We start from the raw sequence: 72,089 nt of genomic DNA, 5'->3' as shown, positions 1-72,089 counted from the left end.
ATAACTAGGAAATTTTCTATTAAAGCAAATATGAACATTTTTTAAAAGTGTGTTTTTCATATTATTGTTTCTCTTTGTGCATGTTGGATTGTACTTCAGAATTTTGAATTAAATCAAAATTGGAATTCATTTTCCTCATAAGAGGGCAGCTTGGTGTTCCTAAGCTCTGGGACTTTATCCCCCAGGAATACAAAATTTCACAGGGGCAGAACCCACCCTGGAAACAGCCTCTCTACCCCCATCTCTGCTACCTGGGACCCCTACCCCATATACACATGACCTGGCAAAGAGGGACAGTTGGAGGCTGTGCTGAGGCAAGTGACCTTGTCCTACAAGGACCTTTCCTAAGAGGTGATGACATACCAGAGAGTGGGGGGAAAGGAGGGGCATTACGTATTGCACAATTTATAACCTCATTTGTCCCCAGTGACCCCACCCTAACAGGACTTCAGATGACAAGGTTTCATGAATCCTGTGGATCTGGAAATGAAGGATTTTTGTACCCAAGGAGCTACAATAAGCACCTCTTAACCCAGCCTCAGAGGCAAGCAGTACCTATGGCCCTTGGCCTGACCAAACATGGGAGCCACACTCAACAGTGGCATAGTGAGGCAGGAGGACCAACAGAGAGCACATGAATGACCTGGACCACATAACCATGAGTCCTGGTACAATCCAAGAGATTGAGGGAAAAACCAAACTAAAAGACTGGTCTATGACATCCTGCATTTTGGCAAATGGCAGGCACCTTGAAGGATTTGTTCTAATTCAGGGGGGAAAATATGAACATTTCAACACCTTCAGTATGACATGTCATTTCACATCTGTCGCACCTATAATATACCTTAATGTGTTTGCAAACAGTTGTACTCTTCCAGAATAATCCAGTTGCTAAGACAACCTTTCCTCCTCCTCTACTATCAACCTAACAAGAGACTTTTTAAAAATTTTTTCAGTTTTTCCACTAAAGTCATTTTTTTCTGTGCCAGGATCCAATACAGGATCCACAATTCATATAGTTGTCATATCTTCTTGGTTTTTCCCAATCTTTGACTCTTCCTCCATCTTTCCTTGTTTCTCATCATCTTGACACTTTGGATAAGTCTGGGTTAGTTGTTAAAGACTACCCCTCAATTTTAGTTTGTCTTAATATTTTCTCATGATTAAGTGGAGGTTGAACATTTTTTTTTTTTTTAAAGTACCACACCGGATCATTTTCTTGTGCTTCTCTGTGTCCTTAAGTCTTATTACTGATTATTCTAGTTTATATACCCAAAGACCCGCCCCCAGTGAACCACTTCCTCCAATCACACTCCACACCTGCCTCCAGTTACCACTCAGTTAATCATCAAGGATTAATTTACGGATTAGGTTAAGGATATAACCCAATTATTTCTCCTCTGAACCTTCTTGAAGGTTTCAGGTCTAGTTGGGGCCTGGACTACCCCTAAAGGCCTGTGTTTAATTGTTCCCATCTTGGTGCTGTTGTGAAGTGTGGAAACGTTAAAATGTGGGGCGTGATGTCTTCAGTTTATTTGCGGGTATGTCCCTGAAGGAAAGAGTGGGACCCCAGTCTCTTTCTTTCACTTTCCAGTTCTCAGAGGAGGGGTTTTGCTCTGATACATGGCATGATGTGCTACCTCATCCCAGACCCAAAGCAACAGGGCTCACTGGATCATGAACTAAAAGGCTTAAAACTGACTGAAAATAAACCTTTTTTCTTTGTAAGCAGATTATCTCATATATTTGTTCTAGTGATAGAAAGCTGACTGACATACTGAGCATGTTAACCTCAATCATTTGATTGAGGTCTGCCAGGTTTCCCAACTATAAAGTCACTAAATTTTTTCTTTGTAATGAATAAAGTGTCCTTGAGAAAGATATTTATATTTCAAGTTGCGCAAATATTCTTTCAAAATTTTACTCATTAATTTTAGGATCCATCAATGGTCCTTGTCTATAACAATTATTACTATAGTCTCTAACTTAATGTTTCTCTCATTTACCCCTTCTGTGTTCACTAATTAGAACTCTTCTATAAAAGAGGAGCTGCATCTTCTCCATGTTTTTATCTGTTTAATTTATATCAGTCTGGATTTGTGAATATTTATCTTACTTTTTGAAATATAAGACTAATTATCTCACTGCTCAAATTATTCCACCTTTGGCCATCCAGATCTCCTTTGTTTAATCCTTGAGTCCTTTCAACGTAATCCCATTCCTTTTTGGGTACTTCTTTGCTTTCAAGCTCCATAATATGTTCCAGGCTCATCTTATATATTTTTTTCTTGTCCCAATCCCTATAATCAACCACTTCCCAAGCTTCCCTGGTTCCTTTTACCAGATAATGGTATTTAGAAACTAAGAGCTGAAACTGTTTTTCCTTTTTTTAAACAGAAAGTCAGAATGTTACTTCTCAGTCTTTAAATATTGTCATTTGTACCATTTGGAACATTTCCTATTTTTGTAAAAATTTTGTTTCCTTCTCCCCTGCAACTATATTTCTCATTCATTTAGTTTTAAAAACAGGTCACTGGAGCAGTGCACACCTGTAATCCAAGCAGCGTGGGAAGCTGAGGCAGGAGGATCTAGAGTTCAAAACCAGCCTCAGCAATTTAGTAAGGCCCTAAGCAACTTAGCAAGACCCTGTCTCTAAATAAAATAGAAAAATGGGTTGGGGATGTGACTCAGTGGTTAAGTGCCCCTGGGTTCAAGTCCCAGTACCAAAGAAAGGGGGTGCCGCACTGGGTAATAAAATAGTGAAGAAAAAAGATTCAGTTCCAGCCCTTCTATGAGGCTTACAAACTGCTAGATAAGCTAGACTAGAAACAAGAAATTGCAATGCAATGTGGTGAGTCCTGAGATGGAGTGCATCAATTTCACATGAAAGTAGCACACAACTTAGACTTGGATGGGGTGGGGATAGGAGGAGAAGAACAGCTTCTAGGAATAAATCCTATCTATGCCAAAATCTGAAATATAAGTAGCAGTTTGATTCAAAAAGAGTAGTGAGGTAGAAAGTGTAGAAAGAGAAAAATTCTAGGCAGGAATAAAAGTGTTCGCAAAACAGAACATCTCAATGTGGACCTGAGAAAAGTTAGCAAACTCCAAGAATAGTGTTGACAATGGAGAATACAGTAGTATCAAAGGATTCAGCTAGAAGACAAGCAGGAGTCAGATCAGAATGGGCTTTGTTACACTGATTCAAAAGTCTACATTTATTCCAAGATCCACCCAAAGCCTCAAGAACCTTTGTAAGCAGGAAAGTGGCATGATCAGATTTATGCTGCAGACAGATCACTCAGGCTAACCTGTGAAGCATGGAATCAAGGGAACACAGCCAGCAACTGTTTTAGCAATTAGGTGACATGATGTAACAGAGAATGAAGACAAGTGAATAGATTCTAGAAATACTTCACAGGTGAAATCAGCAGAACAAGATGATTTATTGAATGGGAGAGAGAAGGGAGCAGAATCCACAGGAGAATACAGACTAATTGTGCTTTTGTATGTCTCCAAATTTTGCCTTTGTCTGATTGTTGTCCCTGGACGAGTTTCAGATGATGGATTTTCTGCTGGATATGACTTCAGTGACCTGTGTCCTTCATCAAGACTCACATGAGTTCATTTGGTCCCATTTTTAGGGCTGTTAACTCTAATCACTTAAATTGGTGTTTGCCAAATTCCTCCACTCTAAAGGTACTCTTTTAAACTCTCATTAATAATCTATAGGAAGATGCTCTGAGACCAAGTATCAATGGCATTAGTTTCCATTGATGTTTCCTGACCAAATCAAATAGTTTTATGTTGGTGGGAAAATTTTGGCTTTGTAATAATTCTGTCATTCCTTCTATTCTCATTAGTTTTTATTTTGATAGATTATAGATTATAAATACATAAGCACAAAAATAAAGCTGCTTCCTCCTTTTACTTTTTTTATATTTTTCAGTATCATCATAGACTCAATTATTTTATTTAATGTACTTAATTATTTTATTCACCTGATTACTGTCAGTCATCATTGTGATACTCAAATTTCCCCTGATTTAACTGGTGGAAGCTCCTGCAAACTAGCTTCAATGTTCTTTTCACATGGACCAATTTCTAATTTCCTCACACAAAAGACTCATTATTTACTTTCCCTGCTCTAGCCCCGGATCAGCTGATCCATTTGACCTTGTTTCCTTTAAGAAAGGAACAGTATTTAGAAACCTAGGATCAGAACACTAGGTCTGCTTAGTCATTTTGAACTATTAGAAGCCCAATCTCTTTAAACATTTACTTTGGGGAATCCACTGAAGACTAGGGAAAAGGTGCCTATTCCAGAGAATTTGAATTGGCATTTTCCAAGAGTCTGGAGACATTACCTATCAAGAATATTTTAGACTAAATTCATAGCTTTATATTTAGGCCCACCAAAGTAATAACATCCAAAATAATGACTGTCTCCTTCCCCAATCTATGAAACTGACTTTCTCATTGAGTATCACATCCAGATATTGGACTTCATTAATTGCTGTCTGGTTATTATTTTCTACAGCGCCCTTGCGGGCACAAAACGCTCCACAGTCTGGTCCTTTAAATTCAAATTTAAAGGAAGAGAAAAAACTGTTTTAGTCAGCTTTTTCGCTGCTGTGACTAAATGAACAACTGTAGAGGAGGAAAATTTATTTGAGGGCTCACAGTTTCAGAGGTCTTAGTCCATAGAAGGCCGTCTCCATTCCTCCAGGCTCAGGGTGAGGCAGGACATTGCAGCAGAGGGAAGCAGCTCAGGTGGTGATCAGGAAGCAGAGAGAGAGAGAGAGAGAGCTCCCCCTCTCCAAATATATACCCCAAAGCCCCGCCCCCAATGAACCACTTCCGCCAACCACACCCCACACCTGCCTCCAGTTACCACTCAGTTAATCATCAGGGATTAATTCACTAATTAGGTTAAGGATATAACCCAATCATTTCTCCTCTGAACCTTCTTGCATTGTCTCACAACATGAGCTTTTGGGGGACATCTCCCATCCAAACCATAGCAGAAACCATCTGGGCCCAAGAGAGCTCTTCTTAGCAGTTCTGCTCCCTGGTTATTGCTTAACACTCTTAATTAAGAATAATGTTGGTATGGTATTGCTTATTACTCTTAATTAAGGGGGGCTGGTTTTTTCAAGGCTGCCCATAGGCTTAAACTTTCAGATACTATGTTTTATTTGAAATTGGTCTCTTTGTGTAGCTTTGAAGTTCTCTATGGACTGCCTCTCTTTCTCTGAGCAAAGTTTCTGAGCAGTCTTCTGGGCTCTCAGTAGGATGGTCACCTCTGGTCTTATTGGCTTCCCTCTCCTTGTCCATAATTAAGCTGGTTTCAGGGCCTTTAGGGCCCCAGTATTTTCTGTTTGTCACCTTCAAAGTACAGACGCCATCTTTCAGCAGGGGCTGGGTGGAAGAAGGGATCCACCAACTTCTCAGCACACTCACCTCTAATTCAGAGTTGGAGGAAATGGGAAAGGTTAGTGGCCTGTCCTTCTCAGTAAGACACCAGCTGACATGATGGGAAGCTGAGTGGAGGGAGGATCCATGCCCTCTGGGCCACATCTGTCCAGAATGAAGCTTCCACCAAGTAAATGGGGGTGTGGAGGGGAGCAGGTCACTCACATGCCATAGACTTTCATTGTTCTAAGTTTAATAGATTTTCTTGACTGAATAGTTCTTCAGTTTGATATGTATCCTTCCAACAATTACCAAGAGACTTAAAATGGCTGAGATTTTTAATATGTAATTTTCACCAGTTGTGCTGGTTTGTCTGGAAAATGTGTCCAGAGAGGTTATGCTTCTATCCCCAAACTGGAACTCCCATTACCTTTTAATTTTATATTGTTTATTTGACATAGAAAAAGTTCTACATTTTTATAGACTCAGATCTATACATCTTTTCTTTTGGTATTTGTTTTAATTTTTTTCATGCTTAGAAATCCATCTCTATCCAAGAATTTAAACATATCATTTCTTTTTTATGTTTTCCTAATTTTTTATGCACCCAGAATTTACCTTGATATACAGTACTCGGTTGTAATCTAAATTAACTTTTCTCCAAGCTGTAAATATTCTAACACAATTTGATGAACAAACTATTACTCCCTCCCTTTCTTTCATTACTTTTATCACTTATTGAGTTATTACATATATGGAGGCCTGTTAATCTATCTATACTATTTTATATACCACCCTGTTTCAGTTAATTTATATTTATGTTTTAAAGTCAATAGTCATCTTAGCTGTTTAAGTGAATTTATTCTTTCAGGTGAACTTTAGAATTATTTTGCTCACTCACAAAAATTGCAAGGCAATTTTGACCGGAATGTTATAACCATTAAATTAACTTGCAAAGGCCAATGTTTTACAATATGCAGTCATTCCACAAAGGAACCAGAGTATGCCTTTCCATTGATTTAAATCATCCTTTTAATCTCTCAGACATTTTGAAACTATCTTCCTAAAAGTCTAATATATTTATTGATGATGTTAATTTTCATTTTTTTAAATATTACTTTGTTTTGTTTTTTGCCAACCTATTATATGATTATGTCTATAATAAAAACCATCAGTATTTGTAACTGTATCATACCATTTACCTTTGGAACTCTTATGAATTTAATAATTTTACAACTAGTTCCATCGGGTTGTTGAGTTGTGAAATTAAACTAAAGGCAGATAATGATAATTTTCCATCCTCCCTGCTATCATCATCTTCAAAAACAAAGTATAATTCATCATCATCTTGTCTGTAATGTTAGGTGTAGAATTGAAGTATTTTGCAGATATAATTGAGACCCAAAATTCTTTTATTTAAAATAGCCAAGAAAATCCTATCAGATTTTAACATTTGAATTACTCGGGCAATGCAATCTGGGCCCTCAGCAATCAAGTTTTCATCTGGAGATACAGACCCCAGCATGCCATAGAGCAAACCCTCCCCCAATGCAAATGAAGAAAACAGCTGGAAACCATTTTCATGCAAATCTAATTTTTTTGAGAGCTTTGGTGCGCATTATCCATGTTGTCCAGGCATCTGCAACAAAAATTTAAGGTCAGACAGGCCTTCTAGGGACTCTTCCTCTTGCCAAAAATTGTGCGCGTGTGCTTGAGGTATAGAACCCAATTTAATATTAGCCAGAGTAAAATGTAATTAGGAGGATTGCCTAACTGGAAAGAAAATACCAACTGTCTTCCAGGATGGAGTAGACCTATTCAAAGTATCTAATATTTTAGAATAAAGAGCCTCCCTTTATTCTGGGGTCAGGATACTATTATAGCCATGTACTTGGGCTCTCTCGAATCAGGTAAACTGGGAATTGGACCTCAGCACTGCCACTTACTAGCGGTGTGACCTTAGGCAGTGTACTTACATTGTCAAGATTAGGTTCAAGTCTAACCAAAAAGATCTGTGTCGTAAACTAGATTTCTCCATTTCACAAACTTCATTTCTCTCTCCTATGAAAGTCTGGACTTAGTTGATAAGAGATTGGCACAAAGGCTCAATCTTACGTCATTAAAGGCAGCTTTACCCTCTAAGGGCATGGTCCTCTTCTTCCTCATGGTTCATCATACAATGCTTTCGTTCATATCCCTGTGTCATCCCTAATGCCAAGGGGGACAGTAAAACATCATGTTCCTGAATGCCCCCTTTCTGTTAACCAAAAACCCAGTCAAGAGAACAATGAGAGCAAGCCTGGCCCAGAGCCTCCAGATACATGTTATCTTGAAGGACCATGGTTTTCTCTTATCTTGAAGGACAATGGCAAATTGGGAATTAAGGTGAATCGGTGTTATATGTAGAAAGTGACTTTTTTGCATGTACATTGGAATAGTTGCTCCTTGGGATGATGGTTAGATGGGCAAACTCAGCAAGCTAAGACCTGTGATGTCACGGCTTCTGCAACCTATCACATAAAACCTCTCTCTCTCTGGGAATGGGCACGAAACTGTAGGAAGAACATTTGTCATTCATTCAGCCAGCTGTCACTGGACAGGACACCAGGAGGGAGAAGAAACTCTGCTTGGCAAAGCACTTTGACAGACAAGAGGTGCCATTTGTTCAGTCTGTTGCCACTGAACTCTTGTTGGAACAGTCATTGATCTCTTGTAAGCTTTCCTTAATAAATCATATGCTTCCAATGCTGTCTCTGGGCACCGTTTTTTGGCTTGTCTATAACCTACCCCACTGCCCTGGCACAACTGGGCTGTGGATGAGACAATCCCGTTGAACAGAAGATAGCCTTATGACAATACCTAAATGCGTGAAAAGCTAGAACAGTAGCCTTTATCCTAAGTAGTCAGCCAAAAATTAAAGAATCTATTTGAAAAGAAGAAAACAATGTATATCTATAAACATCTATGTGTTTTCATCATTATTCTTAATTTCTATTTTCCTTATTTCCTAGTCTGAAAAATGAGTGTAATAATAATAATAATCACCTTAAAGTATTTTTCTAAGGATTAATTTAACTGAAGAAATATCTGTAAGATGTTTAACCTAATATCATACACAGAAGCCACTCACTAAATTTTTATGATAATTGCCAAAAACATCACCTCAGTAATATGCTTATTGATCTCTAGTATAAATAATGTGTTTTATAATAGATATGAGTTATGTAAGGCAACATTGTGAATATCAGAACACTACAGCAATAAGCAATGGTTGTGTTGTCCAAACTCACCACTATATTCAGTGAACACTCTAACATCTCAGATGTCGGGACTCTTGCCTTTGGTCACATAGATTTGCCAAGTGAGTGGCAACTGAAATCAGAACCCCCAAAGCCCTACTTCATATTCTAAACCACTTTATCCTTTCCTTCCACTGGGACAGATACATTAGTGTTGGCCAAAAAACTGGAACATATTGAAACATAAAAATTTCCCACTGAAATACTAAACTCAGCAAGGGTACCAGGAAATTCTGCATATATATAGTACATACCTCAGAGTGTTAACTAAGATATTCTTCCTGTTTAATTACAGTCTTGGAAGAGGTAGTCATTGAATTGACCAGATTTAAATTTTAAACTTAGTCTTATCTCCAGAGATGACACATTCAGTCTTCACACTATTTCAGTTAAAAAAAAAAAAGATAAAAACCAAAACAGTGTGATTGTATAAAATGTTGATTTCAGTTAGTCATTTCTATTGTAGAGAAAATGTTGATGTTATTGTCTAAGAGATAAATCTTTAAACATAATTTTATTGAATTTGAAATGTAGTAATGAAGACCTTGGAATTTGAGATTCTGCAAAAGATGTGATTCTTTTATAGAATAACAGGGCTAAATTCTCTCCTGAGAGGAATGAGCTTCCTTTGCCACAGAGGGGAAAATTTGGATAAGACTCTCCTGTTCTGGTCCAATAGCAATTTCCTGCTGACTGGATTCTTTTAACACAGAGGACCAAGGGATTCTCTAAGTCTCTGGAGAGGTTTAGAAATGATGGACACGAGGAAGAAACTAAGGGGAAAAGTGCTACATTCTGATGCTTCCAAGACTAAGCATTTGCTTCTGGATCTTTTTTTTTTTTTCAGATAGAAACCACATTTTTATTTTCACCATCTCATTCTTTTTATCCATCTATATTTTTCTTGCCAAATTTCATTTAAGATTAGATTTTCATGATTAAATGGTATAAGCATCGTAGTAGCAGTATGTAGAGCAGAAGGAGTATGGAGTATTTATTAAAGGCTATTATAACACTGATATTTAGCCAAGTACTCTTCATACATTAATTTACTCATGTTGTCCTTAGGATAATCCTATGAGATAGATATTATTATGATAGCCATCTTACAAATAAAAGTCCAGAGAGAATAGGTGACTGGTCCAATGCCACACACCAAGTTAATGACAGACCCAGAATTTATACTTGATTGATTTGGGGTGCTCGTAATTGTCACATTATGATTCTTATATTATTATTTATTGTTATATTAGTATATTATTTATACTTCCATATGATGTTCTTATCAATTAAATGTACTTTCCTGGTACTAACGGTTAATTTAACTGAAGAAATATTTGGAAATGATTTGCCCTAATTTTAATGCATATTCTTATTTCTAGTACTCATTATCTCTTCATTATTTTTTGACCCAAGGGAAAAGTTTTAGTAAGTAGCACCTAGTATGATACATGGTTTTGTGCATAATAAATATTCAAAGTTTTTGGCTGAATGACAGAGAGACATTTGAAGTGCAAAATTTCCCCTTTGAATTTTCTGCCCCAAAAGACAAAGGATAGAAATCTGCCGCATTCATATGAGAATATTTAGGAAGCTTTCTTGAGTTGACCTGCACCGTCTTGATTTAAGCGACCCTAAAATAGCATTCACCATTAACAGCTAATGTTTTTATTTTTCCTCTACTATGTACAAATACTCTCAAGCAGTGAAATAAAGATTCTACCCAGGAAATCAGTGCTTTGTTAATTGCACATCTCTGTATCTCGTATCTTGCAATGAAGAATATTGGGCCTTTTAATCCCACTTTCCAGTCATAAACCCTGGCCTCTTGAGGAGATATTTTATAAACAGGATACAAAGCACACACACACTACATCATATGTATATATGTGCTATATGGCTATATATCCGTGCATATGTACATTTATATATGAACTCTAAATAATGCATTTCTGAAAGACAAATAGCATTTTGTGGATAACTAGTTAATTAATAGCTTATAGAATATTAAGTAGAAAGTTAACATGGAACATGCATTTTCTTGTTTTTTTTTAAATAAGACTAAAAGAGACTTCACAGATATCTATTATGCATGAATGTTGCCCTGATCATTCATGGATAAAGCATCCAAAATACAGCTCCATTATTCTCCCCAGCCCAGGCCTGGAGGAAAGAGTATGAAATGATGCCAATTGGCTGTGTGCCAACAATTGACTGAAGTTTGTGAACACTCAGAGTGAACCCACAGTTGGGATTGTGTGAGTCTCCTGTTGGCCTCCTCACCAAGACCCTCTCCTGCTCAGTGGCCACTGGTCAGTCAATTAGGTCTATTCTCTGTCTACCAATCTCCTCTCCCATAGAGCTCTGCCTGTGGTAACAGCCTTAATTTGCCATCTGGGACTGCTATCTGCAAATGCCTCTGCATATGGAGTAAATGATCACCAAAGAAAAGACTGGATTTCAGTCCCTAAGGCAGCAGAGCAGTGCTTACCAAACCTTAACACCACGTTTCACAAAATATGTTTATCTCCTGTCTCCTCCTAGCCTCACAGGTGCCAAGTGCTTAGACATCTGAAGACTTGCAGAGACCCCATAGCAAACAAAGAAGGAAATTTTGGCTATTCTAGAAGTATAAGCACATCCCATCTTGGCCAGAGTCTCTCAACTCACAGATCTCTAGAGAAACCTGTAAGCCACAGAGCAAAAATCTACAGCATAAAGAAAGGTCTATGACATAAAAGCACAGTTAATAAAACTCTATTTTCAGTAAAAAACATTTTATTTATATGTCATAATACATAACAAAAAGGTGTTTCCTTTTAAACATCAGATATACTGTGTAAACTTCCCAAAATTCTTTAGATGTTCCAGGCATTCTGTAACTGTTTCATGGTAATGATTTTCTGGGGCACACAAAGAGTTGTTCCATAAAGAATTTAAAAACCCTTTTTGTGTCTGCAACTCCGAGCATCAGTTCTTTGGCTTTACATGGAACTGGCCCAGAAAGCCCTACTGACACAAGGCAATGTTTTCATCGAAAGAGGAAATTTTAATGACTCCTTCCCAGAAAACTACATCTTTTTTTTCCAAATCAATGGAACCCCAATAGAAAATACTTGTGTTAGTTAACTTCTCATCACAATAACAAACACCTGAGAGCAATCAAAAGGAAAGATGGGTTTGGGTTCAGAGTTTCAGAGTTTTCAGTCCATGACGGTTGATCCTGTTGCTTTAGGTCTGCAGTGAAGCAGCACATCATGGCAGGAGCACATGGCAGGGCAAACTGTTCATCATGTGGCCAGGAAGCAATAAAGAAAAATAGGAAGAGGCCAGGGTGCTAGGATCCTCTTCAAGGGCACACCCCCCAATGATCTCCCACTTGGATCCACCTCTTAAAGGTCCCAACACCTTCCCATAGCACGTCATTGAGGACCACGTCTTTACCACATGGACCTTTGGGAGACATTCCAGATCCAAGCTATAGCAATAATCATCCTCATTCTTAAGTTAATTGGTTAAAATGAACACTCTATAACGAACACAACAGAATGCAATTTTTAGTGACAATTCTCAAATCTGTTTTAGAGGATGGAGCCCAATCCACCAGGAAACAATATTATATAAATTGGACCCAGATGAGGAATGAAGCAAAAAAAACACAATAAAACGTTGTTGATCATGATATTGTTAAATGGCTGATACTAATGTGAAATAAGTATATTCACTTGTTTATTCACATGATAATGAAGGACCTTTAAAGAATCTCTCTGTAGGACCGAAGGCAGAATAGATGTCCACCTACTTACTTGCTCCTCCAAAAAGAAACAAGCAACAGGTGTATAGGTACCTATAGAGTCCCTATAGAGGTGTGTGACCATGAGAGAACTCTGGAATTCAATAGGAGATAAATGAAAATCTTAAAATCCAGAGTTCTGGGCCAGCAACAAAGAATGAAATACAACATATCCCAGCACCTGACATCCAGAGTCAGGGGATGGGGAGTCTCCCTTTCACAATGTTAAGAATTTCATGAAACTCTAATCCAGGCAGATACTGACAATCCTAGCTGCTGTAAAACACTGTGGCCCTTACAAACTGACAGCCTAATAGATAAGAGATCTGAAATCCACACAGTAGCCTGGCAACTGGAAAAAGAATCTGCTCCATCTCCAGAAAACATCCAGGATTCTGTGATCAGGAGCCATCTTGGGAAGTGACCTATTCTCTGAATTTGGACCATTTTAGGGGTCATAAATCCCTGCCTATTCCCATCTCTTGAACAACACAGGTATTCCACTGTACTAGCTCAGCCAGTGGCTGCCTCCCAGGCCAGACTTAGCTCAATAGAGTGACGCTGATTAAAAACTCACTGAGAGTATGCTACACGCTGGAGAATGGGTATAATAACACTAAGGGGAGAAAAAGGTGCTGTCCGCAAACCCAGGAGATCCAGACGCTTGCTCTTTAAAACCAGGGATGTGTCCAGTCACGTGTGGTTTCCTGTGCATACCAGGATTGATGCCTCTCACAGGGCTGCATGCAGACACCTTTTGCTAACAAAATGGAGAAAGAATTCTGAGCTTCCACTGCTTCCCAACCACAGAGACATGCTGAGTTACTTTCAAACAATGCTGCTATGCTTTTGTCAAAAAAAGTGCACACTCTGAAGAGTTCTGGGGAGAAACCGCCCAGCACCATTCACATTTCAATTCTGCTCTCTCCTGGGTGTATCTCAACTAAGAAGAATTTTTCCTGGGTCCATTGGTGACCCATTCCTGAGTGATTCCTGGCAGGTACTATAACTGAAAGACTTGGGAGAAAAAGCCCCTGGCCATTGTTTAGTCCCTGGATGTGCACAGCTAAGGATAGGGGGTGGGGTCTGAGGTTCTATTCCTGGGTAGGCATGCCCAAAGTGACCACAGAGAATATTTGCTTTCACCATGCTTATCTGGGGTCCTGGAATTAGTTGTTCCTGCACTTTGATCACACACTGCTTACAAGACTGGATGTTAGTGTCACAGGGAGGGTGCTGTGATTCCTACCTCACTTTTCTCCTTGAAGCACCAAGACCTGCACCAATATCTGTTCAAAGAACAAGTGCTTCAAGCCCCTCACCACTCCTGGAGCAGGCAATACCAGACACTCAAGTAATGAGTCAATAATAATGGTGCCTAAGGAAGTCCTATCCCCCAAAGGGGAACTACTACCATTGCAGGAGTAACCACATAGGGTTACATAGTGCACCCCATACACTCCACAATCTATATTGCACTTAGAGTGTAGAGTGTCCCCACTCGTGAGGAACTCACAGAGATAAGGGTTTTTTCCAACTCTGATATGGTATGTTCTATACCCAAACTGAATAATCACAGCCAAAGAAGCAACAGGGAGATATTCAGTATCCAGTTAGAAATAAAACCAACATTGCATAACAAACTAATACCCAAAGACATATCTTTGATAGAAAGACACTAAGAAGTTCATCCCATAAATGCAAGAAGGTTATCCATTTCATCAGATGTACAAATCTTTACCTAGGAACATAATAAGAAAATAAAGAAATAAGAACAAAATAAGTTAAATTGTAAAGATCATAACTCTCTAGAGACAAATTCTAAAAATACAAAAATGGATAAAATTCCTGATTAAAAAATCCAAAAGAATGATTTTTAAAAAGCACTGTGAGTTTCAAAAGAAGAAATAGTTAAATGAAATTAGAAAGACAATGCAGGATATGAAAGAGAACTTCAGCAAAGAGAGGCAAAAAAAAAAAAAAGCACCAATCAGAAATCTTGGAAATAAAGAGCTCAATAAATCCGATTTTAAAATCCAGTTGAAAGTGTCAAAACCAGATTAGATTGAATGAAAGAAAGAATATTGGAGTTTGGTGTCAGTTCTTTCAAAATATTACATTCAGATAGAAATTTTTATATAATAAGAAAGAATGAAAAGAACATACAAGGTATTTGGGGCACCATTAAAAGATCAAATGCTCATACTGTTGGCAAACTTGAAGGGAAGAAATAAATGTTAAGGGTATAGAAAACCTATGCAATGGTATAATAGCAGAAAACTTACCTAGTTTGGGAAAGACATGGTCACCATGGTACAAGAGCCTAGAGAACCCCAAATAGACATGACCTAAAAATATCCTCTGCTCAATATGCTATATTCAAACTGTCAAACATATAAGGCAAAGAAATAATTTTAAAATATTCAAGAAAAAAATGCCAAATTACATTTAATGGTGATCCCAGACTTACAGTAAATTTCTCTAAAGAAACCCTACAGGCCAGGAAGCTATTAAATAATGTATTGCAGGACCTAGAAAAAAATAACTGCCAATCAAAATTTCTACACCTCCCCCCAAAAAAGGCTATCCTTCAGAATCATAAAAGAACTAACAACCTTGAAAGATAAGCAAAATCTAAGGGAATTCAATACCAGCTGACCAGTCTTACAAAAGATGCTTAAGGGATTCTTATATCCAGAGTGAAAGGAAGATAACTACCATTATGATAGCATATGAAAGTATAAATTCTACTAGAAAAGTAGATACACAAATGAGAAATGGAAGAGAATCAAAACCATCAAAAAATGAAGATAAATAAAAGACGAAGAAATGAACCAAAATTACTCAGAATGACAAGAAAATCATCTATGAAATGACAGAAACAAGTCAAACATAGCTTTCATTAATAACTCTGAATGTAAATGATTTTAATTATCTAAAGATACTGACTAGCTGGGTAGATTAAAAACAAGACCCAACAATATGCTGCCCATAAGAATTTCACTTCACCAATAAGGACACACACGGGCTGAAAACAAAAAGATAGAAAAATGATTCTCCAAGGAAATGGAATCTTTTAAAAAAAGCAAGAATAGCTATACTTATATCTGACAAAATAGACTTTAAAGATAGAAACAGTAAAAAGAGACAAGGTCACTATATATTGATCAAGAAATAAATCAAGGAGAGGTAATGATTATAAATGTATATGCACCCAAGAACATAGTGCTCAAATTCATACACAAACACTATGGAACCTAAAGGGAAAGATGGACTCTAATACTCCAATAGTGGGGAATTTCAGTACCTACTCTCACCAGTGGAAACAGTACCCAGAGGAAACAAATAAACAAACAACAACAACAAAATAAACATCGGAGTTCAATGTTTACCATCAAATTTTCTAGGCAGACATTTACCCAAAATGCCATCTAGCAGCAGCAGAAAACACATTCTTGTCATCCGCATGTCTTTTAAATGAAAAGCAAGAAAAAAAAAAAGATACATACAAAGATATAAAAAATGAACAACTCAGTCTTGAACAAACAGTGAGTCATTGGGGAAGTCAGAAGGAAAATTTAAAAGTTCTTTGAAACAAAAAAAAATGGAAGCAAAATATACCAAAACCTGTGGGACACAGCAAAGCAATACTAAAAGGGAATTTTATAGCAATAAGTGCCTACCTTAAAAAAGAAGTAAGAAAGAAAAAGAAAAAGATTCAAAATAAACAACTTAGTCTGGGGATGTGGTTGTCATAAAGGGCTTACGTAGCATGTTCCAGGTCCCAGGTTTCCATCTCCAGCACAGGAAAAAAAAAAAAAAAACCTTTCAAAATAAACAACCTAAGGATGTATCTCAAGTTCTTAGAAAGGCAAGAACATACCAAACCCAAAATCAGTAGAGAAAAGGAAACAACAAAGAGCAGAAATATTTGAAATAAACTCCAACTGAACAATAAAGTAAATCAAACAAAAAATTGGTTCTTTGGAAAGATAAAAGAAACTGACAAACCTTTAGCCAGACTAAACCCCCCAAAAGGAGACAGAAGACACAAACATGTAATGAGAGATGAAAATAGAAATATTAAAACTGATATCACAAAAATTCAAATCCTATTAAGGACTATTTTGAAAACCTATTATGAACAAATTTGAAAATCTAGAAGTGGAAAAATTTCTGAACACATATGATCTATTAAACATGAATCCAAGAGGATATTAAAACCCTGAAAAAAATAATCACAAGTAATGGGGTGGAATCAGTAATAAAAATTCTCTCAACAAAGAAAATTCCAGGACCAGACGGCTTCACTGATGAATTTTGCCAGACACTAAAGAAGACCTAATATCAGTGCTTCTCAAACTCTCCTATACAATTAAAAGGAAGGCAAACCTTCCAAACTCATTCTACAAGGCCAGCGTTACCTATTGTTCAACATAGCAGGAACACAACAAAAAAAGAAAACTAGTGACCAATAGCCCTGATGAACATAGATGTAAAAATCCTCAGCAAAATCCTCAGCAAATTGAATTTAATAGCATATATAAGAAGTTCATATGTGATCATCAAGTTGTTTTCATTCCAATTATGCAAGAATGATTCAACATATGCAAATTAATAAGGACAATACATCATATAAATAGAATGAAGAATAAAATTCCATAATCAACTCAATAGATACAGAAAAAGCATTTGGCAATCCAAAATATCAATGACATTCTTCAAAGAACTAGAAAAAAATTCTAAAATTCCTATGGAGGCACAAAAGACCCCCCAAATAGCCAAAGAAGTCTTGAGCAAGAAAAACAAAGCTGGAAGCCTCCCAAAGCCTGACTTCAGGAGAGACTACAGAGCCATATTAAGGAGTTGGGGATATAGCTCAGTTGGTAGAGTGCTTGCCTCATATGCACAAGGCCCTCAGTTCAATCCCCAGCATCCCTCGCCCCATAAAAAAGGCATATAATACAAAAAAATGGTGTTACCATAAAAACAGAGACAGACCACTTATTAGCAAAAGCTGATATGATTTTCTGGATTGGTCTCTAAAAGCACAAAAGACAAAACCAAAATTTACAAATAGGATTACATCAAACTAAAAAGGTTCTGCAAAACAAAGGAAACAATCAACAAAGTGAAGAGACAACCTACACAGTCAGAGAAAATAGTTGCCAGCTATTCACTTGAAAGGTTAATATCCAGATTACATAAAGAACACTAAAATCTTACCAAAAAAATCCAAATGAGCTAAATAGACTCTTCTCGAAAGAAGAAATACAAATTACCAATAAATAAATGAAAAACGCTCAGTATCATTAGCCATCAGGGAAATGCAAATCAAAATTACAATGAGATACCATCTCACCTCAGTTAGAATGTCTATCATCATCAATAATAATAATAACAACAACAAATATTAGTAAGGATGTATAAGGAACCCATATATACTGTTGATGGAACAGTAAATTAATATATCAGTACTAGGGAAAATAAGTAGGTTTCTTGAAACACTAAAAATAGAGCCTGCAATGGTGGTGCAGGTAATCCCAGCAACTCAGGTGGCTGAGGCAGGAGGATTACAAGTTTAAGATCAACCTCAGTGATACTGTTTGTTATGGCAATATTCACAGTAGCTAAAATATAGAATCAGCCTAGGTTCCCATGAACACATGAGTGAATAAAGAAAATGGCATATATATACAAAGAATGAACACCTGTTATTTGCTGAAAAAATAGATGGAACTGGGGGATACTGTCTTAAGCATAACAAGCAAGACTCAGAAAGAAAGAAAAGTGTCACATGTTCTCATAAGTGAAATCTGGGGGTGGGGGTGAGGAGACAATTTAAAGTAGAAAAGAGATTACAAGGGAATGGAAATGTGCCAGTGGGTAGGGACACAAGGGTAGAAGAAGGGTGAAGGGACAAGATCAATGCACACGTGTGGTGTGCATGTATGGAAATATCACTGATGCAAACAGTTAATAACGTGGTCCATAATTATAATAAATGAATAATGCCTACATTTTAAGCAAAAGCAGAAAGAACAAACAATAAGCTGGATGACTCACTGTATAGAAGGATATGCAAAACATAAGAGAAATAAGGCGGAACCCTGAAATATGTGGCTTCAGGATTTGCAGGGAGGGCAGAAATGTTCCATAAATTATCTGTGTGATAAATGCTGTGGTTGCCTGAGGGAAACTGAAAGCCCCATATAACATCCTCAAAATGATAAGAGTGGGGGGGAAAGAGCAAGGAAAAAAAGGCAGAGACAATTGCAGAATGGGGAGTAAACTAATAAATTAATAAGCGAAAAGTAAGTCAATGAACAAATGAATAAGCCAATCAATTGGAAAATGTCCTTGTGATTAGCTGTTACGTGTATTTCAATTGCTCATATTTAGTTAATAGTTTGGTTTTTTTGCATTCTGTGTGACTAAGCAATATTTCAAAAACTTTTTCATTTGCAGGCAATGAGAAGTTTAATGTTGGTTATATGTTTTAAAAAGTTCCAATTCAGAGATGTCAGAGGGATAAAAGCTTTACTGAAGTGGGGTGTTTCTGTTTTTGTTTTTGTTTTGTTTTTGTTTTGTTGTACTGGGGAATATACCCAGGAGTGCTTAACCACTGAGCCACATTCCCAGCCCTTTTTATATTTTATTTAGAGACAGGGTCTTGCTAAGTTGTTTAGGGCCTCACTAGGGTGCTGAGGCTGGCTTTGAACTCCGGATCCTACTGCCTCAGCCTCCCAAGCTGCTGGGATTGCAGGTGTGTGTCATGAAACCTAGCTCAGAAGTGGTTTAAAGAGATATTAAGGAAAGAGAAATTGGAAATCTTAGTACAGGAAAACATTTTGAGGAGTTTGCTTTGTACTGAATAGAGAATGAAGGCTATAGGGAAGATGTTTTGATTTTTTAAGATGGAAGAAAAAGTATTCTTTAAGCTGAAAGGAAGATATAATGCATTATGGGAGGGGAAATGATGCAGGAAGGTGGGGGAGACTGTGAAAGAAATGGCCTTGAGAAGGTAGAAGGCACAGAGGGAGGCCCAGCCAGGTGTGTGTGAGAATGGGAACTTGTAGAATTTTGCTTTCAATCATTCCTGCTAAATCCATAAAATAGTAAGTGAGGTCATCAACTGAGAAAGTGGACTAAGGAGGTGGTATAAAGATCTGAAGAAGAGCACAGTGGGCAACACCTATAATCTCAGTGGCTCAGGAGGCTGAGGCAGGAGGATTGCAAATTTAAAGCAACTTAGCAAGGCTCTAAGCAACTTAATGAGACCCTGTCTCTAAATAAAATGCAAAACAAGGGCTGGGGATATGTCTCAGTAGTTAAGGGTCCCTAAATTCAATCTCTAGTACCAAAACAAAAATAAAAACAAAAAATGATCTGAGGAAGGAGGAAATACAAAATCATTATCCAGAAGCGTTCAAGAGAGAAAATAGAATATGTGAATATATATATATAATTGCTGGGTAGCATTCCAGTTCCATTTGAAGTTCATGCTCATGAATTTGATATGAGACCAGTCAATGGTACAATACTCTGTACCATTTTCCTATCTTCCTTTAGGAGGATGAGTACAGATGTAGATGTGCAGAAGCAATGCATAGTAATTAGCCAACTTTGAGACATTTATCAAGTGAGTATGATGAAGATTGAGAAAAGCAAAGAAGAAATGGCCGCATATACAAGACAATGATTATGACCACAGAATTTAATCTGGGTAAAGAGTAAAGAGTGAACATGATTGGAATGTGGGATAGTGAAAAGGTCCTATAGATAATGGATTTAAGTGAATCAATAGGGTTTAAAAATTGGGTTTTGGGTCTGGAGAGAGTAAGTGGGAAGGATAAGATGAGATAGCTTGAGAACAGAAAGTTGAACATTGAGATCATGAAAGTGTTGTAGAACTGAGTAAAATTATGGGAGGAGATGGGGCTCATGACCTGAAGTACAGGGTATTAGAAACATCATCTCCGTGGTGATTAACTTCCCCAAAAAGAAGATGGCGGTACTGTTGGACTGATGTGATCTAGGACTTTACCACTCAAGAGTAACTCAGCAGTTTGAATATCACTGTGTTGGACCACTGAATCATAATCTACCATTCAGTAAGATCCTTTGATATTTACATGGTCACTGAAATTTGAGAAGCATTGAACTTAATGTCTTTGTGACACGGAGGATAACCCAGGTGTTGGAGTGACTGTCATGGCAGAAGTTGTGGGTAGAGTATGGTGAGATGAAAGTTATGTTATTGAAGAATGGTGGTGTAGTGAAGGGTCTGGAAACTGCAATGAGAAGCAAGGAGGCCAACCACCCAACTTTCAATTTGAAGAAAACCACCACCACATGAAAGGATTCAAGACAGGCAGTGTCCTCAGAGTACAACCAAAATTTTTAAAAAAGCAGAAGAGAGGAGGAGGAGGAGGAGGAGGAGGAGGAGGAGGAGAACCATTAAAAATTGAATATGCTTGAAAACTTAAGAAAAGGGAAAAAGTTCAGGAGATGGGGAGATATACACAAGATAGACTTTGGGGAGTTACTGCTGCATAGAGTTAGAGAAGGACCTAGGGCTCTGGGGCTTACCATGGTGCTTCACACAAACAGGGCATGTTGTTAGCTTCCCATGACTATAACAAATCCCTGAGATAATCATCATAGTAAGAGGAAAGGTTTATTCTGACTCACATTTTTGGAGGTTTCAGTATATATATCAATCAGTTCTGTTGTTTTGGGGGCCTGTGTTGAGGTGGAGCATCATGGCAGGAAGCACATGGTGGAGAAAAGATGCCACCTCATGCCAGCTAGGAAATAAAGAGGGACTGTAAGGGGCTAGGGTACCATCAGCCCCTTCGAGGCAGGAGTGGGAAACCCCAGATCTGAAAAAAAAAATAGATCTGAAGCAACTTCCCCTAGGCCCATGACTGGGAAGCCTTCCACTACATTCTCTCTCCTAAAGGTTCCACTACCTCTCAATAGCACCATGGTCTGCAAATCAAACCTGTAACCCATGGACCCTTGGGAGACAGTTACCCAAAGCACAGGGTAATATAAAAGACATAGTAAGTTATGCCACATGGATATGGCAAGTTGAAGGGTGTTGTGAAATAGAGAAATGTGTATGTCCAGGGATTCCCTCTTTACTTCTACTGGTAGAGGCTTGGAGGCCAAAAACAAGAAAAAGAGAAAAAAAGAAAAAAAAGAATTCAACTTCTTTCAACAGGAGAATGGATAAATGAAATATGAATGAATTTTACAATGAAATTATATCAGTGATCAGAGGTTATGTATTTCCACACAGCTAAAATTCAAACACATAATATCAAGAGAAAGAAGCAAGTTGCATAAAAGCATAAACATATTGGTTTTTATATCAACCACATAAAATGTTCAAAAACATTTATGTAAAAATTTTAAATAAAAAATAAGTATGAATATTGATAACAAATATATATATATATATATAAAGACATAATAAATATATATTTTTCTAAAGAAAACCCTGATAATTACATCCACCCATCTTAGGAAATTAATTACTTCTGGAAGAGAATAAAAGGGGAAGAGGTAGAGCTGGAGATTGGGCTATATTTGTAGGGCTTACTTTAAAAATAAAAACAGATCTGAAGCAAATATACAAAACATTAACATCTGTTCTGTCTTAGTGCACACATGAATGTCTGTTATAATTACTTGAAATGTTTTTCATTTTAAAATAATATACTAAAATGATAGATAATGAAGGAGGGATTATAATTTACCACTGAGTCTTGGAAGATAGACATTGAGGTTATTTAAAAATAATGGCATGGCCATTTTATCCAGCTACCCTTTTTCTCTTTAAATTGTAGCTACAAGAGCTCATCCCAATTTTGTCTTATTCTCTTTTCCTCGTCCTTCACCAGAGGAGGGGACAGGGTAAATGCATCACATTCTTTTATAGAGAAATTTAGCTTTTATGTTAATCTGCCTTCTCCTCCAAACCCTTCTTGAGTCATATTATCTTCCAGCTAATTTTTATTTGAGTATGTAAATGGTATGTTGCCTGGTCTGAACAGCTTCTCCTCTGAAAACAAATTTGGGTACCAGGTGTCAAGTGTCAACTAGTGAGGGAGGAAATAAACATACAATCACAAAAAATCATGAGTACACCTGTAAACCCAAATGTTCCATTCTTGGCAAACAAACATACAGGTATAGCTTCTTCCTTTTCTCCTCAATAGAGTGTGAGCTTTGAGCTTATTTATTTTCTGGTAGTGGTGATGATGCAGTTGAGATATATCTTGGAGATCTTTTGCTGAAACTAATCAAAGCCATGGGATTTAATTTTTTTTCTTAGTATAGGACCAGAGTTGAAATACATAGCCTCCTAAGTCAGAAATCAAAGACAACTGAACTCACCTGCCTCTATGTGAAAACACTCAGAGCAGTTCATAAGCTAAATACCCTCAATTTGCTGAACAGACTTGCCAGCTTTGCTTTGCTGAACATGCCCTCTACTCAGTAATCAAAGTGCAAAGGTTAACCATTAAGATTTATCCACATATTACCATGTAAAATCAACCACTGCAGGTAAAACACATTTTTATCTGTTCAATCATAACAAACAATAATCAAATTTCTTTTGTAAACCTGATGAATTTTATTTAAACCTAGAAGGCATGTATGACTGTTGAAAAAACAAATGGAATTTTGAACTGCATTAGTGTAATATCCAAATCGAGGGGCAATGCCAGATAAACATACTTCTCATTTTGTCATTATTACCCCTTAAAAAGAAGCCTTTCTAAGACATGATTTCAAAATCATTACATTTCACAAGGGATTTTATTTTTTTAATTTATTTTTGCATTACAATTCTTAATACACCATTATACCATAATTTATCATATCTCTGATTATATATGTTGACACCAAATTCACATTTTCATACAAGTATTTTGTATAATGATGAGGGTCTCCTTTCACCATCCATGCTATTCCCTTTATCCCTCCCTTTCCCTCCTACCCCTATTCCCTCTCTACAGGTAATCTTCCTCCCTTGCTCTCCCTCCCTACCCCATTTTGAGTCACCCCCTTTATATCAGAGAAGACATTTGGCATATGTTTTGGGGGGATTGGCTAACTTCACTTAGCATAATCTTCTCTAATGCCATCCATTTCCCTGCCCATGCCATGATCTTATTCTTTTTTATTGCTGAGTAATAATCCATTGTGTATAAATGCCACATTTTTTTATCCATTCATCCACTGAAGGACATATAGGTTGGCTCCACAGTTTAGCTGTTGTGAACTGTGCTGCTATAAACATTGATGTGGCTGTGTCCCTGTAATATGCTGTTTTTAGGTCCTTTGGGTATAGTCTGAGAAGAGGAATAGCTGGGTCAAATGGTGGTTCCATTCCCAGCTTTCCAAGGAATCTCCATACTGCTTTCCAAATTGGGTGCACCAATTTGCAGTCCTTCCAGCAGTGTATGAGTGTACCTTTTTCCCCTGGCATCCTCACCAGCACTTGTTGTTGTTTGTCTTCATAATGGCTGCCACTCTTACTGGAGTGAGATAATATCTTAGAGTTATTTTAATTTGCATTTCTCAGATTGCTAGAGATGATGAGCATTTTTTCATATATTTGTTAATTGATTGTATATCCTCTTCTGAGAAATGTCTGTTCAGGTCCTTGGTCCATTTATTGATTGGATTATTTGGTTTTTTGGTGCTTATCTTGTTGAGCTCTTTATATACCCTAGAGACTAGAGCTCTATCTTATGTATGAGGGGTAAAAATTTGTTCCCAGGATGTAGGCTCCTTGTTCACCTCACAGATTATTTCTTTTGCTACACAAGAAATTTTAATACATAGATATATTGTGTATCTCTTTATGTATTGTGTGTATGGCTGGAATTTATATAAAGAACAAGATTTTTGTCTGACAAGAACCAATTTGTGGCTCTAGGGTTCAGTGATAGAGTACTTGCCCATCATGTGTGAAGCCCAGTGTTTGATATCCACACTCTTTTAAAGCAGGTAAGGACATAGCAAGAAAGAAAACTGTAGACCTTCATAAACTTAGATGCAAAAATCTTTAATAAAATATCAGCAAATCATGACCAAGTTGGTTTCATTCCAGGGATGCAAGGATGGTTGAACATATGCAAATCTTACACATTGATTTAAATAGATTTAAGGACAAAAAATAATCAACAGAGTCATCTCAATCTCAATAGATGCAGAGAAAGCCCTTGATAAAACTTAGAATGAGTTCATGATTAAAAACACTGAAGAAACTAAGAAGAAAAGGAACTTACCTCAACATCATAAAGTCTGCATACAACAAGCCCAAATTCAACATTACATTAAATAAGAAAAAGCAGAAAGCATTTCCTCTAAAATCTGAAACAAGACAAAAATGTTCACTCTTACCACTCGTATTAAATACAGTACTTGAGATTTTAGAGAAATTAGGCAAGAGAAGAAAATAGAAAGGATATGAATAGGAAAGAAAGAATTCAAATTATTTCTGTTTACAGATGGTCCTACACTTAGAAGATTCAAAAAGCTTCACCAGGAGACTTCTAGAGCTAATAAACAAATTCAGAAAAGTAGTGGGACACAAAATTAACATACAAAAGTCAATAGCTTTCCTATATACCAATAATGAACTCATGGAAAAAGAAATCAAGAAAAAGATCCCCATCACAATAACCTCAAAAATAAATAAATAAAATATCCAGAAATAAATCTAACCAAGGAGGTAAAAATTATAGAACACTGAAGAAAGAAATTGAAGAAGACCCTAGAAGAGAGCAATACCTCCCATGTTCCCAAATAGCAGAATTAATATTTAATCATTGTTAAATGGGTATATTACTGAAAGTGATCTACAGATTCAATGTGATCCCTGTCAAAATACCAATGACATTCTTAACTAAAAAAATATATAACAGTCTTAAAATTCATATGGAAGAATAAAAGACCCAGACTAGCCAAATCTATTTTAATAAAAAAAAAATCGCAATGCTGTAGGCATCACACATCACAATACCCAACTCCAAACTACACTACAGAACTATAGTAACAAGAACTGCATGGTACTGACATAAAAACAGATTTGTTGACCCATGGGACATAATGGTATCAGAATGGAATGCAGAAGCAAATCCACACGGAGATAGTCATCTGATCCTTAACAAAGGTACCCAAAACATACATGAGAAAAAAAGACAGCTGTCTGCAACAGAAATGAACATACCTATAAGTCTCAGAGCTTCAAACTTAATCAGAATGAAGTAATACTGCAGACAAACAGAACCATCGAGTACTTTCTAACCATTCCTCGTCCATCACTGGAATTTGATCACTACTGCAAAGGCAGTGTTTTGAGTAAAGGCATCTATCTGCATGTCGACTTTCTTTTCCTTTCTTCTTTAGCCCAACATAATGGTTCTTGTGTTCACCAGCTTTTCATCTTCATGACCAAATTACCTGACAAGAAAAATTTAGAGGTAGAAAAGTTCATCTTGACTCACAGTATCAGAGCTTTCAGCCCATGATTGGCTGATTCCATTGCTCTGGGCCCAAAGTGAGGCAGAATGTCATCTAGAAGGGCTTGGTGGAGCAAAGCTGTTCAGCTGAAGGCAGCCAGGAAACAGAGACAGAGGGAGGAGCCAGGAGCTAAACATAATCCCCAAGTACATATCCCAAGTGACCTATGTCTACCAGCCATGCCCCATCTGCCAACAGTTACCACCCAATAACCCCTTAAATCATTAACCCATCAAATTGATGAACTCATTGATTAGGTTATAACTCTCACAATCTAAGCATTTCATTCTAAAAATTCCACTATTATCCCATGAGTTTTGGGGCTTCGAGTTCATATTGAAACCATAGCAATTCTCAAATGTTAAGAATATCTATCCAAGACAGTATATATGACCATTGTGTATATGCTCCATTATGAGTGAGTTAGTTAAAGGCTTTTTCAGGGGTGATTTTGGTTGTACTCAGTTTTCCCCTTGCATGCTGATGTTAGAATCTACACATTGCACGATTCCTCACTGTTCACTATTCTGTGCACATCAGACCATAGTGAAGTCTGTAGTCACTTCTGAGCACTCGTTTTAAGGGAGATGCAACAAACTAAACTGCTTTTCTAGAATATCACAACCATGTTGGGGGAAAAAATTATTGCATCTACTGGGAACAGTTAGCCTGGGGAAAGAATGCTTAGGGAAGCCCTAATAACTGTCTTCAAATATTTGAATAAGTAGAAAGGATTAGACATTAAAGCAAACCAGTGAAGGGCATCAGAATATGTCACCCCAAATATGCTACCTTGTCATGAGGATTATTAAGAAGCAGCTACAAGAAAGCTCTTTGCCTTCTCACTATTTGCCTAGTAGCAGGTCATAAATTTTTAAAGGTATCCTCTCTCTCCTTTCTACCGAGAAGGCTGGAGTTAATGACTAAAGACAACTCAAAGTCCTTTTACTTTGTTTTGTACTCTTCTAAATCATGTTGATTTTGTTAAGATGCTGTATAAGGGGCTGGGACTGGGCTCAGTGGTAGAGCGCTCACCTAGCACATGCAAGGCCCTTGGTTCGATCCTCAGCATCACATAAAAATTAATAAAAAATAGGGGCTGGGGTTGTGGCTCAGAAGTAGGGCGCTCACCTAGCACATGGGAGAAGCTGGGTTCGATCCTCAGCACCACATAAAAATAAATAAAATACAGGTATTGAAAAAAAAAAGATGCTATATAAGAGCAAGTTCTAACTCTTTACTGGGTGCTCACGTGTGTATACAAGATGCAGATTCTAATAGAACTGTCTTTGTTTTTCTCTTGTTAATCGGTCTTTTGTTAGTTCAATTTACAAGGTCCAAGCCAACAAACCTAAGATGGATAGAGAAACAGTTTTTTTTCTCTCTGACACCAGTTATGACCTCCAACACTAGAACACAACCACCATAGTTTAAACCCCTTGACCTTAGGAAAGTTATAGAACCAATCCATACCTTACTTTTCTCATCTAAAAATTAGGAAGAGTAAATAGCTTTTATTTTATTATGTGTATTTTTATCCCTGGAGTTAAGATGATGGTTAAATAAGTTAACATGTATAATGTGCTAAAATAAAAACATGGGCTCGTAGATATTATGCACTAGTTAAGAAAGTTGAGATAGCTCTAAGAGAAAGCTACTTTTCGCTTGATGTAGGGAACCCCTTGCTTTGCTGGAAACTGGTTGAGTATCTAGCAGTAATAACCGTGAAGAAGAATAGATCACGGGCTGTGGTCCTGGGTCGGATGGTCTCTCAGACCCTGTGAAGTGTAGAACTCACCTCTGCAGAACCACCTTCCAAATTGTCTCCAAGCTTGAACGACTTGAATGTTTGGTCCGAGGGGAGTTGTTTGCAAAATTCCCCAATAAAACAAAATCCCACAGGGCTGTGGCCTGACAAATCTTCCCTATGTGGTTAGTGATGTGTCTCCATTCCTTTTCAACCACAGCACTCAGCTCATTGGCTACCTGAACACTGGAGCAGAGTGACCACCCCCCTTGGTCCTTACACTGAAAATTCTTTGTTAGCCACCCAATGAGTGAAAAACTGCCAGTTCCTGCTGAAAATATGTCTTGACCTTAGATGGACTGTGTTTTCCTCGATGCTAACAACGAAGAGCCTTCACGACTGAGAAAAAGACTGTATATCTTAGTTCTTGTTGTGATACAGTACCCAGGGTCAGAACGGCATCTTGAAAACCACAAACCAAACAGCTTTAAAATATATATATACATAGCTCCAAAATAACTGGGTGCAGGCAGTTATTCCTACTTAACTTCTAAAACAGATCTGATGAGTGATCAATATGTCACAAATTCATGGCCACAGACACAAAATTCACAAGTCCTGTTTGATAATCCAATGGACTTTTCTTAATTTTTTTTTTCTCTTTCCTCTTTCTTTAGTACTTGGCAATTCTTACTACGTCCTCATTAAAACTCTCTTCTTCCTTGAAGCAGTGACTCACAAATTCTAGATTCTCAGTCCTTTAAATGCATTCCTTCCCCACCTCCTGGTGTAGCCTTAAACTTCGGCTCTTTTTGACTCTTCTCCTCATGCACTCATATCTTTCCCGAAATACAAATGCCATCAGTTTTCCAGTATCTGAAAATCGTCCTTAGGTGGTAATAATGAAAATAGGGTTAAGAAACGTGCTATACAGCAATGCCCCTTGATTTGGACACCCTATAGAGGTAGTTCCAGACTTCGCTCATTTTAGCAGTCATGTTGCATGCATTCTGATTTAATTAAAAATCTCCAGTTTGAAAAAAGAAATTTGATTTGGGGGTTATGACAAAACAGATGCAAAGTATTTTTTAACCTAAAGTCATTGGCTTTTGCATTGTGGTATGCCAGGTCTCTTCCTGGCTGACAGTAAGCTTTCACTGATTGATGAAGGGAGGAAACTTCAGCTGAGGCTCCAGTGCAGACACCACATCTATATTCAGGATGCTTCTGTGCAAAAGCTTCTCCCATCTCCCCACCCAAAATTGTCTAAAAGGAACAGCATTACTGTTTACTTCCCATAATTCAAGTACTCTTTTTATTCATGTTAAAAAAATTCTATTTATTCCTCTCCTTTATCTTGATGATATCCCTGTAGCCAATGAGCAACAAGATAACTGTTTCCATAAAACAACAGTCCCATGCCCTTTCCTTTATATTTCCAGGTAAACCTTCTCAGCCTAATCTCCCTTACAAAACGAGGGCAACCATCCTCACTGCCTCTGGTCTCCCTCCTCCTAAATCCAGCACGTTAATCTCCAAGTTTTCACTAATTTGTTAATTCTTCATCTCACAAATACTTATTGAACACCAATCTCTATGCCAAAAAGGTACTTGAAAGTGGCAGCCTCCTAAGAGATGCACAATACATCTTTGTGGGAAAATGATGTGATTCTCACGTGCTCTTCGATATAGTGAATATTCTCTGAGCAACTTCTCACTGCTGATTCTTTCTAGATGGGGATGGAGTCAAATGACCTAGGTTGCAAACTTTCTCAGTGTAACCGTTTAACAGATTGAAAATTGTTCCTTGGGGGCCACTGTGAGAGCCTCACACAACCATATTCATGCTTCAATGTCCCTTTCCAGTTCGCCGTGGTACAAAGGACAAAGTCAAGGGAATGTGGGAGGAATAAAGACGTTCTTATTCTTGCTATTTATTTGCCTAGCCCATACCTCTGCATGGGGTCAGGCTTACAAATGAAAGAAGTATGGAGTTGTTGTTTCTTAAGGCTCATCAAAAAAGCCTTTGACCAAAAATACATCACACTCTGGGCCAACTTCATAGTGAAAATCCCAAGTTATTTTTTGAAATTAAAACATCAAGTGTTCAGTCTAAAATGTGACTAGTGAAACAGCTTGTTGAACCATGACTGGCCTTTAATTCTCTATTACCCATTAAGCGATGTTCAATAGCGTTTCAATTATTTTATAGTCTCTTGCACATCTTCTCTTCCTTTTCATTCCTGCTGCGGCCATGCAAGGTCAGGCCCCATCAGGAGTGGCATGCAGCATTGTTCAGGTTGAGCACTGAACATCTCTAGGGCATGCCATTGCCCTAGACTAAATACAATCTCTATTCCCCAATCAACTTTGTATCCTTTTCTCAAAACTATTGTAGTTAAAAAAAAAATTATTCACTGGCCTAGTGTAATGCATATATAGTATATGATGTATAATGTGCTAGGCCTTCCTTTTCAAACATCATTTCTATAATATAAACCATTGGTCTTCTTATTCCCCATAGTTCCATTTACTGTTCATCTACTAACCTCATATTGAACATGGCAACTGTGTTAGTCAGCTTTCTAATAATATAACAATTACTTGAGATCTTCAAGTTATAAAGAAAAAAGGTTAATCCCTGGCTCACATTGCAGAAGAAGTTTTGGTTCTTAACTGACTGGCACCATTTGTCTTGGGTCTGTGATAAGGCAGGACATCATGGCAGAAATGCGTGTTGGAGCAAAGCCATTCACTTCATGGAGGGGAAATAAAAGAAAGGAAAAGACTGGCCTACCTACAATCCCAAGGGCCCATCCCCAATGACCTATAACGTCCCACAAGGCAGTACCTCTTAAAGCTTGTACCATCTCCCAATAGCACCAGGCTAGAGATCAAGCTTTTGATATATGTGCCTTCGGGAGACTTTCCCAGATCCAAACCATAGCAATGACACTTGATCACTTTGTCGCTCCCTCCTTCTCCTTTTCTAATTCATGTTCTTTCTCTAAGTCTTAGCCTAAATCATGTCTCTTCCATGAAAACTTCTGGGATAAGTCCAGCTCAATGTTTGCTGTCCTTTGAGCTCTTCTAACAGATGTCATACCATTTACTCATTTGGCTAATGTTTTTAGGATTAATTTTTATGTACATATTTTCTTGTAAAGACACTGATGTTCTTAATGACCAGGACACGTTCTATTATTTGTGTGTGTGTGAGGGGGGGGCGGGGGGGGGGGAGTAGTGTGTTCTTCATTAAACCAGACAATATGTTTTGAGAAGATTCAGGAAACTGCACACTGAAGAGCATTTTTCTGTATAAGACAATTTAATAAATGATTTACAAAAGAGTAATGCATAAAATTGATGTTAAATAATGGAAGGAGTGATTATTAGACCAAAGCAATAGAAGAAATATGAAGACATAGAACAGAGTGTGGGGGCCATTCAAAAAAGTGGGCATGAGGTTCACAAATTGACATAGAAGATTTTTAAATGAATTTGTTGCCAGGATGGCAATATCAGTTGAAAAGGTTCGATAGCCAGCTGGAAAAACTGATGGCACCAGCATTTGTTGAGTATCTACTAGGAACAGGTGCTAGTTGAGGCCCAGAAAAAAGATAGCCATAATTAATGGCCCTCATGAAAGTCACAATCTAAAGGGGATTTAGGATAATACATTTCTAGAGTTTCATGGGCTCCTATTCAATGACCGTCTTTGAGTTTGGCCAAACTTGTATATTTGTACATTCATACTTATTGATTGAGAATGTTAGAGAGTTGAAGTGAGTTTTGTGAACTTCTCAAGGGTTTAGAAGTAGCAATGTAACAACCTAAAAAAAACAAAAAGTAACAACTTAATTGCTAATGAGAATTTTACTAACTTCTAAGGAGTGAAAGAAAACATCAGCTTCCAAAAACAGATTTGAAAAAAAAAAAAAACCTACACTTTAACCATACTTTATCTTATATCCAAAGATAAAGCTGTGAGACTCTGGGAGAGGCACCCAATATATCTGAGCCACCGTTCTCTATACATAAAGTGAGGAGAATGGACTAGGCCATTTCTATCACAACTTTTAATTTTTTAGGAATCTATCATTGGAATGGGCTAAAATTTTAAACATGTCTGCTCTTAGATCCCATCTTATTGGAACTAATACTAAAGCAAATGTCCTCTTAAAGATGAGATCTCCCAGGAGGTCAGGGCAACAGGTGCCCAACACCAAGGACATTTTCGTCGCTGCAATATGTTTCATTCTGTCAAGATTGATAAAGTTGGATGGAGGCAGTTTGAAATACCTAGATGTAACAATATGATGTATGAATTTCTGCAACTTACTGGGGTGGTCCCAAGATACTCCTCTGACTAGAGTTTAAAGACCAACAAGAGCTTTCAACGCTTGTAGCATTCTTTTCAGATGTGTTTTGTTTGTTTTTTTTTCTTTTTTCTTTTTTTCCTTCTTTCTTTCTTTTGATACCAGGGATTGAACCCAGGGCATTTAACCACTGAGCCACATGCCCAGCCATTTTTTATATTTTATTTAGATAGAGGGTCTCACTGAGTTCCTTAGGGCCTCGCTAAGTTGCTGAGGGCTAGCTTTGAACTCATGATCCTCCTGCCTCAGCCCCCCAGCCGCTGGGATTACAGGCATGTGCCACCATGCCCGGCTTCAGATGTATTTTTGAACTTCAACAGCAAAGACACAGTATGGCACAATTTCAGGGGCAGTCAGCTGATTCCTTAGCTCTCACAAGTTCATGTACACAGTTCTACAGAGACGCTTAGAACCAAAAGGGAAGCACATGACCCAACAAGGCTATAGGGAATATCTCCCATGTGACTTGCCTGAATTTGAGAAACAGTAATTCAAAAACTGAAACTTCTGCTCATGAGTTGGCAGCACAATTGTGGGGAAAGTTTTGGATGGAAGAAGCGCCAGTGAATATTGGTCTTTTGGCTCTGCCTTTTCATAAGAGGCAAAAATGACTCTTCCTTTAATGAAGTCTGGCTTGGAGAAGCTTAGAAGATTCACCGATTTGGTTTCATTCTAGTCAACTTATCTAAACGAGATCCAAATGATCTAAGACTTTCTGGGTTGTAAAATGGGACTGGAATTCTTAGGACAGACGTGTAAAATTTCCAAGGCTCCTTATTTCTTGTCATTCTTTCAGTAACACGGTGCCAGCCAAAACCAGCTAGTAGAATCATGGGATCCAAAATTAATTTGGAAAAAAATAATAATAATAACCCGCCAGAATGTTTTAACCTAAAAAACAGGATGGTAATTTAGGTTTGGATTTGCATTTTCAGTAAAGGTTCACATCAGTTCTGCTTTTATGTTTTTGGATCCACTCAGGTCTAATTTTAATGAAGATGACTTTACCAGTCTGGTCATTTTGAAGGCCTGAAGGGCACTAACAAAGCTGGAGGAGTGTTAGGGTCAGTGGATGTCCTTCATTCATTCCAGCATCAACTCAAAAGCCTAAAAGTCTAAAGTCTTCCTTAAATAGCATCTAAATCAAACATAGGTGCATATCTAGTAATAGAGACTAGAAAGGATGCTGGGCACAGTGGTACACGCCTATCATCCCCAGTGGCTCAGGAGGCTGAGGCAGGAGGATTGAGAGTTCAAAGCCAGCCTCAGCAATAGGGAGGTGCTAAGCAACTCAGGGAGAACCTGTCTCCAAATAAAACACAAAATTGGACTGGGGATGTGGCTCAGTGATTGAGAGCTCCTGAGTTCAATCCCTGGCACAAAAAAAAAAAAAAAAAAGACTAGAAAGGGATAAATACATTCACATCAGACAAATTGTTTATGTCTGGGAAATTTTCTGTCCTTTTTGTTTTGTTTTGTTTTGTTTTCTGAATGCAAATACTTATTATTCTGCTATTGAATCTTCGTGAATCGCCTTTCACATTTGAGAACAATTCTCTCATATTTTTACTTTTATAATAATTTCTTTTGAATTCTAAAATTGTTTCTAAGCTTATTGTCTAATTCATTCTCTGTAATTTTTCTGTAATATTGAGTCTGCTTTTTACTACTTTAAGGCATGTTTTACTGTTTTTACTATTTTTGTTTTGAAAAAATTCTTCTTATCTCACCATTCTAAAATATAAGTAATGTCCTAATTGAGAACAAAACGTTTCTAAATTTTTTTATACTTTACATGATAAACCTATTTAAGAGGAAGCAGATTTCTTCTGAGTAATGCTTTGCTCTTCCTCTTGCTACAAAAAAAATATTGTAGTGTGTCATATTTATGTTTGCTTATTAGTTTTCAAATAATGTAATTAACCTGCCCTGAAATGCTGATTTAAAGCACATGTTTACTATTCTCTTCATATATTAGAAAAATAACTCAGGTCAGGTGTTAAAAAAACTGTAAGTTCAAAGGCATTTCTCTCACAATTTCCTACATCTGGCTGTTTGGGTTTTTTTCCCATTCTAATAAACTAATAAACAGCTGTTGCCCTATGAGATTCTAAACAAATGCAAAGTCTTTCACCAGAGCAAAAGTCTCTATTTTTATCTTTCACATCAAGCAAATAAAACCTATTTGATAGGCTCATCTAAAATCTTGGAAGCAACCATGAGACAAGTTCCTGTGCCCACAGAAGGAGAGTTCTATGCTCCTCTGACTCCTCTGCCTTCTTACAGAGATGATTACCACCAGTATGAAGCTTAAACTTCCAAGTCCTTTCATTTGCATAAGGTCTTATAAGACTCTTGAGGGTCTTTGACAGAGTGTTTTATATGTCCAAATATTTTTGTGAAATTTGCAAAACTAGGATATTTTGTCCATCCTATTTTCTCCTATATTAATTAAAAATGAAGTGGCTGTAGACATTTTTGAGATCCTGATTTTTTAAAATGGGTTTCAGATAAATTTGATTTGCTTTTAGTAAAACATGCTTTTGCAAATGATAGACAATTCTGTGCATAACTAAATTATTGGTAACCACACACCAAGATGGCCTGTACAAGCCAGAATCATACTAAAGTAACCTTTATCTGCTATTAGGTGCCCCCACCATGTATTTACCTCCCTACAATTTACCGTTTTTTTTAAGAAGTCAAAATCCCTCTTCCTTTGTCTTGTTACTCTACAAATTTATCACTCTTTATGAAAATGGTACATAAACCCCCATGTCTAACCTCTGTGTTTGGTCTTCACTGCTTTTCTATGAAAGTTTCCATGAATATTAAAAAAACATACTAACATTGCTGTAGTTTGGATGTTGAATGTCCCTTAAAGACCCAAAAGGTTAAAGATTTGGTCTCCAAGGTAACGTTATTGGGAAATGGTTGAACCTTTCAGAGGTGGGGCTCAGTAAGTGATCCTTAAATCATTGCCATACCCTTAAAAGGGATGGTGGGACCCTCCTGGTAGTGCAGTCAATCAATCAATCTCTATCTCTCTCTATCTCTATCTCTATCTCTCTCCCTCTCCCTCTCCCTCTCTCTCTCCTGGCTCTCCTTCCTGTTTTATGACATAAGTAGGTCATTCAGCCATATATCCTCTCTGATGTACCACTCAAATCAGAAGGCTAAAGCAATGGGGTGACTTAATCTGGGACTAGAACCTTTAGAATCAGGAACCAAAATAATCCTTTCTCCCTATAAGTTGTCTCAGGTATTTCATTGTCACTGACCAATGCAAACATCAGATAAAATTCATCTTACTTTTCTCCTGTTAATCTGTCTTTTGTCAGTTAATTCTCAGGCTCTAGACACTGAAAGAAAATGAGACCAAAAAAAAAAGTTTTTTCTTCCCTTAAAATATTAAGTATTAATTAGATCAAATTATTAAATGCAATATTAATTAAACTGTAGTGGATTATGTAAACAGAGTCAGGTACATAGTCTAGAATATAGAACTAAGATTATGTACACAACCTATGGTCATGGATTAGAACAAATCTAATAGGCTTAAACATGAGTGCAAACCTGGTCCATTAGTCCTTAGGAGGACTCAACTCATGACTGGAGGAAATAAAGGTCACTCACTGATAATGTATATAAATATGACTGGCATCTGATCTAAAATCTGATTGTATCTCTTGCATCACTTGCTGTAACATTTGAAGGCTTTGGAAATAAACTCCACATTGCTCTTAAAAAAGAGACTAAACTTAAGTTAGTTTAGAAGTTGCTATAGAAATATGGAGGTCTTTTCTACCTCAAGTTGGTAATTCCCTTAAACTCTTCAGGATTTAGTGGAGACTGCACTCATGTTTGCGATTGGTTCTTCCTGAATATTAACAATTTCTGTTTACTTTAAAAGAAAATGTACTCCATATGTTTCAGAATTATTTGTACTTACATCACTACATGGAAGATATAAATAAATATTACATTATACATATGCATAAATTTTGGGGGGATATAAGAGACTACTTTTATCTTTAAAATTAGTAGTTCTCATCTTGATTTCTGAGAGGGGAAAAAAGAAGCTGTGGGCTCTCTCCCTGGCTTAGCTGTTCTTTTTTATACATAATCTCAGGCTCTGAGAAGATGTCGTCCCATTGAACTTGAGTCATTAAACAAATCCTCTAGGTACAGTTGAACCACAAGCCTGTTTAGCAAGAAGGAGTTCAACCTCCTTCTCCCACCTCTTTATTTCCACTAAAGATCCAAGGGTCATGTCTTCTGTGTCCTAATCCAAGAACAGGAACCAGATATGTGGTCTAAAAGTAATGAGGCTCTGTACTTCTGACCCTGCTGCTAGGTAATCACTTTGCTTTAGAGAAACAATCTACTACAAAATAGTTTGTTTAGTCATATAGAAATGAGGCAGCCTTGACCTTTTTAATGCATGACATAAGAAAATAAACATTCTTTAAGAAAAACATACAGCACTATTCAGATGAATTTCATATCTTCATTTATCTCATTATATATTTATGTCTCCATTATATCTTCATTATATATTTATATCTACACTGAACATTTTCTAATATGCTGTAATAATATCAAGAAAAAGGATGAGGAGAAATAGAATCAATAATGATTTGGGGTGGAATTCTAGCTCAAGGAGAGACCAAAACACATATGAGCACCCAGGCTACATGTGCTGCTTTGCAAGATTTCCTAACAACTTCTGCACATACCTGTCCTTGGCTACTGTCTTAATCTACTCAAGCTGCTGTGACAACATACCATAAATCTAGTAGCTACTACTCAGCAGAAATGTATTTTTCACAGTTTTAGAGGCTGACAAGTTCAAAATCAGGACATCAGCAGATTTGGTGCCTGATGAAGGATTACTTTCTAGTTCACAGAGCCCATCTCACCGGGTCCTCATATGGCAGCAGGGACAATGTAGTTCTCTGGAGCTTTCTTAAAATAAGGTCCCTAATCCCACTCAAAAAGACCCCAGTCTCTAATCACCTCCAGAAGACTTCCACCTCCTAAGAGCTAAACATTGGTGATTAGGTTTCAACATATGAATTGGTATGGGAGGTACAAATATTCAGTCCTAAGCAGGCACCTGGGGCCTAGAGCCAAACACACACAGGGCACAAGAGCATAGTGTGGAAAGGAATGGGGCTGGGATCTGAGCAGGTTGGATAGGTGGAGAGGGGTACAAAAATATAAAAACACATCAGAATGAGCCTCTATGAATCAAAAGGCCAAGAACAGAGCTCCCTTCCCCAAGTTTAAGAATAATATTCCTCAATTATATTCATTACCCTTTTCTTCTACTGAAACCATCCCAAAGTCTTGCTTAAAAAGTACTTCAATTGGCTCCTGTTTAAATCTCTGAACATCAACATTTTTTCCCCTTTAGGCCTATTCAGTGTATCATTTGGCATTCAAGCCAAATAATTTCTTCTTTTAGTGGTTCAAGCATCCCCTGGCCTAAAGACCTTTGAAAGTGTCATTACTTTTAGACTTGAGATCAACTTTTTAGCCTGGTGTGCATGATATCTTATGGTTTGCATCTGCCTGTTTCTCCACTAGCCCTGGCTTTTCTTTCAGTTCCTGGTGCTCATACAACTTCTGCTTTTCCCTCTGTGCAGTGCTCTCCTCTCACTTCCCAGCTAAGTCAAGTTACTCTACTTGGCCTTCAGATCATGCCTCATTCCATCTTGCACCTGCATGCACCACTCCTGCCCTTTCATGGTGGCACCTTCACATTGAATGATGCGGTGTGATTGAAGGATGCTCTTGAGTCACTCAACTGCACACTACTTACATAGGGTCACTTTCTAGACAAGAGCCCTGGAACAGGCTGATATATCTCCATTGCCACCACCACCACCTGCATCTATGGAGTGGACATGATAACACCATTTCCTCAGGTTGAGAAGGGAATTAAATGAAATAATACATGTGAAGCAATTCCCATAGCACTTCGTGCATTTTAAGAATCAAGTTTGTTTTTCAACCTACTTAACCCCCTCTTAAGACTCACACAGGACTGTAAACACCGTAAAGACAGGAGCCATATCTGATTTCACCAATATCCACCAGATTGGCTGATTCATACTAAATGCTCCAGAAATATTTGCAGAATGAATGAATGAAGAGTCCCTAGTCTTGGTTTAAGATCCTTAAAATATAACAAGACATTGATTAGTAAATAATGGAGAACTCCTGCCTTTAGCATAGCTATATTTACTGGATGCTTCCAGTAAATGTATGTGATGAAAACAATCCATGATTTAATTCATAAACCTACTTCTTTTTATATCAGCACATGGTCAAACTGACATGCCTTGACCCACTGGAGGAGATAGTGGGAAAAAAGAAAATGCAGTCAGTCCTGGGTCCTGTCCTTACTTCTCATAGAAGGATGTGAATAGAAGCAAAGGTGGTTATTTGTTGAGTCTTAAAGATGACACAAAACTGAAGAAATGTGGGAGGAGTTAAAAGTGTATTTGGACTATGATTCATAATCATATGCAATGGTGGTATGAAATAAATACATAAAACAAAAGAAAAGGGCTTCCTTTTTATAAATGACCACTGGCTTAACTTTGGCACAAGTCCTTCCAGAGCTGTTTGCTAATATTTCTCTCTCTCTACTCTTAAATACATATGTATCTGTATATATAGAGAAAAATATGTAAACACTTTCACTTCTTAGAGACTAGGAATAAATCATCGCATACTATTGAATAACCTATTTTCTTCCAGTAAAAGCCACATCATTAAATATTCTTCTGTGATCTCATTTTCCAATACCACAGTAGGCTTTTTGTAATTTATTTCCTCATTATAATATTGTTTTCAATTTCCTGATTTTTGGACATCATTGCCATGAACATTCTTATAACAGAATCTTTGCCCAAAATGACTAATTTCTTATGATAATCCCTAAAGTTTAACTGTTGACATATAGCTAATTTTATTTCCCAAAAAGTCATATAGATTTACTGTCCCACCAGCAGCACATGGGAGTCCCTGTTCTCCCGCTTCTTTGTCAAAATTCTTGACTTCCTTTTTTGTCAATCTTTGCTCATTTGTAGGTTGCAAGTTGGTATTTCATTGTTTTAATTTACTTTGTTTCCATTGCTGGGAACATTGAATTATTTCTTGTATTTTATTAGCTATTTGCATGTCTCTCGACAAAAGGAAACAATAAATGTATATATGAAGTTCTACATTTTAGAAAAAAAGTTAATAATATAATTGTAAAATGGGGAAACTTGGCCTGACAGTAGTGTGCACGAAAAAAAAAATGTCAGTGGAATGTGATGGCTGTCTTCAAATATTTAAACAGTTACCATATAGAAAAGGAATCATGTGTAGTTTATATTTTTCCAAAGGGAAAAAGTAGGGCAGGCAGATGGAAAGTTACAGGTTGGCAGACTTTAGCTCATCTTAAGAAAGAACTTCTTTTGGGGCTGAGGATGTAGCTTAGTGGGAGAGTGCTTTCCTAGCATGCAGGAGACCCTGAGTTCTTCCTCACCACCACACACACAGAGACACAAAATAAAGATAAGAAGAAAACTTTTTAAAGATTTTATCTATGTAAAGATAGAATGGGTTGCCTTACATAGTGGGATCTCTATCACTGGAAGAATTCAAGAATACAAATGATGAACTGCTAAGAAGGTGTAGAAGGAAGGGTTTAGGGTAATTGGATGATTTTGAATGTTTCTTGAAACTCCATAATTCTTTGCTTCTATGAACATGGACTCACAGTATTTTTTAAAAAAAAGAACTGTACAATCAAGTACCATATAACGACATTTTGGTCAATAACAGACTACTTATGCTACAATGGCTCCATGAGATTATAGTGAAGCTGAAAAATTCCTATTGCTTGGTGGTGTTGTAGCTGTGTAATGCCGTAGAGCAACACAATACTCATCGATACTTTGTGCTGATGTTGATGTAAACAAATCTACTGCCCTACCAATCATATGAAAGTATACATAAACAATACATATGGTATATGATGTTGATAAGTGAAAAAAACACAACTGTATTGTGGTTATGTAATTACTGTACTTTTTTATCCTTGTTTTAGAACTACTTATTTTTATAAAACGTTACTATAAAGCAGTAAGTCATGTTACACCATCAGCAGTCTCCTACATCTCATGCTTACTGTGTTGTGACAGTCTAGAGGCCTCCTGAGATGATGGCCCTGTACCTTCTAGATCCATCTAAGTGCACTCTATGATGATTATACAATAACAAAATCACCTAGCAATCCATTTCTCAGAAAGTATCCTCATCATAAAACATTACACAACTGTATTACTCTTCACCTATTTGCTGTCAACTACCATGTAAACGAGAATGAAAATACAGATGCTCCGTATTTTATGATTGGGTTGCATCCTGAAAAACTCAACCAAAATTGAAAATATTGTAAATCAAAAAAAACGCATGAATGCACTCACCTTACTGATATCCTTGGTTAGTAACATAGCACCACACTGTGGGGCATCCAGATGACCACATGACCACATGACTGACTGGGAGTAGGCTCTCTGCTGAGGCCCAGGATCTCCAGACCAGATCATACCACCTATCACTAGTTTGAGGGAAAAAACACAGTTCAAAATTTAAAGTACTGTTTCTACTGAATGTGTATCGTGTTTATATCATCATAAAGTTGAAAAATTCTTAAGTCAGACCACTGTATGTTGGAGACAGCCTGAACCTTCAAAAATTACCATTTTATATCATCTAATCAAGAGATTGTGGCAGTTTAGGATTTTTGGTTTGGGGACTTTTCTTTCTGCTTGCTTGTTGTTTTGGTTTATTTATTTCTACTCTCATCTAAGCATGCAAATGTAAACACATTTATTAGATTTGCAAATCATATAACTTAGAATATGCTTATGTTATATTGTAACCAAATTATTGAGCTATGAAGCCTTGAAATACTTCATTTTCAAAAACAAAAATTTTTTAAATGGACAAGCAGAAACTAAAAGGATGGCCTTGTGAGCGGAACTATTAGAATTTTGGAACATTTCATTGGCACCTAGATTAAGTAACACGCTGTTATAAGCAATAAAGGTATTTTATATTCAACAAATCTACAGATTATTTTCAATAAATTAAATATGCCTCCCAAGACTAAGTTCAAACTTTCTAATTATAGACCGTTGGCTCTGTTTGAAATCTGCAAGTGATAAGATCAAAGTATCAACACATTTTCATCTTTTCATTCAACTACACCTCCTCTTGTTTTCTCTCTTGGTTCATCTGGTAAAGTAACACCTATATATATTTTTTCACTCTCTTTTAAGTTCTAAAGAAAGAGGACTATTCTGAAAATATCTTATGCCAACCTAGAAGGGGTATAATTATTGCACATTGCCAACCCACTTTGCTGTTTAGTAAGCTGTAGAAATCCATCTCGAGTGTGGTTTATAAGAGAGGGCATCGCATTAACAGAGCATGGGGGATTCTGAGCCAATTAGTCCCATCTAAAGCTTTTAATTCACCATAATACAGTAAAAAGCTAGATATGCCATGGTACGCATTAGTGCCCAATTCTTTCCAATATTCCACTGTGTTTTTTTCTTTTTGAGCCCAGCTTGTTAAGTGATACCAACCTTCACTGTGTTATATGATCTTGCTGATACTGCAGATAAAATATAGCTGTTATTTATTTGGGTAATTTAATATGGTAGAAGGGTTTTGAGAAAATTGTGCTGTTCACATGCTATTTCAGGATAACAGTGACCCACCCTAATCCAGAGAAATGGAGTTAAATGGAGCCTTGTGTTTTTCATTCTGTTTGGTAGCAACGTTATTTCTGGGCTATGTTTAACCCCAAGAAATCTGAAAACACTGACCAGATCAGGAAGGAGAGCCCAGTGTTTGACTGTGATGTAAGCCTAAGTCTGACTTCTAGCATCAGCACAAGGTATATTTTTGGAAAGCCATGGTTTTCCTACACCCATTTCCAAATTAGGGAACTAATAATTTCTTTTAGAAATGCTTTCTTTCTAAAATTATGTGGGGTGGGGGACAGAAACTATATCTGGCTTCTTCATTTAGCTTCTTATGGAAGTACACCTACCCCCTATAAAGAAATTCCAGGTGATAGGGAATAGACGCCACTCAGACCTTTCTTTTCTGCCTTGTTCAGACAGTCAATCCAACGAACATAATGGAGAGCTCAGATAAAGTGACAAAGAGCCAAGCAAACAAATATACTATGCTTCCCCAAATAAACTTTGTCACTTTTCCTGAAATGCTCTAACTTTCCAATTCACGTACCTTTGGAAATGCTATTTACCAGTATTAAAACTGATAGTCTAAATGGATGGGGGTGGGTTGCTGTGTGACATTGTTTGTTGACTGTGTTGAGAAAAGGGAAGATGTATCATGATCACCTGGAGAATTTTTTTGAGCACACGTGCTTTTTTCCCAATACTTCCTGAACATCCCCACTGGGAACCCTGGTTTATCAAGTGGTTCCTGACTGAGCTGATGTTTATACACATTTGATGGAATACTGGAGATCAAGAGGTAAGTCCAGCATTCTTACTGCTACTGTGGAGTTCAGGAAGATCTAATTAGGGAATCGCCTAATGAAGTCTAGAATAAAGTGTGCTATCAGAGCCAAAAGATTTGTACAAGTGAGGTCAATTCATGGGGGTGGATTTTTGTCACTATCCCTTGGTTGTTGTCCTGGAGACAGACTGTGTGGTCTCCTCAGAGTCCCTCCACTGTCTCCTTCATTCCTTCTTCATCAGTATTTCACACATGACAATTGCCCCTCCCTTCCAATCTTGGCTAGAATACTATAGATAGGTCACCAGATCTGGCTTCCTAGGAGTTAACAAGGAAGGAGACGTTGTGACCTGAACCTCAGGAAAGTTAACTTCCTCCGGGAAGTTGAATCTTGACCAGTGGGGGAAAAAGAGACCAAGAGCTCAGTGCAAATTTCTTTCTCCATTATTGTTCTCATGGACTGACTTCAGGTATGGTTTTCTTTGCAAAACTTCCAGAAATTTCTTCTCCATGAGATGAAGGAACACACTCTTGAGTGACCTGTATAGTGCGTCTTTGCAACTGATTGAGAAGCGACTGTCAATGACGTAATGAATCCACGATCACCTCACATTGATTCCCTTCTTTCTTTTGGCCTGGGCGATTTTTCACCCTCTCTCACAATGTCCTAGGCTTGTTCCTCCAAAATCAATTGTTGACATTGCCTCAGGTGCTGCTTTCTAAGATATCTGGAATATAATAGGTGGACTTATGGATATCTAATGATTCTTTTACTATGATAAAAAATAAACTTTTAAAGAAAACAAAACTGGATTAATTCCTCTTTGAAATCTTATTCACATAGTTTATATATGTAAACCAAAATGATTTAGATATTGAAAATCATTTTCTAGCAGTGATACAATCTCAAATAAGCAAATTGTTCATTATTTATTTCTCATAAGTGGGAGTGGTTGATTCATGGTATATTCATGGACTGGTCAGAGTTGTGAGCTATGCAGATTATCTTGAAGTCATTGTTTTCATCTTTTCTTCCATAGTTCATCTTCCAAGGTAGACTTAAGAGTCATGTAAGACAAAGAAGTTGAAGGGTGTTTTTGGTTTTTTGGTAGGAGGGATTAAACTCAGGGTCACATAACCACTGAGCCACATCTCCAGCCCTTTTGATTTTTCATTTTGAAACAGGGTCTCACTAAGTTGCTTAGGACCTCACTAAGTTACTGAGGCTGGCCTTGAACTTTCTATCCTCCCATCTCAGCTTCCCAAACTGCTGGGATTACAGGCATGCTCCACTGCACCTGGCTGAAAGGTTATTTAAAATACATCAGGAAACTAACTCTCACCTTACTCCTTTAGTAGCTTTTGAAGACATTTTTCTTCCTAATAACTTTTTCTTTCTTAATCAGTCCCCATGCATGATATTCCTTCTGCCCTACAACATGCCCTACAAATGTGGATAGCTTTTTTCTTGCTTTCCTTCTTGCACTTTACCTCCATTAGAAGCAAAAGTTTTCTTAACCAGTATTATTTGCCTTTATCCTTCTCAATTTCTACCCAAATTATGCGATGTCTATAACTTTTCAAATTATTTTCTTAGGAAATCACAGAAAGTCTATCACTTTAAATTATCCCTCCATTCTTTGAGCTCATTTTTTTTTATCTGCCCTTCTCTTATGATGAATATCACTTTGCACCTTGAATCATTCTTACATTAATATTTACACTTTTGAGTTCTAGCTCATCTTGTTATTCTCTGCTACACTTTGCACAATACCTTCATGTTGCTGAATTGTGTGTGTGTGTGTGTGTGTGTGTGTGTGTGTGTGTACCATGGGTTATGAACCAATTCTAACTACTATCTTTGGGAATTCTGTAATTATCCCAGTCGAAATAATCTGCACAGACAGCAGGAAACTGATCCTAATAATACCCTGTCTAAGCAACTGAACGCGCTCTTCCTCACAGGCTCACCAATAGCTTGCTAAGTCATGTAATCCATCGGAGAGAGTTGGAGGGGGTGGGGGAGGCAGTGAAGCAAGGCAAAAATTACATCAATATCACATTTCCCCAGAGTCAGTGCCTCCGGCATTCCTCTGCTGATTTATCCTCTACCACTCACATCCTTAAAGTAAATTGCATCATTATTATTACCTATTAGAGGAAAACACAGGATTTCCCCCTAGTACACTTCTTCTGGTTGACCCCTAATTTGCTTTGAATCCATCGCTCCAACACTTATTCCGATTTTCCTCTAAACTTCTGGATCATAATTCACCCAAATCATTAGCAATTTTCTTTTTTTATTGCATGATTTCTGTCTGCCCCTGGGTGGCTTTATTTTAATTAGAGGGGGAAAAAAAACAGAATGGAAAAGTTTCAATTGTAAACACACAGAGGTTCTGTTGGCAAATATAAATTTGGCAGAAGAAAGGCCCATGGTCAGCTTAGCTACAGTTTATTGGCTCGAAAACAAGAACAATTTTGAAGGAAATTAGGATAGGTTTTTTTTGAAAGTGACAATTTTCTCCATCAGGTAGATTACACTATTTCCTGTTATTTCATGATACTGATATTCAAATATACATTTTCCCCGGCTCCCATAAAATTTTCCATCTGGGATGTACTTTTCTAATCCCTTTGTAAGACTTTGGATTCAGTTTTCTCCTTTTCTTTCTACTCCCCTCTTTCATTTTTTTTTCTTCCTCTTTCTTTTCTATTCTCTCTTTCTTTTCTTTTCTTTTTTTCCTTTAAAGTGCCATTTCCAAAAAGAAGCCTTATCAGATACCAATTTATGTGTTAGCTAAAGAGCTTATCCACTCAGAAAGCTACCCATAAAGCCCTGGAGGAGAGAGGGTAGGATAGGAATCAGCCTTAACTACTAGAGTTACCTCTGCCTGAAACCTTAGCTTATGCCTTGAACAGTTTACAACGAAAATCCTTGAAAATTAAGACTCAAAAAAAGACTCCCAGGGTTTCCAGCCGATAGACATTCTCCACACAGGAGATAAAAGAACAGGTACAGCCAGGGCTTCCTCCAAAGAGGGGGATCAGCAATTGGCTGTAGTCTATAGGAAAAGGAAAAAAAAAAAAAAAAAGAGTAAATGTTCTTTAAAAGCATAAATGTTACCAAGTAGATCTTTTTCTGCCTCTCTTTCCCAGAGAAACTCTAAAGGTTTCCCAGGCAAAGGCCAGACATAGAAAAAGAAAGAGAACAAAGACTAAAGTATCATGTGGATAAAGTTACAGACTGATGACAACTCACGTGATAAGATTTTTATTACCAATGAAACAAAACAGGAATACATTTCTTTTTTTTTTAAATATATTTTTTATAACTTCATTTTTTTTTTACTTATTTTTTATGTAGTGCTGAGGATTAAACCCAGTGCCTCACCCATGCTGGGCAAGCTCTCTACCACTGAGCCACAGCCGGGCCCCCAACATTTCTTTCTTCATGAGTATTATGTCCGGTTTCTAGAAGACAGTGAGATGTTTCTTTCATTCCTACAACATGGCAGGTCGTTGGCTTCCCAGATCATTCATCCTTTTTTATTAGCCATATAGTTATGTGACTTGTCCCCCCCCCCAATGTGTCCTTGACCTCTCCCCTATTCTTGTTCCAATAGTTTCATCATCACTTACAGAATTTTAGTAGGAGCCCAGGAAAGTTTGTTTAGAGAAAATATTGGAACGATAGTAAATAATCTATCAGAAATTCTAAGTGGGAAATTGAGAATAAATACTGAGTCCTAAAATGTTGAAGTACTTCCTCCATCCAGAGGAGGGGAAGGACGGGCAGACTGCTGGTTTTGTGGTCACATCAGTGAACTGCTGGGTACTGATGCACAGTTGGAGAGGACAAGGAGAGGGCTCAATGACCATCCATTGACGTGCAGTGAAACAGTAGCAAAATGCCCACAGACCTGTTGTGGGGGGGGATGTTATGGCATTTAAGGGCTGATAGCATTGCTCTCTTCCTTTTTCAAGGTTCTGGAGTATCAATCCAGTGTCTGCTTCATTGTACGGGTAAAGTCAATATGAAAATACAGGCAATTATCCAGATAATTGACACCGAAGAAAAACTGTAGAGAAAGAAAAAACTTCCTGGTATTCCCATTCAAAGTGCATTTGACTGCTCATTTATCAAAAAATAATTCAAAATATGTTCACACATATTAAATATTTGGTTCACCTTCGTCCAGTGAGTGAATGAGTAAGCTGAATAAATTGTAGAGTTCTATTTCATTCTCCACTTCTCCTGAGTCAATTGTTACCTCAGCACTTGAATTGAGATATGTGATATTGAATATTTTTCGTGAAATTTTAGAAGTTGTCTGCTCTGCTTTTGTGCTTTGAGTTTTTACAAAGGAAAAACCATGCCTTAAAATTATGGTGCTAGACAAATAATCACTTAGTCTTTCAGTGGCAAAAACTGTCAGATTAAGTTTTTTTTTTTCTGGGAAGTAAAATTATCTTAGGGAAAAATATCAAGTGGGAATTATCTGGAGAAAAATGAACACAAGGAAGCCATTGGCATCATGTTAAAGACAATGTTTAAGGAAGTAGCATTTTAATCTACAAAATTACATTTACTGACTTTTTCATTAATCTAAAATATTTTTAGACTGGGGGTATAGCTTAGTGGAAAAGCACTTGTCAGGCATTTAGGAGACCCTGGGTTCAATTCCTAACCCTGCAATAAATAAATAAATAATAAGGTATCTTATCATTGCTCTAAATGATGGTTGTATTAGTTAGTTTTCTGTTACTGTAACAAAATACATGAAATAATAAGATAAAAGGTCTATATTGACTCGCAGTTGCACAATTTTCCAACCACCATCCAGTTGCTTTTGGGCCTGTGATGAGGTAATACATGGAGGAGGAGAATGCATGGCAGCAGAAGATGCCCACCTCAGTATCCAGACACAGAAGTGAGAGAAAGAGCAGGGGCCAAAGCCCTGTTATCTCCTTCAAGGGAGTGTCCACAATTACCAAGGAAAAAAATCAAAAAGCCAGGTTTGGAGATTTTTATTGTTGCTCATTTGTTCTTAAACTGTGGTAAAATTTACCATCTTGGCTATGTTTTAAGTGTACAGTTCAGTGATGTTAAATATATTCACATTATTATGTCATGGAACTCCGGAAATTTTTCACATCATTAAACACTAACTACATGTACCCATCTCCCCAGCCCCTGGCAACCTCCATTCTATTTTCTGCCACTATGAATTTGACCACCTTAGGAACCTCATATAAATGGAATCAGACAAAACATGTCCTTTTGTGACACGCTTATTTCACTCAGCATAATGTCCTCAAGGTTCACCCATGCTAAAGCCCAGGCCAGAATATCCTTCCTTTTTAACACTGATTTAATAGTCAGTCATCCGTTGGTGTACATTTGTACTGTTTCACTGTGGCTACTGGGAATAATGCTGCTTTGAACATGGGTGTGCAAATGTCTGTTCACATCCAAGCTTTCACTCCTTTTGAATATGTACCAGGAAATGGACTTTCTAGATCACATGTGTAATGTTTTGAGGAACTGCCACACAGTTTTCTACAGCAGCTATAATTGAACACACTATCACCATGCAGACATATTCTCTCTCCAACCCACTGAAATAAATGGTATTTTTATATCAAAAAGAGGAAATAGGAAATAATATTTCACAATGCACTTCCCATAAAATTATCTTATATGGACTTATCAAAATATTTTGACTTATCAAAATCCAGATGTCTGAATCATTAGTCTAATACCCATTTGATGTAAGCAGAAAGTGACTAGAACCCCAAAGACATATTTCTAGATCAAAATAAGGCTCTATGCTTCTAGAAACTCAGGCTATTACCCTGAAGAGCTAGCTTTGGGTATTAAACTTGAAGGCAAACATGACTTTTGTAAGTGTATGCATTCAGCCCTGGTCTACCTCGACATTGCCCTGAGTACATTGCCTTGTCAATGTGCCTAAGAAAAGGAATGATCCTTTATTTTCTATATGTTATTCCAATGACATTGTAAGTGTGATAAAGGGCCAAGAAATGGGAAGATTATTAATTTGGATTTAAGATGTATAGGGTTGTCAAACAGAACGCAGGACTTTAATTTTAGATAACCAACAGAAACGTTTCAGTATGTCCCGTGCAATAAAAGACATACTTGTAATAAAATATTCTGCAATGCTTATCTGAAAATTAAGTTTAACTGAGAATTCTCTATTTTTATTTGCTGAATCTGACAATTTTAAGTAATTCCTACTCTGATCTACAGGAACATGAACCAAGAGGTGGGTTGGAGACAATCAAATGAAAGTGTGGTAACACTAGGGGGCACTGTAAGAAACAGAGCTAAGTCATTTCTTGGCCTTGAATAAAGGAAAAGTAATCCGTTCTCTGCCACACTAAAAAGAGCAGTGAGGACCATATGAGAACAGGAGTGACATCAGGGAGATATGATCATGAGAGCCACTTAAGCCAGCCCCAGCCAGGATAAAGAGCACCAAGCAGGCCAGGCTGCTGCCATCAAGAAGGCTTCAAGTCCAGCAGCCCAAGCAACAGAAGCAACAGCTCAGACTACAAAAGAGTCTGATCAGATGATGACCTCAGAAACCACAAAAGAAGATTTTTACAAACTTTCAGGGACACCTAAGCCTCCAGGTACCTGTGAAAGAAGGGGTGGTGGAAAATGGAAATTATAACAATTCTGGAGGTGGGGGCTCAATTGAGAATCTTTTTAAACACCATTGGTGTGCTTCCTTTACTGCCCTCTCACATACGTATTCCAAAAGTGACATCCTCAAAAATCAGGACTAACTAGACTTCTCAGGAGCATAAAATATATTATTCAAATCCTTCCTTCAATCTTCCAAAGTAGCTGAGCCCACATTCTGTATTGCTCTTCCCAAGTTGCCCTCTAAGATAGACACCTCTGTAAAACCTCACTGAGCACCCTCTTGCCTGGTCGTCCAGGTAGAAAATACTTCAAAGATAAAGAGACATTAGTGATTCCAAAATCAATAAACCTAGACAGTGCCAAAAAAAATACAGTATAGATAAATCTTAATAAATACCAAAGTATCAATCCTAAGCACAATGTTCTATCATTTCTGAATCTTTATGAGAAATATGGAAGTTGAAGCATCAATAATCTCCTGACATCTTCCCTCTACCTTTGAATTTCACTCATGTTCTCTCTTTAAGAAACTTGGCAGCTTGTAAATCAGGTACTGAAAGTATGAGAAGTCATTCACCTGCTCATACATAACCTTCTTTAGAAAATAGAAAATTCACTTGACATCAGAGTGAAATGTTCAAATACTGATCGGTCCTAGGTCTCTTTCGCTAGAGGTAGAAAACATGAAAATAAAGAATTATAGGCTTAAAAAGTACACTGAGCCACATGCTAGGTGTTCAGGTTTACCCAACAGAGGAGAAATATTGACTGGCTATTCTGAAAAAACTGATTCATAAGGCATTATGAAAATTTGTTTTTTTCCTTGAAAAAAATTAATTTGCTCAGAAAGAGCAACTTGAGTCAGGACTTAAAAAAAACTTAAGCCTAATTCCACTGCCAACTGAGAGGGCCCTGGTTTTATGATGATAGAGAAGAGAGCACCTGCCCAGGGATGTTTTAGGATCATCTCTCTGTGAGGTGATTGACCATTTTATATGATTTGAGGATTCTGGGAAATATCTCCTCCACTGATCAGCCTTGTGTGCCAGATGTTGCCAATATTTAATAATGAAGACATCTGTTTCCAATAGTCAATAACGAAGACATCTATGAAAATATATAAGGAGGGAGAAAACAAATACACAAGTATACCGTACTATGATGATTTATATCTTGGCTCAAATCCTTGTCACATTGGAATCTTGGTCAAAAAGGTCACCAAAGGTAGACATGCAGCCTCATTTCTATTCCTGGGGAAGTATAGCAAAGTCTATAATTCACACAGCAGTCATAATGCTTTGCCTTTGTTTAGTTCTTTGTAGATTAGAAAAATAGTGTGGGACACATTTTCGGCTTTGGGTTTCAGCATATGCATGTGAGGTGGACATTGTTATTTCTATTAATATTTGGAGAAACCGAAGGTCTTACCCACCTCTCCAGACTCATTTCCCTTGACATTCCTCTTATCTTTACCTCCAAGTTTCTCCAAGCTCCCACCCACCTTCCTCAAAACCCATGTTCCTAGAGAACTGAAATTCTCTGAATTAAAGTACCATGCCAGCAGCACTCTTTTCTCCCTGCCTGTCCTAAGCTGGCAGGTGTTTCTTCTCACTTGTTCCTCAGGGATTCATTTAACCTGCTAAGTCTTAGCTTAAAACATGAGAGAACTTTAACTGACCCTTGAGGTCAGATGTATCTCTGTAGTGCACAGGAATTTTCCTGCATGTCACCTAGAGTAGCAGTGATTGCTCTTGTCTATTATGGTCTGTCTTCTTCACCAGACTTTAGATTCCATGAAGACAGAAATCATGCCCCGTGCTGACAAGGTATAGGTGCCTAAATAATATCAGCTGAAGGAATGAATAAAGTGGTTTTCCCAAGTTCACAGAGAGATGAGTGATAGACCTGGAATTAGAATTCCTGTCTCTGATTCCAGGAAAGGAATTTCCCATTGTTGGTGGAGTTGACCAATTTATGGATTTTCCATAAAGAGAGTAGTATCTATGTCAATGAATATTCTGAGTAGGTAGAAGTGTGAAGAAGCCTCAGTCACTATTAATTGACAAAATATTAAGTTCAGTAGACAAGTCTGGGATATATTTACAATGTCCTCAGTCATACTCTTGACCTCATGCAAATGCTCACCAAAATGTGACCTAAGAAGAGGAGAACTTTAATAATCAAGTAGATGGGATGATCTGATCTGTGGATAGCAATCAACCTTTCTCCCCAGCCACCCTTGTCATTGCCCAATGGGCTCATGAACAAAGTGGTCATGGTGGCAGAGATGGCAATTATGCATGGACTTAGCAACATGGACTTCCACTCCCCAAGGCTGATCTGGCTACATCCATTGCTGAGTGTCAATTTGCCAGCAGAAGAGACCAATCCTCAGCCCCCAACATGGCATCATTCCCAGGGGAGATCAGCCAGCAACCAGGAGGCAGATTGATTGTATTAGACCTCTTCCATCATGGAAGGGGCAGCAGTTTGTCCTTACTGGATTAGACACTTATTCTGGGTATGGATTTGCCTTCCCTACACGTGGTACTTCCACCCAAACCACCATCTTTGCACTTACAGAATGCCTGATCCATCATCATGGTATTCCACACAGCACTGCTTTGGACCAAGGAAATCACTTCACAAAACCAAAGAAGTGAGACAAGTTCATGCTCATGGGATTCATTTGTCTTATGATGTTCTACACCATCCTGGAGCAGCTAGTTTGATAGAATGATGGAATGGACTTTGGAAGATGGAGTTACAGTGCCAGCTAGGTGGCAATACTTTGTAGGGCTGGGGCAAGGTTCTCCTTAAGGCTGCTTATACCACTGTATGGTACTCTCTCTCTCTCTCTGATTGCTAGAATTCATTGGTCCAGGAATCACAAGGTAGAGACAGGAATGGTACCACTCACCATCACCCCTAGTGACCCATTAGAAAAGATTTTGCTTTCTGTTCCTGCAACCTTATGCTCTACTGGCCTAGAAGTCTTAGTTCCAGAAGGAGGAAGGTTTCTGCCTGGAGGTATGTCAATGATTTCATTAAACTGGAAATTAAGACTTCCCTCTGGCCACTTTGGGCTCCTCATGCCTCTGAGTCAACAGGCTAAAAAGGGAGTTTCAGTGCTGGTGGAGGTGAGTGATCCAGATTACCAAGGGGAGATTGGACTATTTTACTCCACAATAGAGGTAAGGAAGTATACTCCTGGATTTCAGGAGATCCCTTAGGGAGTCTCCCTGTATTACCCTGTCCTGTTATTAAGGTCAATGGCAAATACAACAACCCAATTCTGGCCAAACAACAAATGTCTCAGACCCTTCAGAAATGAAGATGTGGGTCACACCACCAAGTAAAGAACCAAGACCTGCTGAGGTGCTTGCTGAAGGTAGCAGGAATACAGAATGGGTTGTAGAAGAAGGTAGTCATAAATAGCAACTATGGCTACATGACCAGTTACAGAAACGAGGATTGTAATTGCCATTAATATTTCTTTCTTACTCTAAGATTATGTTTGTGCATACTAACACATGCATCAAGAGGACATATTTGTTACTCTCCTGTTATTCATCATGTAATGTAATATTGATTGACTTAATATTGGTACCTAAAGTGATAATTTTGTTTATGCTTATGGGAAAGAACTAGTTCATTCTAGTTGTAGGAAGGATGGTTAGTTATGTTAGGTAATATTATGACTATGTTATTGTATTTATTTGGAGATTGAGTATAGTGTAAAGAGTCTTGTTTGGATATCAAGTTGACAAGGGGTGGACTTGTAATTTTAATTGTCAACTTGATTGAATTAAAAGATGCAGAAGATTAAGAGGCTTCTGGGTGTGTCAATGAAGGTGTGTCTAGGAATGATTGGTATGTGGGGTAGTGAAGTGGAGACCTTCCCTAAGTGTGGACCGCATGGTCCAATAGGCTGAAGGCTTGGGTGGAATCAAAATTGGAAGAACAGGAGCACAGCAGTTGCAAGCTCCTTTCTTCTTGAACAGGTTCCTGATGGCTGCTGCAATCACCTGAGGACATCAGACTCTTTTGCCTTCACTCTTCCAAGGTGGACTCTGCCAGTGACTCCCCAGGGAGTTTCCAGAAGCCTTCCGTCTTGGACTGGGGTAGCATCATTGATCCCTCTTGTTCTGAGGCATCAGCCTCTTGGACTATGCAGCTACTGGTTCCTCCAGCTCTTCAGCCTTCAGACAGCCATTGTGGACTATCCAGCTTCTGGTATGTAAGCCGATCTAATAAATCATACCTCCTGTTGATTCTGCTCCTTCAGAGAATCCTGACTAATTCACAGAAAGGTGAATAATAGACCTGGAACTAGAATCTCCATCTCTGATTCCAAGAAAGAACTCGTTGTCGGTGGAGTTGACCAATTCATGGTTTTTCAAGATGAAAGAGAGTAGTAGCTATGTCAGTGAATATTCTGGGTAAGTAGGAGTATGTGAAGAACCCTCAGTCACTATTAATCAATAACATGTTAAGTTCACGAGACAAGTCTGAGATATAGTCGCATTATCCTAGAGTCACCCTCTTGATCTTAACCTAATGAAAAACTGCAACTCCAACATGAAAATGTGTCATTGATATGAATATTATCCACACTGTGCCTCAAAAAGCATCATACTGGAACTGGACCAAAATCCCATCCCCAAATTAAATAACTTAAGTGAAATGCAAAGATGAGGCAGCTGGTTCACCCGCAAAATTCTGTACAGTCTGAACTGATGAGTCATCCCAAGCAGGGTAAAAAGAGTTTCTGATGAGATATTCTTACCAAGAACTCAACCAGATTTGTCAACATTCTCCACCAATATCCAAGTCATCTCTAACTTAGATATTTATCTATAGCTTTAATATCATCTTTTCTTATGTCATCTTCCTTTTCTATTTTTCTTGTGTCCACTTAAGTGGTTATTCAAATCCTCCTCCTCAAGCAAAAGCTCTGATTTCTTATTTTCTTATAAGCATAAGACTTATACCTGAAATCTGCCCTTCTTATTTCTTTTATGATCAATCCAATTGAACAACTGGCTTTGCTGCTTATTCCCAACGAAATGTCTGGATGTCTCATTTGCCCCAAGTTTTCTTATTTGGAGCAGATGAGCTGACATCAACTTTGCAATTCAGAAGCTAGAGCATTTTCTCTCACCACAAAATTAATAGGCTTACATATCAACCCAGCTCATCCAGATATCATCTTACGTCTTTCCTTCAAATTCAAAACAGAAACTTCTGAAAAGAGGGTTACATGACTTTCAGGGGGACACAAATGCTAGCTTGGAAGGGAGAAAAATCCCACTTCACTCTCCAGAAGGGAAAAGTAGGAGAAACATTTTTGTCTTTTCCGTCCTTCATTCTCTCCCTGAAAGTGAAAAAGTGAATTAGCAGATTGGGAAGGATAGAAGAGGAATGGAACATGCATATCCAAGCCCCTTCCAGCAGAATCAGGTTCTCCCACATCACCTCTCCTCCCTGGGCAGGAATCCAGCCTGCAGGGCTCCTACTGTGCCCTCTGCAACTTGGTGAGTAAAGTGGTTCAACTCATGGGGAAGCGATTAGGAAACCCAATTACAGCCTCTCCTCTCAGCCACGTTTTCCAATCTGCTATTTCCACACAAACAGCTGATAGCCATTTATCTTATCCCAGTGTCTATCTGACTTAGAATTGAGAAGGAGACAGGGTATGATTAATTACCAAATCTCAACAAGTGTCTGATTTTCTGCTTCCTCTCAGTACCCTCAACTGATTCCACTATGTATGTATCATTGCCACCAAGAAAAAGGCAGGCGTTTGTAATCTCACTTACTATAGTATGAATCCTGCAGCGTACAGGATTCTGAACTTGGACTGAACAAATTAACTTGTTTTGCCTCAGTTCCTTCACTTCAAAACGAGGGCCCAAAATAGCTTCCTCATTCTGTTGTCATGAGAACACCAGGAATTCCAGTCAAGACCTATCTACACTGTGCTAGCATAGTATCTGATATAGATAGGTCTTAGTTGGAATGCTAGCTCGGTCTCTGATAAATCTTAAGAAGCTTTCTCAAAGCACCCATAAAGATAAAGCTTAGTAGAGAGTAGAGGATGTTATCTCCATAAAGCATACAATATTTTTCTGAAGAGAGAATATATTATCTAAAATAAATACCCTACATAGTTCAGATGGACCAAATACAGTTCTGCCATCACTGTCTTTCCGCCTGGGAATTGCTCTCCAGAATACTGCTGAAAAAAGTGTGCAGATGAAGCTCCTTTTTGTATTGTAAGGCTAAAAGAAATAGCGCAGCCATTCCAGCAGTGTTGGACAGAGAGCTCTGATCTTCCCCCTCAAGCCTACAGCAAGGTATTTTTAAACCCCCCCCCCCACACACACACACAAAAAAAAAAAAAAAACTCTCAGATCTTCAGCTCACATGAGCAAATCCAAGTGCATTAGATAGCTGAGATAAAGAACTAATCAACATTGGCTAAGTGGAGCCATTGTGTTTGAGCAAACACCTTTGAAAGGTATGGATGTTCTTTGAATTTTTTTCCCTCCTAGAAACTGAAACTAGGGGTATTGAGGATTTCCTTGTCCAGCCCTTTTGTACAATTTCCTCTGCACTCACAACTTGAGCATTCTCCACTTGTCATTGCTGCATATTCTAGGGACTGCATAAGCTGTCCTTTGTTCCTACTATTTTAAGCTTCCTCCTTATCATGGGACTGATATTTGTTCCTTCCTTGCTCAGTGGTCTTAGCATCAGGTCTGAAATACCTAGACTTGCCGGAGCCACCCTGTTGAGTCTCGGTAGCACTGAAGGGTCCTTTTTCTTTCCTGTGGCGTTTTCAATTTCTTTTCTGAAGTTCAAAGAGTTAAAAATGAAAGTAGTTATTTCCTCAGAAAAAAAGGTTTAAGAGGCTTTTTATCTAAACAAAATGCTACGTCCTGTTAAAGGAGGTGCCTGGGGGTTGTCCCTATAGTATTGCTCCTTGAGGAGAAAAATCAGTTTCAAATGGAAGTGGATTGTGTGTATGTGTTTTGATTTCTGATGCCATGTATCAACATTAGGAAGTAGTAGTATTTTCGTATTTTCGGTATTAGTTTGAAGGAACCCAAGACTAATCTTATCTGCATGTGGCTGGGAGCTGCCTGAGGCCTTTAGTCTCCTCACCCCACTGCACCCCCATGCAGTAGTAGGGATTGAATCCAGAGACCTTCTACCACTGAGCTACAGCTCCATCCCTTTTTATTTTGTTTACATTGGGACAAGGTCTTGCTAAATTGCTGAGGCTGACCTCAAACTTGTCATCCTCCTCCCTTAGCCTCCTATGTAGCTGAGAATACAGTGTGAACCCAACTCCTTTTCTTCTTTTTTACTTGCTTCCTAATGCCTGAAGTTACTGAGAAAGACTTTTAACCCACAGTTAGCAATAATGAAAATGCATCTGAGTAAAGAGACACCTCAACAAAGTGTTCCTCCACCTGGTCTATTGCTACACATCGTATGAGAGGGTGAGTGACTGCCACCATGAGCCCTGTGGTGCCTGTGTCCTACAGGGTCTGCCCTGGAGAACAGAAGGCAGTAAGAATTACACCAATTCCTTTTCAGGGAATAGTATTTGATAGGGGGGTGGATGCTAGGAGAAAGGAGTCGTAGAATAGAGAGGTCAGGAGGACTGAGGGCAAATTTGAAAACTTTTCATTCCAGTTCAAGGTTGGCCCTATCAATAGCCAAAAGTGAAAGTGCTTCTATAGGGTCACAATTCCTGTACCACGGAGATACTCATTGTTGAAATCAATAGCCTCCTAAGTGAGTCTGACAAAACCAAGTTTTCAGCCACCCCTGCCTTGTCAGATGCATGCATCCAGCTATCTCTGCAGAGCTCTGATAATCCCCTGAGAGCGCCAGCCAGAACAGAGTGGGTAGATATTAAGTCACAAAGATAGGAACTGAGTCATCATTCAATAACTAGTATTATGTGTCCCATACTCAAGCAGGGCTTTTGTATGCTTCTCATTCATATACCTTCTCCATAAAGTAATAATATATTGCTTTCAATAACAGGAAAGAGCTGGGTGTGGTGGTACATGCCTGTAATTCCAGTGACTCAGGGGGCTGGGACAAGGCAAGTTCAAGGCCACCCTGGGCAACTTAGTGAGACCCTGTCTCAAGATTAAAAAATAAAATAAAAAGGATTGGTGCTGTATGTAGCTCAGTGGTTGAATGCCCCTGTGTTCAATGCACTTCCACAACTGATCATAAAAGTCCTAATTCCAAAACCCATCAGTCTTGCCACAACATCCTGCTTTTCTCCTCCTTCATCTCCTGCAAAAATGTTCAATATTCACAGGTAAGTTTCCTGCAATGAGTCAGAGAAGCAACCCTAGCCTAATTACCCGGTTTATTCTTTTTATGGGTAACACATGTAGATGTATTCCCTGCAATTCAAACTGAGTGTTTCTCCCCCAAAATTATAATCAAGTATGTTAAGCATAACTAGGAGGTGAACTAATAAAATGCTCATGAAACAGACCAAGAGTCTGTTGACTCCTATGGAAAGATAAAATTAAGGTTGGCCCACTACCCTCTAGGCCTAAATTATGGTCAGAAGCTTGAAGCTCAACAAGGTCCACTCTGCCAATATCTCAAAGGAAAGGTTTGATTCCTAGTATAGCTCTGGTCACTGATTCTGTAAGTATGATCCTCAGAGCAGAAGTAGTAGTATCTAGGAACCTATTCAAATACAGACTCTCCCACCAAACCCAGACCTACTGAATCAAATATTTTGAGAGTGCTTTAACAAAAGCCCTCCAGGTGATTCTAAGGCACTTTTAGATTTGAAGTCTACTTAGCTGCACCTCCTGTATCTTGATGATTCCAGCTCTTGTGGCTCCAATCAATCACGTAGTCTACGAAGACAGAGTGGTTGTCAGCTGTACTGGACTTGGTGGGATGGTAAAAGAATATTTTCAACCCTCAAGAAATTACACACAGACATAAAGCAAAGAACATTTTGAATCAGTATAATGTGCTACAATGTATAGTCCAGGCACATGCAAAGAACCATGTGGCTGTTACATATGGTTAGCAGAGATAAATCAATTATAATTCAGGTGAAAATGCATACTCAGACACCACTTCAAATATGCCAAAGATCAATGGATTGCTAAACAACTATGGCAGCCAACAGCTGGCCTGATGCTAATCCCTTAGAAATAGAGTGGCTCTTGGAAAGAAGCATAAAGGACATGAAGCTTAGAATTACAAACAACTCCAGATTCAACCCATAATTGCCCTTGGCTGCAAACCAAAGACTTGCGTGCTCAGCGTGAGAAGTACTTTTGGTCATGCATCAAACCATACTTGTGCCCAAAGATAGAGATCTCCACATTAAAGGATTCCAACCACAGGATTTGGGCAGATGGTTATGCAGACCAGTCAGTGGAGTAGATAAGAATGCTGTATCTTGGACTTGGCTCAGGCAGAAAGGACTGAAGGTTACACTTGGTCAACAGAAGACTGACTTTCAATTAGCAATTTAGTGAGTGCCTTCTGTGTACAGAACACTTATTGGATATAGGAGGTAGCTAAAACACTGCTCACTTTTGAGAAGTCCAAAAATATCAACATGCCAAAAGCAATAAATAAACAATCAAAAAGCATGAAAGCCAAAAAAACATGTAAATAGAGACTGAACTGTCTTAACTGAGCAGAGTTCTCCAAGAAGTGACTGGAACCAGATTATGCTAGCAAAGGAAAACACAACTAAAACACGGAAAATTTAGAGGGTAAAGATGTAATGTCAAGGAAAGGGAAATAAAATGGATAATGCTGGAAGACAAGAATGGCAAAGGATATCAAGAAGATCAAGGGGCTGGGGTTGTGGCTCAGGGGTAGAGTGCTTGCCTGGGCACATGTGAGGCACTGGGTTCGATCCTCAGCACCACATTAAAAATAAATAAATAAATAAAGGTACTGTGTCCATCTGCAACTAAAAAAATATTTTTTAAAAAAAGAAGATCAATAGCATCAACTTAGCTTGAGAATAAAACAGAGCATAAACCAAGTTGTAAGTAGGTTTGGATAAGGTTAGTAAATAGAGGCCCTTGAGATGTGTTGTCTGAAAACCTGATTATGTTTCCTTTAAGTACACATTCCAAATTCAATGAGAATTCTACACAGAATAATGTGATTGAAATAATGGCTGAAGACAACTCTATGTTGTACATCTAGTAAACAGAGGTATAGGAGGAAAACAGCCCTCTGTAGAAGGATCTGCATTACTGTTGAGGGTGACAGGGTCTCTAGCTTGCTTTAAGGTTGTGGAGTGGAGGCAAAGGAGGGAAGAATGAGGAAACAGCATAGGGAACTGTGAACAGGCAGTGGAATAGCCATGATCCAAGGCTTAGTTAAGTTTTCTCAATCTGGCAGCACATGGAAATACCAAATAACCAACCCAAACCAATTAAATTTAAAAATCTCTCCAAGCTAACAGAATATTGATGCTTTTGAAAAGCTTCTCAAACATTGCACTGTAGAGCCACTAGCCTAGAATATTGGTACCCAGAAAAACAAGAAAGGAACTTTGAGGGAACAAGATTAAGAGTCTTTGATTAGCTTGATTAGTATAGATTAATAATTGTCCATGTAAAAGTGGGCAAGTCAGCCTCAGTGATAGCTGTTGGTGTCCAAACTCTTACAGAGCCACATGGTGAATGACCATGCTTGGTAAACATTTCTTCAATATCACTTTCATTAACTTGTTTAAAAATATATATATTAAAAAAAACTTCCTATTTTGCATGATTTGCAATCTGACTCTGTATTGACAGGGTATTGTCAATGATCAATGGTCAGTGAACTGCGGACAATCCAAGATGGACAGGAACCAGGAACAGAACAGAGATGAGAGACTCAGAAGTCCAAGGTTTTTTGTTGTTGTTAGTCATCTTTGTGATCAAAATACCTGACAGGAACAACTTAGGGAAAGGAAAGTTAATTTGGGGCTCATGGTTTCAATCTGGGATAGATTCCCTTGCTGTAGGTCTGAGGTGAAGCAGAATATCATGGTGAAAAGACATGGTGGAAGAAAGCTTCTCAGCTCGAACATGTCCCCAGCAACCTATTTCCTCCAGCTAGATTCCACAACCCAGTGGTCTATTCAGCTACCAATGGATTAATCCATTGAATGCATTAATGACTTTGACCTCATTAGTGGATTAATCCATTTGATCCATTGATGAAGTTAAAGCTCTTATGAGTATATCATTGCCTAAAAGCCCTACCTCTAAACCTTGCTGGGTTGGGGACCATGCTTTTAATACATGAGCTTTTGAGGAGACATTCCAGATCCAAACCATAACACTTTATGAAAGAGAGAATTAACCATGGTTTAATTCTACAGGTGTCAATTTATTAGTGAATAAATTTTGACTTTTGATCACCCCTTGCTTTCCAGGGTCATCTTGTAACTTCTCAACGTCTCGCATTTTCTAACTAAAATGGATTTAGATTTTCCTATGTATTATAACATCTGCATTTATTTATGAGTGTATACTTCTAAATGCTCTGTTTTCATCTTTCTGATATGACCTCTTGGTTGAAAAAAAAAAAAAGTGAACATTTTGAAACAGGTATCTTATCAAACCATCTACTTGCTTCAAACACTTCAGTAATTTAACCTTGCTTTTCATAGACCAAAAATCCTAGGGACCTTAAAACCATGTACTATGTGACCACTGCATGCTGCCACATTCTACACTAAGTAACTACTGCCTGCCTAGGAACATGGTCCACCTTGTTCTTCATAGAATTTACAAAAAAATGGCTTTCTATCTTCTTACCTTATCGTATGACATTTCCTTTTGTTTTTTCAATTTTCTTTTTTTATGTGAAAAACTCCTTAGTGGCCAGGCACAGTGATGCACGCCTGTAATCCCAATAGCTCAGGAGGCTGAGGCAAGAGGATTACAAGTTCAAAGCCAGCCTCAGCAATTTAGTGAGGCCCTAAGCAACTCAGTGAGACCCTGTCTCTAAATAAAATATAAAATAGGGTTGGCGATGTGCTTGTGCTTGTGGTCGAGTACCCCCGAATTCAATCCCCCACCCAAAAAAAAACCTCAGTAACAAATTACTCTGAAGGCAATGAATTAAATCTTATATTCTTTATATCTTTAATAAAGCTTTTTAACAGTTATTGAAAAAGAATTTTCAACTAAAAAATTATCTTCTCACACAGTACATTAGTGCTTAAGCAGCCTATTAGTGTTGTTATGTAAAATGCTTTTTCTTTGCCAATTAAAAAAAAATCTTTCCCCTATAAACTCTTTATTTTTCCCTCCTCACCAGTTTTCCACTTTCCATTATCTCCTGCATCATTTAAACTTGTTGTTTAAATTAGATAAAGGTGTTTGACAAAGCCTATGACGAATCACAAATAGATCTTATTATATTGGAATCTTGAGGTCTGATCGTGGGTGACCTCCTTCGTCTCAGCCATACTTTTTCAATTATGACAGATGGAGGTTGGGGGAGAGAGGCAGCATTTATTTCCTTTGATTACAGAAATAATATGTTCCTTGTAGAAAATGGGTTAAGCCTAGAAACACATAAGGAAGCAGGAAAATAGCACAGTGACTCTGACCCTCAGGCAATCCCTGGTACCATGCTCACGTGGCCTCTGCTCCCACTCTGCCCACAGCTATTATGATCTCACCAGAGGTCTATTGCCACGGCCCTCTGAGCCACCCTATTTTACCATGTTTTCCTAAAAGATCTTCTTCATGCTTGCTTCTCAAACAAGCCAAGCCAAGCAGTTCCTGCCTTTTTTGCTTTCCAATATGGAAGCCTCTTTCCCCAGAGATGCATTCTTCATTCCTTATATTTCTTCAGGACTCTGTTCAATGTCTGCTGACCACAGAGACGTTCCCTAATGAGCCTCTGAAACAGACCTTCACCTTCACCATGTCCCCGTCACTCTCTGTTCTTAGCCTGCTGTATTTTCCACATGAACACTTAGCGCTATCTGACATAGCTGTGTGTGTGTGTGTGTGTGTGTGTGTGTGTGTGTGTGTGTGTGTGTTTGTATATAGGAGTGGCTGTGTATGTGTCAATTTACTTATTTGTTAATTGTCCAGTTCCTGTTACCAAAGTGGAAGCTCCATAGATCAGGGACTTAATTTTGTTCATTTCCATATTCATAGGATAAAACATAGTGCCAGGAAAGTCATAGACTCTCAAGAAATATTTGTTGAATGAGTGAGTGGGTGAATGAATGAATGAATGAATGAACCAGTGGAAATTTGAGTTACAACATCTTCTTCCAAAATGTGTTGATCTTTCAGTTCTCTTTAAATGACCTCAAGTGCATTTCTATGTTTGGGTTTGATTCACACAGCCAGTCCTGGTCAATGCATCTATTTGCAAACAGGAAGGTTTCTGTACCGGTTGTAACAAAGAGAGGTGGCTTTTTGTCATACCTGTTTTGGTTTGTTTAGGATGTTTAAAACCCCAAACTGGGTAGCTGTTTTAGTCAGTTTTTTTTTTTTTTTTCACTGCTGTGACTAAAGGATCTGACCAGCACAACTGTAGGGGAGGAAAAGTTTATTTAAACACTCATGATTTCAGAGGTCTTAGTCTACAGAAGGCTGGCTCCATTTCTCGGGGCTGGAGGTGAGGCGGAACATCATGGCGGAAGAGTGTGGCAAAAGGAAAAGCTCAGAAGGAAGCTTCTAAGGAAGCAGAGAGAGAAACTCCACTCTCCAGACACAAATATATACCCAAAGTCATGCCCTAATTCCCACCCCCTCTAGCCACACCCTATCACTTCAGTTAATCACATGAGGGGATTAATTCATCCATTAGGCTAAGGCTATGAGCCAATCATTTGTCAGTTTTCAGGGAACATCTCACATACAAATCATAACATTAGCTTATAAACAACAGAAATTAATTTATCACAGTTCTAGAGGCTGAGAAGTCCAAGATAAAGGCAAGCAGATTTGCGGTCTGGTGAGGGCATGTTTCCCGTTTTTTGGTGCGGGGTGGAGTAGGAATACAGGGGATTGAACTCAGAGGTGCTTTACCACCGAGATACATCCCACCCCTTTTCATTTTGAGACAGGGTCTCACTACGTTTTTCAGCCTTGCTAAATTGCTGAGGCTTGTCTGGAACTTGGGGAACTCCTGCCTTGGCCTCCCAAGTCGCTGGGATTACAAGCATGTGCCACCACACCCAGCAAGGGCATGCTTCCTGATTCATAGATGGCATCTTCTCACTGTCTCTTCCATGCTGGATAGGACACCACAGTTCTCTGAAGCTTCCTTTTTAAGGGCACTAATCTCATCTGTGAGGGTTCTGTCCTCATCACCTTACATAATCACCACCCAAAGGCCCTGCCTCCTAATAGCATACATTAGTGATTGAGTTTCAATAATGAACTTGGGAAGGATACAAACATTCAGGCCATAGCAATGCCTTCATATAAGACATTAATTGTTCTATGCATCTTTCTCTCAGAAGCAAGGATTGGTTTCTTTAAAACCTAAATATTCAAAGTAATCTTCAATAAAAGTGGCAGCACCCTGGTGTCTGGAAGATTTCCATCTGGATCCTTATGGGTGCTATTCTTCTCTTTTCCAAGATTCTTCTCCCTAAATAATCTCAATTCATGGCAGCTTCATTTTAAGCCTGCATTCTGCAATTTCCCACTAATAAATGCTATAATGAGGATGATAATGGGTGAAAGTACATTATTTCTCTGACCATCGAAGTCCACTGGCAGATGCAAAGGTCAGAACATTTATTGACCATGAGATGTAGCAGAGCATAACAGGTGCTGAAGTAAATAATAAAGGTTTATGTTATACTGGAATTGCTTTGACCATAAAAGATAATAAATACGTGGTGATTGATTCATTATCAAACTCACTGGTCTGTGTTCACAATCCTATCTGGTTCTTCTGTGAATTTTTATTCTAAGACATTTTTTAATAAAACTTTTGATTACAACCCAATGAAAATGCTTAGTGGCACAAATTAGGAATTTCTTTAAAAGATAATAAAAGAAACATAGTAATATTTCATTTGAAAGCATAAAATAAGTGGGAAATTGGCTTACACTCACCAGAAAGAATATTTTGTGGCTGCAGCAACATGAAAAATGTTAGACCCAGTCCCCTTGTACAGTTGAATTCTGTAATTCAGACTCAACTTATTTAGATTCTGTGATAATTCCAACAAAGCCTGAATTGAGTATGCTTTTGCCCAATACATTTTTAATGAGTTTTGTTAGTGAATGATAGAAACAAGAGTTCAAGCAAATATCTAAGGGAATTATTAAGGGAATGTGGCAGACAGTGCTGGCTGCCTACTCAACATGCATTCTTTCATTCCTTTTGACTAACAGAGCCCAGAGTTTGTTTAGGGCAGCAAATTAGCCCAGTAAAAGCATTCACAGTTCCAGAATCTTTGCAGGCTCAAGGTGGTTTTAGGACCCAGCACAGGGTCAGTGAAATTAAAATGGAAGACAGTGAGATTGTTTTCCTAATCTAAAGGCTAAATTCATTGAGCAGGCACCTTTAACCCTCTTCCCTTCTCACTCAACTCATTTTCCATCTGCAACATAGACACAATACCCGGAGCAAAGCAGTTCTCTTCCAACCATGAGGATGAAAATGATGGAACTAGTGGTGTGAGAAACTAGAAAAGCCCCCATCCCTCAATGGCTTCCTAGATCGCTGCACCAGCCCAGAACTACCACCTCAGACCTTGTTGAAGATACAACTTTTGTGTTTTTCCTACAAATTAGCCTCACATTGCTAACCAATAGAACAAACTTCTTTTTTAAATTAGAGCGTTATAGTTGTACATAGTGATCAGATTCATTTTAACAAAATCATACGTGCAAAGAATTTGATTTCAGTCTCTATCCCCCCTTATCCTCCCCCATCCCATATTCCTCTTCCTGTCCTCTACTGATCTTCCTTTCATTTATTTATTTATCTTTGATTGGTACTTTCTATATATATACACATAAAGGTGAAATTCCCTTTGGTACATTTATACACACATATATTATGGTTTGGATGTAAGGTGTCCCCCAAAAGCTCACGTGTGAGACAATGCAAAGAGGTTCAGAGGAGAAATAGTTGCGTTATAAGAGTCTTAACACAATCAGTGAGTTAATTCCTGATAGGGATTCCATGAGTGGTAACTGACGTGGTAGCATATGGCTGGAGGAGGTGGGAATTGGGATTTGGCTTTGGACGAGTGGAGTTTGTCTGTCTGCTTCCTGATCATCGTATGAGCTGCTTCCCTCTGCCACACTCCTCCAACATGATGTTCTGCCTCAGCTCAAGCCCTGAAAAATGGAGCCAGCGTTCTATGGACTAAGACCTCTGAAACCATGAGTGCTTCAATAAACTCTTCCTCTCCTACAATTGTTCTGGTCAGATCTTTTAGTCACAGCAGGAAAAAAGCCAAATAAAACAATATATCACATGAGTTTGTTAAATTCATTTCCTATTTCCTCCCCTTTCCTGTCTTTCATCCTTCCTTCTTGATCTCCTTCTTCTACTCCACTGATCTACCCTGTATGTTTGTGATATTCTCTCTCCTCCTCTACCACCTTTTTTTGCTCTTGGTTTCCACATGTGAGAGAAAACCTTCAACCCTTGATTTTCTGAGTGTGGCTTATTTCTCTCAGCATGATGTTCTCCATTTCCATCCATTTACCAGCAAATGCCAGTATTTCATTCTTGTTTTATGGCTCAGTAGAACTCCATTGTGTAAATATACCACATTTTCTTGATCCCTTTATCTACTGACAGGCATCTGAGCTGATTCCATAATTCGACTACTATGAATTGTGCTTCAAAGTGGCTATATCACTATAGTACACTGATTTTACTTCTTTTGGATAAATATCAAGGAGTGGGATAGCTGGGTCATCTGGGGGTTCTGCTCCTAGTTTTTTGAGGAATATCAGTACTGCTTTCTAAAGTGTTTGTACTAATTTGCAGTTCGACCAACCATGTATCAGCATACCTTTTCCTCCATCTTTCCCAAGCTCTGGATTGGAAAGAATTATAAGAATTACAATTAATTAATTAATTATAATGCTTGGTAATTGCCTTTCTGACTAAAGTGAGATGACATGTTAGTGTAGTTTTGATTTGTATTTCCCTGATTGCTAGAGATGATGAACATTTTCTCATGTATTTGTTGGCCCTCTGTGTTTCTTCTTTTGAGAAATGTCTCCTTCTTTTGTCTATGTATTGATTGGGTTATTTGCAGTTTTGGTACTAAGTTTTTCAAGTTCTTGATATATCCTGGATATTAATCCCCTGTCAAAGGAGCAGCTGGCAAAGATTTTCTCCCATTCTGTAGCCTCTCTCTTCACACTCTTAATCAGTTCCTTTGCTTTGCAGAAACATTTTTAATTGGATGGCATCCACATTTTGATTCTTGGTTTCATTTCTTGAGTTTTAGGGGTCTTGTTGAGGAAATCAGTGCCTGCACCTATATGATGGAGTGTTGACTCTATTTTCTTCTAGCATTTGCAAACAAGTTTTAGACCCATTTTGATTTGACCTTTGCACAAGGTGAGAGATGGGGATCTAATTTCATTCTTCTCCATATGAATATGCAGTTTTACCAGCATCATTTATTTAAAAGACTGTATTTTCTCCAAAATGTATTCTTGGCATCTTTGTCAAGTATCAGATGGCTATAAGTATGTGGGTTTCTCTGTGCATTTTCTATGCTATTCCATTGGTCTTCACATCTATTTTGAAGCTAATACCAGGATGTTTTTGTTACTATAGCTCTGTAGTACAATTTGAGATTGGGTATTGTGATGCTTCCTGCATCACTCTTCTTGCTCAGAATTGCTTTTTCTATCCTGGGTCTCTTGTTCTTCCAAATGAATTTAAGGACTACTTTTCCAGTTCTGTAAAGAATGTCATTGGTATTTTGATGGGCATTGCATTGAGTCTGTATACCGTTTTTCGACATGTGGCCATTTTGACAATATTAATTCTGCCTATCCAAGAATATGGGAGGTCTTTCCATCTACTAATAGCAGAAACTTCTATTCTATTAGTAAATAGTGATGTTTAGATGAAGACTTATGTGCAATTTGGTATAGACCCTACAGACAAAAAGAGAGAGAGAGAATTTTTTTTAATATTCATTTTTTAGTTTTCGGCAGACACAACATCTTTGTATGTGGTGCTGAGGATCGAACCCGGGCCGCACGCATGCCAGGCAAGCACGTTACTGCTTGAGCCACATCCCCAGCCCATAAATAATTGTTTTCTGATTGTGTACTTTAGCCTTACCACTCTATTAGCCTAGTTTCCATTAATGTTATTAACTATAAAATGCTGCCTCTTAAAAATAAAGCATATTTTCACATTTTTTACTGACAGAGCCCACATGAATATTATTGTAGTACTATTTTCATTCCACAATCTAAATGTTATATATTAATTATCTATTTAAAGTCAATGATATGGGCAACCCAAGAAAGAGTCATTTATCTTAATTTGTAAACATAGGTATTTTACAGTCATGGAAGCCAGACCTGAATCCTACCTTCACCTCTTACAGGGTTTGTGACCCTGGTTAAATTACATGACCCTTCCTAACTCTGCCATCATCCCACCATGATCATCATAGCCCTCAGCACACCACACTGAAATCCTTCATTCTCTTGTATTTCTTCTCAACTGCACTATGAACATTTTGAAATTAGAGATAGTCTTAAATGTTTCTTTTTTTTTTTCAGCATTTAGCTCAATGCCTACTATCTAAAGAGTATCCAGTGGATACTCATTGAATAAACAATTCTGAATTGGTAACTAAGTAGTTGGCTTTTCAAATATGACATTTCCCAACAAAGGAAATGTGGAAAACAGAATTTGAACTATGAAAGGAGGCTGGAAATTGATATCATAAGCACCTAGAGAGACTATCTTAACAGAAGGTATTTCATCAGCCTAGCATGGTAATGTATCGCAAGTGGAATGGCATCGAGCCTCTGAGTCTCTCCCTGATTTAGTCTTTGTGCAACATGTGGGAAATTAAGAGGTTATCCAATGGTATTTAAGTTAGTTTGAAACAAAATGATCCAGAACCTTGTCTTCCTTAGACATAGCTTCTTTTCTTCCTATCTGTGGAGGACTCTCTCTGCCCTGTGATTAGTTAGTATGCAAGGAGGGAGAATTCTGTTGTCCACATAAACCACTCCAGTGTTATCACTGCAGAGCTGAGTGTCATGTGCATCCAAAGCCTTGAAATGGGAAGTGATGCAAACCAAACAGGGATCGTGACAATGGTTCTCCCAATGGCTAAAGTGGACAGGTCTGAAGCAAGGATCTATATACTGCTGGGAGTCAGTCAAGGTGCTCAGACCCCTACTTTACAGAGGGAGAGAGGAAGGAAGAAGGGAAGGGAAAAGAAGAAGGGGGTGAGGGAGGAAGAGAAAGAAAAACTGCTTCAGGAATTATGGAAAGGAGGACAATATCTTAGTTTCAATAACAAGAGCTTATTATATATAGCACCATACAAATCACTTCCTACATACTATCTCACAGTAACAACCAAAATAAGGTGGATGATGGTGTTGCCTCTATTCACAGATGAAGAGACAGAGACCCAGAAAGATTAAGCAACAGGTCTGTCACAGAGCCAGACAATCCAGGTATCTGAATTTAGTCTTTGGTCTATGATTCCAAAGCCTATGCCTTTACATATTCAGATAAATTGCCTCAAAGAGCCTCGTGTTCAATGGGAAATACACTCACATATGCACATATATTCATATATACACATACACTCATGCACACATACACTGATGTACTCCATGCACACATTTTTAAACACATATAGATGAACACACATTCACATATATATTGGCATATGCACACATACTCACACATATACCCCACATAACATATCTACACAAGTATTCACATATGCATGCATGCATACACTCACACAAAGATCTATCCTAGGGATGCCCACCTATAGAAATTCCAGAAACTTGCTGCTTTGAGAGAGCACTTTGCTGCCTCTGATACCATCCTTTCCTCAGGGCCCTCCATCTTTCCCTTCCCCTTCCACTCCTCATAAAAGGTCTTTGGAGTTAGCCAAGAACTCTCCCTTACAATATGCTTAAAGTTCTGCAAATAACAGAGGGACAAAAAGACTTTTCAGAGCATGAAGTGATGTCCCTGTGTGGGGATTTTTCAGTGACCAATTAGAACATCTCATTATGGACCCACTGAAAGCACTTTTTGATTCAAGGAAGATGCTTGTCTGTAACCAGTTTTTTGTTAAAAGCCAAAGAGATGAAGACAGAGGACTAATCTTCTATTTCAGCCTTAAAAACAAAGTAACCTATACCATTTTTGTGGATTTCTTCCTCCTATCTTTTTGATACAAATGGAACTTATCATTTTTTGTTGTTGTTGTTACACATGATCTCACAGACAGCAAGATGACATTCCTTTGAGAGCTTTGCATTTGAAGTGGTTCAATTAAAAGATGTGCTGTTTCGGGGTTCTGAGATTTTCCACGTTTTTTTCTTTCCCACAGCCAACACAAGGAAAATGGACTATGGGTCAGGTAATGTAAGCAACAGACCCTGAGATTACTGCCAAAAATGTAACCACCCAATCCACTCCAAAGGAAAATATTCATTAAAGTGACACATGTTAATAGTATTGAATTCAAAACACTTGTTTGGGCCTCCAGATGTCGGAAAACGCCATATCCTGATTAGCTGAAATGTTCTCAGTTCTTTCAGATCTTCCTTCCTTATTTTGATGGCAAGTCAAGTTTCAGGAAAATTCTTTCCCACTACTGTCTACTGATCACATCACTGAAGCATTTAAAAGTCCTACTTTGTTTCCTATAAGGAGACATGGAAAGCACAACCACAAATATTTGTGTAAATGTCACCATTTATTATTGGAATCTTTGTTCCCGTCTGTTAGAGAATTATTACAGCAAACCTCGGAGCTGGGCTCCTCCTCAGACACTTCCGACATGGAAAACGAGCACCCAGACACGCCCACACACTCTCTCACTTTTAGTTGTTTTAAACGATGGAAATGATTTTTCATTTCTTTGACCATTGATTTGTAATCTTCAGACAGAGGATTTGTGTCTATTAGGAGCATTTTCAAGCCCAGGGGAAGAGGAAAAGTGGGGGAACTGTTCTCTCCCATAGACGGCAGGAAAAAAAAAAAAAAAATCCACACGAAGAGGAATTGCCTCTGGAAGGCAGCAAGTTCATGTTCACATCCCAGCCTGCCAGTCACCAAAAAGGAAGAAAAGAGTGAGGCAGCAATATTCAGCCTTAACTCTTTCCTGAAATACTCTGAACCAGATGCCCAGAGTTTCATTTTTATGGAATTAGATCATAAACGGGACCAAGCTTGCTCTTTAGTCATTTGTCACCAAATAGAAAGAATGCGGTGTCCTAACGTGGAAAGAATGTCATGCCCTAAACATTTATTTCTGGCCATGTCTTTCCCAGCCTGGAGATCAAAACTTCAGCTAATAGATAAGCATAAGTCCCAGATCCCTTCTCCCCTCTCCTCACCTCCCCTGATAGATAGCACCCCGTTTTCCCAGCCTGGCACATTCATCTTCTCCATGTTTGAGCCGGTCTGGGGCTGCAGTGATCTTTAACCTTGATTATGTTTATGTAAGAAGTCTCCTTTGCATTTTCTCACATCCATTCATCTCTCTGGTAGGATCAAGATTTCTCTTTCCATCATCCTTTGCCCTGCTGGTATTTCTAGGAAAACAATTCTGTATCTTAGTAGCTGTATAAATATTGGATGTTTCTCCAACTCTGTCACTGATTCATAGTTATTTCTATATGAGGAGTATGTACACAGGGAGAGCCATGGGCGTGGGCAAGGGAGCCACCAGATCTTTCTGCACAGTCAGGTGCTAGACTCCAGTATCTTCGGGCAACATGAAATGCTAGAATTGGCCTCTCTCCATAAGTTCTGTGTATGGGAGTGATTCACCACATCAAAGTCAACAATTTCTTGTCCAATAGTCAAATACTTTAGGCCCTGCATAGTTCATTTTGTATCAAGGGAACTATAATTTTTTTTACACAGAGAAAAATCTAGATTGGCAGTTTCTCCACATTCTATCTTTATACACTCTGCCTGTCTTTCCATGCCCAGGACTAGCATCTGCCACATGGTTATGCAGCAAGAATTCAGTGAATTTATTTGATATCAGATTTTCCCAAACTTTAAATTAAAAAATAGGATGCATAATGATGGAAAGGAAAATTTTGTCCAAAATGAATGACATTGAGATACAAACTGAAGGTTAATACTTTTATTTCTAGCCACATCTTAGTTGTTTCATTGCTTTATCTCAAACCATTTTATAGATATGCTACTTAAGAGCCACAGTACCCCAATTATAGAAAAGCTGTTGGGAACTATTTGTACTATTTTACGTAAGAGCCACAGTACCCCCAAAATATAGATATACTGCTAGAAGTACAGGCTCTAGGATTAGCCTGTCCTCGATCAAATCACAGCTGCAACTCTTATTAAAGTGTGACTTTGAGTAAGTTACTTAACTTTCTAAACCTTAATTTCTGAAAAGCAGGAGATAATAATA

At 38.1% G+C, this 72,089-nt stretch overlaps 1 long non-coding RNA gene across 1 annotated transcript; it reads right to left on the bottom strand.

Moving 5' to 3' along the window:
* Positions 1–65,399: 65,399 nt before the first annotated feature.
* Positions 65,400–69,572, bottom strand: LOC144367021 (uncharacterized). The gene is made up of 2 exons (XR_013426230.1): positions 69,453–69,572; positions 65,400–67,575 (listed from the first exon to the last, which is right to left on the bottom strand). It is a non-coding gene; the product is annotated as an uncharacterized LOC144367021 (long non-coding RNA).
* Positions 69,573–72,089: the final 2,517 nt, after the last annotated feature.

This window comes from Ictidomys tridecemlineatus, chromosome 10 (assembly GCF_052094955.1).
Source record: "Ictidomys tridecemlineatus isolate mIctTri1 chromosome 10, mIctTri1.hap1, whole genome shotgun sequence".
Lineage (NCBI taxonomy): Eukaryota > Metazoa > Chordata > Mammalia > Rodentia > Sciuridae > Ictidomys > Ictidomys tridecemlineatus.
This window is presented reverse-complemented; position numbering and strand designations above follow the sequence as displayed.